Here is a 50,476-nt window from a genome sequence, read left to right on the forward strand (position 1 = left end):
TAATGAAAGAGGCACACACCCATGTTCTCAAACGCACACTGCTACACACGCACATCCAACCCCCCAGCCATGTGGAGACGCACGGGCCTGATTCGGCTAAACATTTTGCATAAATGAAACCTGTTTGCACATGCAAATTCAATAATAATTATTCAGTGGAGAATGACAATCAATTTGCTTATTTGAAGTTATTTAGTATTACACATCTAATTCTGTTTGCATGACTGTCATGAATTTTACTCCAATAGCAATTCCTCACAAATTATGGAATTATTAGGCATGCTTTTTGACTGAACTCACAAACAAAATGTCTTGCTAAGTTTTATTGTAAAATTGTGTTAATTTGCTATATTCAAAAATAATATTTGAAATATCATTAAAATATCATTGAGATATGAACATGCTTCCCAACATCTCCCTTTTGTCTGATTGTATAATACAGTCTTAAATGTATTATTAATATGGTTTGTATTTATTATATATATATATATAAAATTCGATATTAAGACTTAATTTATTTTACTAAATGTTCAATAATCAATCATAAACTAAAAATGAAGATATTATTTATTTGATCTTAATTAACAAGTTGTATTTAATTTCAAAATATTTTTACTTTAATACGACTGGATCTAGTTTAGATTAATTGTAAGGTATGAACATTATTGTATTTAATAGAATATTTTACACAGTGTTCGGTAATTGTTCGGTAATGTAAATTAAAATATGTTTTGTATGATTTAAATTTGACAAGTTTTGTTCAGTTTAAAAAAAAGTATTGTAATATGACAGAATCAGCATGGCTATATTAGCGTTGATTAAATTAAGTATAAACTTAATTAGAATTTCTATTATTAGTATATTCTAAATTCAAATATGATGTATTACTAATTATTATATTATTATTTGTATAATCATTCATTATTATTATTTAATAATTGATGTGATCATATTTATTATTGAATGTAATTATTTTTATATTTAATATTTTTAGTAACGAAGATTATCTCCTGTCATGAAAACCAAAAATATGCTTCATCTGCTAACATTCAATACGTTAAAAAAGAAACAGTTCATTCAAAAAGAATATTTACTGGTTACATTAGTTTACATCAAAGAAAAGTCCTTTTAAAGGTGATATTAAGTCAGAAATAGCTCCATATTATATTATTAACTGCAATTCACTTTTAGTAGCCTTGAGTTGCGCTAATGCATACAGTACCAAGACACTTTGTGCCAAATGTTCATGTTTTCGCTGATGAATTGTCGACTCGTGATTATCTGAGCATAATTACACCTTCTCCCACACAGCTTCTCTCCCTCTGGCCCACTGATTGTTCTTTTGAAGCGTGGGGGTGTTTTTCCTGCGCGGCTCAGCGGGGATCTGCAGTGCGCCGTGATGCTTGTTAGAGCCGAGATCATGCAGATCTGATCAGGGCAGAAACATGCCAGCGCTCTCAATCTTCCACCCTCATGCCCTGCCACTGATCGCGAATAAAAGCACAGCTGTACTCAGAGCAACAGCAGCTGGAACGACTGACTGCTCTGCTTTTGTTCAGGTGCACTGGAGTAGTTGCAAAAGTTGGGCTGGACAAGTCTTTTAAAAGCATTGACTGTGTTCTAGAAAGTGTGGAGGGAAAACAGACATTTCCTTGCAATAAAATATAGAATAGATCATTTTGAACAAAGCTGAATACATTTCAACAAACATTTTTGTGTAATTGCATAAAAAAACTAAAATAAGAATAAATATTTTTCTCAAACGCTATAATTATAGTTTACTAAAACTATATAGCTTTTATTCTATCTGATATAATGACATCAATATCCACATGGCGCAGCTGATTGGTTCCTTTTTCACATCAGCAGCCAATGAGCTTGCTGCTCCACATTCAAATACTTGGCTAGTGTTTGCTGTAGAAGTTGCAGTGTGCTTCAGAGACCCTCCACTGCCCCAGCTCCACCTGTATCCAGGGTGATTTCGTGTAGTTATATATGTATGGAGCCAAAAGAGTCTCAATAAAGATAAATGCACACACTACATTCACATATGCACACACAGGATTCATACAAGCACACACATGATTCATAAATACACACACAGGAATACACAAATGTGCACAAAATTTACCAATGCACACACAAAATTTAAAAAGGCACAGATTCACAAATGCATACAAAATTCAGAAATGCACACAAAATTCAGAAATACACACACATTCAGAAATGCAAACAACATTTACAAATGCACTCAAGATTCACAAATGCACAGGACAAGATTCAGAAATGTATTTCTAATGCACACACACATATATCTTGATTTACAAACTGCTTGGCGGTCTGTGAACTTCACTGCATTTGTGTGTGAATTTTGAGACTCCTCTGACTTGGCTCGACACACAAATGCATGGAATGATCAGCAACCAATCAGATGTCTCCCTTCTTTTAGCCAATCACAAGAACGCACTCCACCTGGTTGTTTACTTATAAGCCAATCACATGAACGCGTTCACACAGTCTATTGTGGTGGAAAGTGCGGAAAGTGCGGAAAGTGAGTCTCCTGCTGCGCAAAGTGAGTCTCCTGCTGCGCAAAGTGGGGTGTCCGGCTGCGCAAAGTGAGTCGCCGGCTGCGTGAGGTAAGTGAGTCGTTCGCTAAGGATAGTGAGTCGTTCGCTGCGTGAGGAAAGTGAATCGTTCGCTGAGGAAAGTGAGTCGTTCGCTGATTGAGGAAAGTGGGTTGTTCGCTGAGGAAAGTGAGTCGTTCGCTGATTGGCTTATAAGTAAACAATCCCCCACGTGGGGTGCATACTTGTGATTGGCTCAAACAAGGGAGATATCTGATTGGTTGCAGATCATTTCCTGTTTAAAAAAAGGCATTTGTGTGTCAAGTCAAGTCAGAGGAGTCTCAAAATTCACACACAAATGCAGTGAAGTTCACAGACCGCAAGCAGTTTGTAAATCAAGATGTGTGTGTGTGCATCAGAAATACATTTCTGAATCTTGTCCTGTGCATTTGTGAATCTTGAGTGCATTTGTAAAATGTTGTTTGAATTTCTGAATTGTGTGTGCATTTCTGAATTTTGTAAGCATTTGTGAATCTTCTGTGCTTTTTAAATTTTGTGTGTGCATTTGTGAATTTTGTAAGCATTTGTGTATCCTGTGTGTGTATTTATGAATAATGTGTGTGCATGTATGAATCCTATGTGTGCATATGTGAATGTAGTGTGTGCATTTATCTTTATTAATACTCTTTTGATTTCATATATGCTATCCACCTTATTCTTTAACCCTGAAGTAAGCCTATGGGCGAGAATTCTGGATTAATAGCTGCTATAGGGAAATAATGTGATTGAATCTTAAGATACATCATCTGCTACATCAAGCATCAAAATGAGTGGTTTCGTACAGCTAAAAAAAGCTTGAAGCGAATGAGACCCATAAAATGTACAAATGGCCACGCCCATTTTTACCAGAAGAATAAGCAGATATGTGCAGCAGTAGCATGTCTGTGGATGCATTTGCAGTAGTCTTCAGTTATTAGTGCATTCCTTGAGAATCAAACACTTTGCCTTAGCATTGTTTAGCGCTATGCACTACTGTTTAAGCTACAGAAAATGACTCAAAAACAAGAAGCGAGCAGAATTTGCAGTTATATAGATGATGCTGTATGTCTATAACCCTCTTTAGTTGCTAGAATAATTCTCACTCTCCACAACTACAACACGATATCTTGACTGATTCGCTTCTTGAAAACAACCGCAGCTAGAGTTCATTGTTCAGGCTATGCTGTTAGCACCTCCAGCTAATTAAATACATAAAATGGCTCCATTTGTGATTAGTCTTCCGCAGCCACCAACAAGTGTTCGTCAGCGCGTGCTGAACGCTCGCTAGCAGCAGTGTTGTGAATAATTCACAGTAGCGCCGGGCGTTCCTCCAGCCACTTTGCTCTGTCAATATTAATTGCACGTTTTTTTGCGTTGGCCAATTTGCTGTCAGGTTATCTTGCTGCCAGCATGCTGGTGAAAGGCAAGAGAACTGAGTGAAGAAGACGGAGATGTGATTATTATCACTGTCAGCTTCTTTGTTCGAGAAACATTATGCGGCTCGAGTGGCAGAGTCATAGGGTGCTATGAAATGTGTGTCTCAGCATTGAACAAGATTTCCATGAGTGAGACTGAGAATATACAACACATGGACATGACTGTTCTCTGTGGGTCTCATTCACTAATAATGCATAGGTTTTATGTATTTATATGCACAGGAGAACATCTTACGAAAAAATTCACAACACTTGCGTTACCACATATATTTTTTCTTAACCTTTATTTAATTTTAAAAGGAATAGTTCATCCAAAATTGAACAATTTATTCACCCCCAGGTCATCCAAGATGTAGATGAGTTTGTTTCTTCATCTGAACAGATTTGGATAAATTTAGCATTTCATCACTTGCATGCATCCTCTGTAGTGAATAGGTGCCGTCAGGATGAGAGTTTAAATAGCTGATAAAAAACACTATAATCTACAAGTAATACACATGACTCCATTAATCAATGTCTTGTGATGCCAAAATCTGTGTTTGTAATAAACAAATCCATCGAGATGTTTTCAAACTATTGCTTCTGGAAATAATATTGCTGTCTCCAGTGTAAAAAGTCATTTAATCTGAATCAGGAGAAAAAAAAAAATGTCCAGATCAAACACTGTTTACAAGAGAAAACTGCACAAAAGCAAATATGTTGTTGGATTTTGATGTGAAAGGAAAACAGTTACGGACTTTTTCACTGGAGAAAGCCTTATTGTGTGTTATTTTATTTTTTTTGTATGTTTACTTATTTATTTTGGCCAGAAGCAACCGTTTAAACTTATAACGGCTTAATGATGGATTCGTTTCTGAAACAAGGTTGTCCTGAAACAGGTCATGTCAAGTTAGGGTTCAAGGAAGGTTTTAACGCTGGACATCATCCTCCGTTGACTGTATTAGTCAGGTAATCTCTTTACGGTCTTGATATTGAGTGAATTATAAGTTCTTTACAATTTACCCGTTAAGTGTCTCTTTGTAATTGGATCTAAGAGAGAAGAATGCTTGTCAGACTCTATTAAGGGTAAAAGTGTGACGTTCAGCATGTTATACGTTTAAGTATTGCCCGAGAGTAGTGCTGAGGTTTAGTCTGATTCGCCACAAACAAGCAGCTACAACTTCTACAGCTACAGTTCTGTTTTGGTACGGAACAATGCTAACGATGATAAATGCGAAAATTAAACTGCAACCAAATAGTCAGGAGTAGTTAGCATAGAAAAAGTATTACGCTAACCAAACGATAGAAAAAAACATTTCATGTTTTGATGACGCCAAAGACGCTATGTCCAAACATTTTGGCATAAATTTAACTGTCATTTGGGAAAAGCTAGCAAAATTAAGCAGATGCTAACATTGACAGGTTGCTTATCCTCATGAAAAAAAAAATCATGAAACAACTACAACATGAAAAAAAAGAAAGAAAAAACAACTAGAAGCATTCTGATATCTGAAATGAAACGTGGTACTGCATTCGTTGCCTTGTAACCACATGTGCAATGACAATAAAGTTGAATCTAATCTAAGGGCGTAAAATATTGCACCCGAGTAGCATAGAGTGGAACCACTAAAGCTAAATGCTAACAGCACAAATGTAAGATGTTTCGCAATTTGAAAACAAAACATATACGCTCAGTTAAGGACACACTTCTGATTTAATGCATGACGTTTTTAGGGATTAAGATTTTTTAGATGCTAACAGCCCAAATGTAAGATGTTTTAGAATTTGAAAACAGAACATATATGCTCTGTTACAGACACACTTCTGACTTTATGCGTGACAGCTCGGGGATTAGGATTTCTTTAAGACTCAAATGCTCTGGTTGTAATCCAGGGGCCCGTAATCCAGATTTTAACCGTGGCTAGCATGGCAATTTGAGCATGTCTCAATGACCCTGTTAGAAAGCAAGGAATTTAAATTAAAGAAAAGCACTCAAAGGACCCCTTTACCTAGCATTAGCGTTCATTTTCAGTGATCGGATCATGATTGGATAGCACTTGAGCTTTGACTTTGACTTGTCAGGTTGTAAATTTAGCTTGATTACACTTCCATTTTCCTCTCTGTGTTTATTTGTGGTTAAAGTGTTGTTTAGTGGATTCCTGCCTTTAAAATATAAAAATTTTCCTCTCACAATTAAAATAGGCTTCATTTAATAAATAAATAAATGCTAATTTATAAATGTAATATTTATGAATATGAAAATGTAGTTGAAAAAAAGACACTTTAATCTATTCTATCAGTTCTTGGTGTGTTCTGTTCATTTGTCTTTGACCCTGTCAACCAATGCGACAGACCATTAGGCTGATGAGATTTATTTATTGTGACATTTTTTATTGTTTAAGTAGAAGCAATTAGGAACAACTTATTATTTTGCTTAATGACTTGCCGTTTCAGTCACGGCACGTTTTCCTCACTCACTATAAGAACCTCACGCACCGAGTGACAGCTACTGCGGTCGATAAAACCCAGTGAGGGATATTAAAATTAATGCATCACATTGAGAATGATGGAACATTATCATTTGCTGTTATTATAGTCTACTAAGTAAGCACATTCTCACTTTCTCGCTTTCTCTCTCCAAGCCTGGTGACTTGCACAAAGCCTTGTGATTTATCCCTTTTCCTCCAAGGTTTCTCTTCCTGTTATTATCTGGCTTAACCCCTAGTAATGTGTACATACCAGTAGCAATTAAATTAAAGCTACACAAGAAGTCCAGTACAAATTATCCATCCATCCATCCATCCATCCATCCATCCATCCATCCATCCATCCATCCATCCATCCATCCATCCATCCATCCATCTATCTATCTATCTATCTATCTATCTATCTATCTATTATACAAACAGTTCTTTCTGGTCCTCGAAATCTGATTGGCTGAGAGGAGTGTAAAATTCTAGTAATATCTTCTCCGTTTGTATCACTCCGCTTGCAGTATTTTTCACAGACGTGTCTTGATGGTAGGGTTGTTTTGCTAATCTGCCAATTCAATACTATCCCGATACTTGTGTGCCGATTCGATATATATTGCGATAATTGAGTATTGCGATTATATAACTATTGCGATTCGATATTACAATTTATTGTGATTTTTGTTTGCTTTTTAAAGACTTTTTATTTCATTTTAAAGAAAATACTTGATTATACCCTTAAAAGAGACTGTATATGTTGAGTCATATTAAAGGTCCCATGACATGGATTATTTCCCTTTCTTTAAATGCTTTTTAATGTTTCCTTAGGTGTACTTATATTGCTAGTATGGTTTTTACATTTAAAATTTAGAAATAAAAAGCATTTTTAGCCCTCTGGCTTGAATGCTCTGTTTGAAGGGGCGTGTCTGCTGTGAGACTCCGAGTAAACCACAGCTGTTGTGATTGGCTGACATCTTTGCATACAAAATGCGTAACATGTGGAACCCCTCTCAAATATATATATATATATTTTTTTTTTTACTATTACAGCTGTCGAGATTAACGAATCGTGGAATTGTTGATTATATAATTATTTTTTTGCATTGAGTAGACAGAGTCTGTTTATCGCGTGGATGCAGTGATCTCGTCATTATTGCAACACGTTATCTCTCACAAAATGCTTTCACCACAGCTAACAGCAAACACATGAATACAGTAAGAGTTTTGTTGTGCAGCATAACAGCGTCATTCATTGTAACGGCAGTTTAGGCAAGTTTGCAGATATACTCGCGATGTGTAACAGCTCCGAAAAAAGGGACCGTTCTTTGATCGCTCCCTGTAGTTAAATCACAATTTAAATAACAGATTTGTTTCATGCTACTAAGAGAAACAACTGAATGTTGATAGTTTAGTCACTGGCTTGATTCACTGATGCATAAACAGTATTAAACGATTTAGAAAGAAAGTCCGTGTGAACTTGAATGATTAGCTACACATCAGAAATCACTGATCACAGATCAGGCATTAATGAACAATGTTACTCACTGTTTGTGGCGGTGCCGTCGAATCCATATCATAAAAGTCTGTTTGAAACGCCTGTGCTGTTTTATATTTAAATATTTGGGCGGGCAAAGCAGAGAAAGGGGAGGTAACATTTCTCCCTATAACGTCACAACGAGGAGATTCAAGATCAGCCTGATTGAGCTTCCATTTTCTCAAAGGCAGAGAACGATAGCAAAAATCTCGATTTACACCGATTCAAATTTCTAGAAACTTGGGGACCATATACAGGCTAGGGGAACTCATATTAATGTTAAAAAAACCTCAGAAAGTGAAATTTTCATGTCATAGGACCTTTACCAAAAACAATGCATCACATCTTTCTGAACTTTTATTTCAGGAGCATACACATACACAGTGTATATTTAAAGTAGCTTGAACCATGAAACTTTCAAGTACCATAACCCTGAACTTGCACATGAATATAATAGTCAACAAAATGAGTAAAATAAAATTCTATGTTACTTTGAATACGGTTTTTGTCATGTTTTCCCAGCTGTTTGTAGAATCCGAAGTGTTTCCACACTTGGGATTCAAAACGGAAGAATTGTGCAGAAAGAATTCTGGAAGAGGTATGGTCCTCTGGCTCTGTCATGGATGTATATGTAACGTATATGACATCATCTAATGCAGTGACACTGCGCACGCAGAATGATCATTGTATGACGTCATCAAAGCACTGCGAGAGCTAAAGAGAGCATATGGCTCTGCATGCTTTCAAATCGCTCTCACCATACTTTGATGTCATACGCTGAACGTCTGCACGGTGCTGCCCCAAGTCGAAAAACACCTATACATTTCACGCTCTGTTGGAATTAAAAAGCACTAACTTCTCCCCACCACCTCTTAGGAAAAGTAAAATAATTAAATACATATATATATATATATATATATATATATATATATATATATACCAATTCTGAGATAAACCAATTGATTTTTAAATCATTTTTAAAAGAATCGCAATAGTTAGGTTAATAGTTTTTTCCCCACCCCTACTTGACAGAAGCCAAATCAATAATAATTGAAAAAAAATAATACTGTTTTTTTTTTTTTTGTCATGGAATGTAGTTTTAAGAATTCTTCTGTGACAATGTACTTGTTTAAACTTGCATTATGTGGTTTGTTAACAAAGATAATGTTTATTAGAAAATTTACTTTGATGTTTTTGAAGATGTGAGCACCAGGATATTGCTCATGACGTACTGTATATAGCTAATATTTAAGTGAATGTTACAAAAACTTAAAATGGTCTGATTGCTTAAAATTATCTGATTGCGAACACAGGAGCAGAATTGTGTATAAGGTTAAGAATAGAAATTGTGCATTAAATTATATCCACGTTAAGGATTTTTGAATTTATCGCATGCGTTAACAGGCTGACAGCCCTAATTTAAAACGTAAAATGTCACATAGCACTCATGCACAAATGTTTTGCTTTTTTCTACATAAATATGTCTGTAGTCAGTGGACACAAGTTATACCTCCCCTAGTGGTGCGGATGAAGCATTGCACACAAATTTACAAAAAAAGTCAAATGCCAAAATACCTTTTTTTATTGGAGTGAAAATTAAATGCATATGTAATTTTTTAAAAATATTTATTTCATTACTTATTATTATTTATAAATTACTTATTTTAAATAAACAAAATGGCTGTGTGTTTGTATTATTATTTGTATTTAACTATACAACTATTGCCACTGATAACTGGCATCTGTGCTTCCCCACTCTTAAAAGAAATGCCAGCCACCACTGGTACGTACCAGAGCTGAATACTTCAGCATCAAAATCCAGGCTAAAAATACTTCTTAAGAAGCACTAAAGTAAACAGACAAGAGTTCTTTGAGGTCTTTCTCTTAAGTTTCACCCTCTCTTTTCGTCTTAACCCCTTAGCCCCGTTTTCCTCATCTGCACTCTCACACATGTTCTTGCCTCTTACTCGATTAGAGATCAGGACATCTGTTTTAACAAGGTTTGGCAAACATTTTAATGCATGCGATTACGTGTGCTGTTTGCACACACACGCACGTGCTCACTTGCACACGTGTGTGTCTATTCAGCAAGGCAGAGTCTAAGCTGTGGTGTATTTTTAGATTTATGAAAACCTAGAAATGTCCAATTCAAAGAGCTGGGTTGTATGCTTAGCTATCTTTCACCATTAGTGAGGCAAGGCATACTTTTTAGAGTGTATCCATAATGCATACTATGTGTTTGCTCTGATCTCAACAAACGTTCAAGAAGATAGGAAGCTGGTCGTCAGGAAATATATACTGCCTGCCTCAATGTACTGACTCAAGCAAAGAAGGTTTATTAGATGTTTACAAGTCTGCTAAGCTAATATGAAATCAATCCCAAATGGAAGAATTTCGATATGCCATCAGAGTGGAACATTGTTCAATAAGAAACAAATGTTGGATGGAATGAGGTCTTATTCATCAGGATTTGATTTGATTATGAAATGTCATATGATGCGTTTTTCACCCTACGAATGAATGAATGAATGAACGTTCATTAGGTGACATAAGTCAAAATAATGTTTCAAAGCAAGTTATGTTTGGACATAGATTTTGATATTTTTTCTTTTAAATAACATTCGTCTATGATTTGCTTACAATAATCATTCATAATCTCACAGGAATATATAGTAAAAAAGTCAATTAGCACATTAGCAGCCACGAACACAATTGCAAAAACCAATCAAACAAGTTTCCAGAACAACCCCTTGTCTACAATTGGTCAGACAAAAAAATAAAAAATAAAAAAGAATAGTCCAGCTCCAAACTCAAACCATTGGTTGATTCAAGCCAAGCTAGGCTGCATTTCACAAAAACATGTAAAACCAGTAGACCGTAGAGACCAATGGTGCCAATGGTTTCTACAATCTACTTTAGGCTCTTTTTTTATGCTTTTGGGAAACACGTTTTTTTACAGCCACTTTACAATCGATTGGATTATTAAGTTGACTTTCCACATTAACATGGGACAGGACAGTTTAACTTTATTGTGCATTTTGTGGTGTTTTAAGTGTTGGTGTTGCTCTTATCATTAAGTTCAAATATCTATGCTATGCTTTCTATGTAGCACTAAGCTGTACTTTTTATTTTACTAGTTTCCCGAAAGGCGCCTGTATATCATGTTCTAAATATAAAGTCAACAGGGTTGTATTTTCCATTTGAACCCTCTCATATATTGTGTGTTATAGGATCACAGCAGCTCATTAGACCAACCTATTATGGCCTTTATATTTCACACTCCCTTCTGCTTCCTCAGTTCCCCTGGGTCATAAAACTGTAAACACGCTTATGAGAGCAGACCATGTGCAAACTAAATCACAGTCAGGCTTGGGCTATTTTCACTGCCGATTATGGCCAAACCACAGACGTACCTCAGTTTGATGATCCTACCCATTTACCAAAGAAAGGAAGGCCTGGCATCTTAGAACTACCTAGGAAATCAATTAAAAGGTACTTTCCAGTGTTTTATAAGGCTTGTTCTGAAGTCGTCTCTTTTAGCACATAAAGCGAGTGGCCGTCAATCGCCTTTATTGCAGGTTCGTGCAAGGCCTGTTCAGGGGTCACAGGCTCTTAGCGTAAGACGGCACGGCGCCTGGGATGCTCGGACTCTTTGAGCAGCCCCGCGACTCAGCAGGGTAGCGGATAAGAGAGACCAGAGGCATATGGTTGAGAGAGTGCAAGAAACCCAGCAGGAGGGGGGTAATGAGTGCTAATAGGCACAGGAAGAGGTTGAAAGAAAGGTCACCTGGAAATGTGGCGGAAGACCAGATGAGAAATGGACATGAGAGGAGATTAAAAGAGTTGGCCAGAGGTGTCAAAGCCCCAGATTATTTTTATACTCTCGGTAGTATAAGGACTTAATCCCTCATCAGTTTTTATTCCCCAACAGGGTACCTCCATGTATACAGGAATGGATTATGACGTCCGGATGTCCTGGGCACGGATGCCATGCATCAGAAACGAGAGGCACATTGAGATGTTACGTAACCAAAGCTTTCCCAAAATTGATGGCCTTCAAGTGCAGATACTTTGACTGATCTAGTTTTCGCAACAAGTATAAAGTGGTGTCTGACCAATTTGTTTGGTTTACTAAAATCAGCGAATTGCTACAGAGCTCTTGATCAGTTTGTCGTAAATTTATTTTCTTTTAAGTAATTTATGTTGGGGCTACAACTGTCTTTTTTTTCTTCAGAAATTCAGGTTTAGAATTACATTTTTCTGCTAAATAAATTCAGGTAAATATTCCTTAATAAATAATGTTTTAATAATAATGTTATTAGGAGCAGTAGTAGTACTATCATTACATTAATTAATATATTTATGTCACTGTTTCTTCAAGTTAACCCAAACTTTTATTTTGTTTGTAGTAAAAAAAGCCGTTTGTCTGCTCCATTCATTCATACATAAACGCACAGAACATGCAAGATTCATATTTAAATTTTATTTTTGCAGCCTAATATTCACAGACACTAGATCATGTTGCATTCTGATTTAAGTGTACTGACTTTTGTCTTATCCATCCGAAATTTAGCAAATTCATTGACATTCCATGTTATAGAGTCAATTCAGTTTTTATGACTGGATTCCATGATTCCATCTGCGTTTTCCACATCGCGAAACTCATAGGGCCCTGTCAGTTTTAAGTTTAACAAATATACAAGCTATGGACTATGTTTACAGTGCATTAGCATCCATTTCTGAAGTTCCAAACATGTGACCAAGTTCGTTTCCTCATTTTGCATTGTTTCTTTTGCGTGTTTCTGCAGCTCATCAGGGCCCCCTGCTGGTCTGGAGCACTGGGAAAATGCTTGGCAGGGCTGTGCGTTAATCCGTCCATGCTTAAATTTAAATCCATGCTGCTGACACACGTGTAGGTGTTTGGCACACTTCTTTTACAGATAAAATTGCTCTAGGTTACACAATCCCACCCCGCATCTCTCTTTGTCTTCCTAACCAATTTCTTCCTCTCCGTATTTTGTCGGTGTCCTTTGAGGACATTGGTCTGCTGGGGATTACAGAGATATTGCATTGTGTTCATTAAAGGCAGCTTATTCTCTTAATTGAGACCAATGTCTGGGCAAAGCGCCATGCCCCCCATAATCCCATATTTAAAAAGAAGGTCAGATTCGGAGATTAGTGGTGAATGGCGACAAGCTTAATGTTTTCTGTACTCCAGTTGCCTGAGTAAACCAAATGATATGGCCACATGTACCTTGTCAACCATTTCTGATTAGATCAGATCTTTTCAGATCTTAAAGGCATCATTATACCCCGCCTTTCTGAAATGCATTGTTTTTTACAAAGCTCATCGTTCTGAAAAGCGAGGTGTGCTTTTATTGGCCAGCTATCCAGTGCTTTGTGATTGGCCGAATACCACAAGCCTGTGACGGAAAATGTTACGCCCCTCACCAAACTGTGATGCCATCTCCCGCCTCGACCAGACAAAACGACACAAACTGAACACCACAAACGAGCCATTTGTTGCATCCAGTGGAGACATAATTATGGATTATAATGACTTATGCTGTGTTTTTACGCATTGTGTTTCATCGCTCCATGCTGCGTAAACATAAATCCATGTCTCCATTTGTGATTGGAGAAACTGCAAACGACAAGCACCACTTTACACCAGCGGTTCTCAATTCCAATCCTTGCGCCCCCCAGCTCTATATATCTATATACATTTGGGCGGTGTTATGCAAATCTTCCCACATCGTGATGTAGATATGTGGGGGGGGGGGTGTTTAAACAAGCCATTTTAGGAGGGCATGGTCTAAAATCTTAACTTTGATAAAGAATATCTCTTTAGTCTCTTCAACTTTATAGATCATCTTAATTCACCAAGAGCTTGTAACACTCCAAGGAGAAAGGAAAACTTGAAATCGCATCATATGACCCCTTTAAATCAGATCTTGTCACAGGTACTGTATTGCTGAGTTGCTCTGTCAGTATGTCAGCACTTGAGCTCCACTTCTCCCGCGCCTTAAATAAACCTCTCAGTGTGTTTCCATAAATTCTTTTACTGCTTGCTGAGCTTGTTCCTGAACGTTGTGCTATGCAGTACTTGTGTGGTAATGTGGGTGTGGTGTTTATAAGTCTTGCAGAAGGGCTTGGTAGGGAAGCTAGCTTTCCAAACACTTTCTCATTCCTCATAGACACACTGTTAATCAGACACGGAGGACACGAGCATGTTTTTTGGCCAGCGCAGGGATTTAAACCTCAGCCGGGCTCACCTGTAGATCCTCGCGCACCTGCTGCTGGTAAACCTGTGCCTGAGGCAGCCTTTGCTCTCATCTCAAAGGAGTGCACACAAATCCTCTCCCAGGAAAAGAAGATGAGAAAATAAAATAACTATTCACATTGGTATGTCAGGGGCTTTGAAGATGAACTTGAAGAACATCCCTCAAAAGAACTTCCTCTTACTGTTTGGTTGTTCACTTTTAAAACGAGGTCTCGCGATTTTCTTTTTGAAGTCAGTCCAAGTCCATTTTCAAAAGCCAATTCAAAAACCATGAAGGCGTTCTAGTCCGTTGTGTCAACATTGGTGTTTTCAATGAATTAGCGCTGATTTTCTTTTTGGAATGTGGTCTATACAGAGCGGCCTCGGAAAATCTGTCAATATATTGTAAATCATAACATCAGTCTTTGAAAATCCTGTATTGTAATGTGATTGTTTTCTTGTACCATGTGTCCTATGTTATTAATAATAAACTTTTTCTTTTTTTCATCTATCATAAATCAGCTATGGTATGGAAGAAATACTGATGTAGTGTCTTGCAGTTGTGAGTTTTTATCTCACAATTCAAACTCCTCTCAGAATTTTGTATTTATATTTCGAATTCTAAGAAAATTTGCAATTAACTTTTTATTTTTTCTCACAATTCTGAATTTTTCACTCAATTGTAAACATTTTTCTCATAATTCGGACTTGCTTCTGTGATGCTCCCTCCCCCCCCCCCCCCCCCCCCCCCGATATTTCAATATTTATGTTTTAGCGCTACAATGGAAAGTAGCATAAATGTCAACATTTACTGCCATTTTTCTTTTTCAAGTCATCTACTTTTCACAGAGCAAGTTTGAAAAAATCTTGCAAAGCAAGTCAGCTAAAGCTATGTTATTAGCAACCTGAATAACAACACATCAGGTTTAATAGCACAGACAGAAATGCTTCTAAGTAGCCACTGTACATTTTCCCAGTGCTTTGTTCAAAAGAGCTTCGTTATTTGTAATGATCTGTTCAAAAGTTGATACCCTGATGTATTTTGCAGCATGTAAGCCAATATCAGAGAGGCATGCAAGGGAGAAGAATGGAAAAAGAGCACTCAGCACTACACCGCATGCATGGAGCATTTCTTTGATTAAATAGTCACAAGCCCTGAAGGGATCGCACCAGCTGGGTTGAAAGCTACCTACTAACAGTTTAACTTGAAGGGATTTGTTTCATCTGACACCACTCAAGGTTTCTCCACCGTCTCGGCCTGTTTGTCATCCTGCTCGACTATTTGTCTAGCTGTCCATCTCTAACAATTAGGCTGTCTGAAGAAACCCTTGATTTTTTTCCGGGCCAGATGGAGGCGGCTGACAGGTGATTCTCTGTCAAGCTTTGATTCAGGGTCGTTGGCAGCCTGTCGATTTCCATCCAACACACAGACACGGCAGCACAAGGAAGCCTGAACCATGTTTATTCGGAACAGAAAAGAGATAATTCCTCAGGATTTATTTTTAGCTTATTTAAAATATTGCTTTGGCGAGCATCCTGCATTCATAAAGATATGCATCATCTCTTGATCTGCCTAGAATTAAGTGAGATTCAGTTTGCACATGCACACACAAGAAGACCCATCTCTGTTAGTCTCTCTTTTGCAGCATTCAAAATTTATTGCGCACTGCTTACTACTTCATTGAAAACTGTGCGGAAAAAGTAAGTACTATGATGTGATAAACGTTTCAAACAACGTTACCTCATTTAGCATGTTTAATTACATTTCATGTAAAAATGTCATAAGGACCTAAACAACCTCTACTGAGCATGCGTTGCTGATTACAATGTGATTTTAAACCGTTGTATCTCAGAATGTATGATTTCAAACGTTAGTACTAGGAGTAAAGTAATCTTTGAAGAGGCCTTTGCAAGTTAGTCCAAGTTTGTTAACTGTTAATATGTTTATAGCTCTGAATAATATTTAACAGTTTAATAGTACAAACATCTAAAATAAAAAAAAAACTATCACCCACCTTAAGTACTGGTGGTGACGATACCAAAATAACATGTACAAGACTGCTTTTGTTGCATTCACGTATGCATACTTGTGTAGAATTTATTCGCAATAAGCAAAGATGTAAAAACTCAAAGTAGACATTGTGTTAAAAATTATAGATTTTTAGTTTACATCTCACAATTCCGTTTTTTTTTTTTTTTTAGCCATTGTTGCATTTTTCTATGACAGGACAGTAGAGATATGACAGGAAGTTAGTGGGAGAGAGATGGGGGATGGAAAAGAGGAAGGTCCATGAGGCGGGATTCGATCTCGGGACACCTGAATTGCAACCGCGCCATATGCCATATATAAGGCTATTTTTCTCCCAATTGTGAGTTTGTATCTTATAATTCAGAATGTTTTCCCTCACTTCTGAGTTTTAATTTCAAATTGTAAGATAAAAATTTGCAATGACTTTTTTTCAAAAAAAAATTCTCGCAATTGTGATTTTTTTTTTTTTTTTTACCTCACAATTTTGACAATTCTTCTTTTCTTGCGCATTTATATCTCAAACTATAAAATAGAAAGTTGCGATTTTTTTCTAATCCTGAGGAAAAACAAGCTTCAACTCCATTGCATTGTGAGATACAGTAATCCACCCAGTGTGCTTTGGTTGTTTTTTTTTTCTTTAATTTTTTCACTCTTTCTGTCGCTTTACATATGTTTTTAGTTAATGTGCAAAATGAGATCCCAGCTGTAATATAAGTATGCATATACATATTTGGGTGTTTGGGCACATTGTTGCACAGATTCTTCCTTTGTGTGCCAGAGTGGGAAGAAAAGCTTCATCTGTCTTGTGTCTCGCGGTCCCTCGTCAGTACACATTGATATGCAGGCCACACGCCTGTGCTGCTCACGGACTGCAATGAAGGGCCCGGGATGCGATACGTAATGACACGTAATGACTTTTTTTTTTTCTTGCATGTCATGTGCGGGGCTCCGCAGTAACCCTATAGTAATTTTTAGGATTTTTATTATTATTATTCTACGGTAAAACTGATCGGGCAGACCAAACCATAAAGCCTAGAAAACTGAAACTTGGTCAGATGGTAGTAGTCTGGCTCGTTACTCTGATCCAAATGGCCTATGAGGGCACTAAAGCAATCAAAAATGCAAAACGGCTCATAGCTCCTAGACCGTTTGGCGTAGACTCTTTGGAATCCTTGGGTCAAAATGAAGAAAAGTGTAGAAGGTCATATTTGCTCTTCAAGGTCTGATTTTCCCGCCACTATCAAGTAAATTCAATACCTACTTTTGCGAACTACTCCTAGGTTTCTTTTTTGCCTGATCGGAGCAAAACAAAAAAAGCTAAAATTTTGACTCACCGTTAAATAGGAATGAAAAAACATTTGTAAGGGGCAGGGCTAATTTTACTAAAATGGCTATAACTCTTGAACAGAATAAGATATCTCCAACAAAACCAGTAAACACATGCAAGAGCTCAATCTTTGGACAAAAAAAAATGCACAGGTCTGGAACTTTTTGGCATTATGAAATGAAAAAAAAACTATTAAAACAACTTTGCAAGCATTAGTCCAATTGAAAATTGATATGCTGTCTTCGTCTAATGTGCCATAAGGATCTCTGAGCACATTAGCATGTTTCCAAAAGCATGGACGCCATCGTCCAATGAAGTTTGAACACCTATTAGACAAATTTAACGGAGGCCAATCAGAATGAAACCGGTGGTGTTCAACCCATTGACCTAAAGATCTGTGAGAATTTTGAAAGAGACCACTGGAGGGGATCTATCTATCTATGCAAACACATTCTTTATTACACATTATTCAGTATAATTTATACAGTATTATAGCATTTATTAATATTTTAAATTAGATTTTATTTTCATAATTTCAGTGTTCATTTTAATTTTAGTTATGTACTTTTGTCAGTTATTTTTATATTTCTATTCAGCTTTATTGTTATATTTCTAATCATAGAATTTCAACTTAAACCTATTTTATTTGTTTTTCACCTAAAATTGTAATTTGATTTGAATTAACAAAAAAAAAATGTTTTCATCTAATACACAAACGCTAAAAACTTTTGATGTATTGTCAGTAATTAAAAATATTGAATAAAAACTTTTGCAAATAACTTGAGTGCTTCTGTATGTCTTTTTACCATACTTCTATTTCTATAAATAAAATATTGCACACAAAAACTTCACAAAAATGCACTCTAGGCCAAACCCCATTAGCACAAAAAAACTTAACCACAGATACACAGGAGAGCTGATAGAAAGACTCTTAGGTTGGCCATAAAATGGTGAAAGTGAGTTTTTTAGCCCCCCAGCTACAGTCTTACCACAGTGAATGCATAAAATTGTGCTTCTTCATGATTTTTCACTCTCGCTGCAGTCAGGCGGCATAAAAAATGCATAGCGGCGATAGCATCTCTCGCTCTAGTTCCCTAAGCCATGACCCAAGACAGGCTTAACCAGGAAAGTTGTTTGCTAAATGTCAGCCTTGTCCAAGAAGCTCTTGCTTTTCTGAGGACTTCACTGACCCAGTGCATTTTGTTTAGTGATGCTCAGGGGAAGCTATTTTAAAACCTTAGCTTGTTAAGCTACAAGCTAAAGCTACTCGTCGTTCAGCTACCCTTTAGTAAACACAGTAGTTAGCTACACTACAAGTTACTAATACACAACAACCCTGAAGAGAGAAAGAGAGAGATTGCATGATTTATCAAGCAGAAAAAACAGTGAGCATTTCAATTTATAACTTGAACTTAACAATGGGTCGATAAACAGCAGATTTTCATTTTGTTGTAGGTTTAAGGATGTTGTCATTTTTTTGTTTTTGTTATATTTCGTACGAGTCACTTAACACATCGCAGACCTTTCCAGAACACTGTGTGAGATTTATCTGTCTTTATTTATGCTTTTCGTGGAAGTGTGACATCATGTTTGACCTTTTCTGGCATCAGTCCAAGTTTAATATTATATGGGGCTTGATATATGACGATATTAGAGTAATTGACATCTTTGGTGGCATAACTAGGTTAAAAACTCTACTTAAATCGTATTATCTTTCCATTCCATCTGCAGGCGAGCATCTCCGCATCTGCCCACAAGGTTACACCTGCTGCACCAGTGCCATGGAGGAAACGCTGTCGAACCTGAGCCGCCGGGAATTTGAAGGACTGGTTAGGGAAGCGGGACGTTCCATTCAAGCCTCACTAAATGCCCAGTACAGGACCTTCGACAGTGAGTCCAAAATGCTTTCATTCTTGTAGTTGGTTGCCAAATGATTTTCTGTATTATGTCTCACAGTTGCTAACACAACTGTTCAGTTTTTTCCACTGTTAATGCTAGCAAGATGATTTTCAAACCCAAAGTGTGAAGGTGAAAAAGAACAGAGTAGCAACTGTAGAAACTCACAGAGTAAATGAGATTTAGAGGTTTTACAGTGTAGAGGTCTTATCCAGAGTGGTAGTTTATGAAACTTCATCTGCTTCTAGTTAACATTTTTCCTTTACCCTTCCGTGGATTTAATGGCATAAGGGTTAATGAATTTGAAGGGTTAAGAGTTGCAGCACTTTGAAGTCCAAATTCCCTCCTGGTTTGTGTCTTTGTGTGCTTCGATAAAAGGAAAACTCTAAAGCTCAAATGTTTTCACACCGAGTGGCCCAATTACAGTGAAGGCCTTTTACAGCAGTGCATGAGAAACTGTCAATCAATTATGTGTGTGTGAGTTTTTTTTTTTACTTTATATGCGGACAAACAACTGTTATATAAATATATTAATTATTAATTATTGGTTATTACTTTAGTTACCTGAATGTTGAACATACAGTATACTTTTAATTAGTTGCATTCTTCCCCTAACAGGAAGAACATTAGGTACAGTATCATTTAAGCCCCTTTCACACTGTGTTTCTGGCAAATACATGGGTAAAGTGTTCCGGCAATTGTTCCCGGGTCGCTAGATTTAGCACTTTCACACTGCCAGTGATTACCCGGAATAGGAGCGTGCTTTCACACACAACCCGTAAAGATCCCGTAACGACACTTGACATCAGGGCGTGACATGTAATGTACGAGTCGAAAACGTTAGGCACGTCATACTTAAACTGAAGCAAGCAAACGATCTCGGCATCAGCGTGGAAAGTGAGGAACTAACTGATCTCTGCTTCATTACAGTTTGTACATATTTTTTCGTCGTGAACGTTGATCTTCCTTCAAAAGAGCCGGTAAAAGAGTCACGCGATAACATGCGTCATCACTTTCGACACAGCATTAGATCGGGCTTTTGTTCACACAGTGCTCGTCCTGGGTTCAATGCCGGAATTAATTCCCGGGATGTGTTTGCTTTCACAGAGGGCGACCTGGCAATGTTCCGGCAAAATGCCGGGTCTGACGTGCAGTGTGAAAGGGGCTTTATTATTTGTATTTTATATTATCGGTGGAAGAATTTTGATAAATATAAAAAAATATTATTAAAACTGCAATGTAAACAAATTTTCCAGAGAAAGAAATACTGTTTGTAGTCAATTCAACCATACTAATAAGCAAAAATTACTTTAGATAAAGTAACATTTGTGCTTCATGTTTTTTTTTTGCTGAAGAGTGTTGAAGCATTGAAGCCCTGCCCAGTGTTCTCAAGTAACTCAAACTGCAACTGCACTGGCAAACAGTAGTCAGAGGATGCAATTGTATGTGATTTCTTTATTACTTTCACTTGATGATAAGTGACTTATCCTTTTTTATCCATGCAGCATATTTCCTGGAACTCCTAAATGGCTCTGAGCGATGGTTGGAGGAGGCCTTTGTGGCCGCTTTGGGGGATCTGTACCGGCCCAATGCGGGAGTGTTTCGTGACCTTTATGCCGACCTGCGTCGATATTACAGCGGTGCCTCCCTGAACCTCGAGGAGGTCTTGGACGAGTTCTGGATGAGGCTCCTGGAGCGTCTTTTGAAGGCGTCTGACCCCGAGACCGCCTCCCTGCTCTCCGACGACTTCCTGGAGTGTGCCTCCAAGCAGACTGAAACCCTGCGTCCTTTTGGAGACGCCCCACGGGAACTGAAGACCAAGCTGGTGCGGGCTTTCATCGCTGCTCGGGCATTCATCCAGGGCCTTAATGTGGCTGGAGAGATTGTACGGAAAGTTTCTCAGGTAAAGTGTATTATTTTTCTTTTTTACGATGGGTGTGATGTAGTGGTTTAGGCTCAGGGCAGGTAAAGGAAGGTAGCTGGTTTGTTCACCACAAGAAACAAGCCGCGTGCCAAGACAGTTCTACCCTTGAGCAAGGCAATTAATCCCAGGGTGCTCAAGGGTGACTGCTAGCATTCGTGCATGAAAGTTAAAAACAAGCATTCTACTAAATAAGTTATAAATAAAACCCCTAGAGTGTACACTTTGTAGGACCACCTTTGGCAGTATTTTCTGTTTATACCAGCATTGGCATCTTCTTGGCAAAATTGCTCATGTTCCTTCAAACAGGATTGAGGCCTTGATGCTCAGTGGTGCTCAAATGAACTGAGGTCTAATTTTCTTGATTTTAACCAAGACTCACCAAATGTCTTTTACATCTTTGTCTTGTTAAAATATGACTCGTCTGCCAATAATCCTCAATGTTCTTGCATATTTTGCTCCAGAAATTCTTCTAACATTGATATTTCCTAATGAGTATTCCAGTGTGAGCTCCTGGGTTAAGTTTTGCATGAAACATAGCGCTTCACATCAAAGTCTTCAAGTTCAGTTAAGGTTTCATTAGACCAGGGATTCTCCTCCAAGTCACTGAATCACTGACATGCCTTTTAGGCAAATACCAGCCAAGTGATAAAGACTTCCGTCTTCCACCTTCTTTACGAGCCTGATTTGTGAAAAGTTCTTGCTTTTGATGTGCATTTGTTGCCCCACGACAGTTTCTCCCATCTATGTTATGTTGAACTGTAACTCTTCAGCATTGCCAACATCTTCTTGTCCAAACAAGCAGTTCTGGCAAAATTTAAATTCTTTGCAGATGCACCGTTGGTCTGTATTTTCTCACCTTTATAATAACAACCCTCACAGTGCTTTAAGGTGTACTTTATACGAATTATATCCTTGCCCTTACTGGTATTTTTCAAAGAATCTTGCGTTAGATCTCCTAATAATGATCCTTGGGTTCCGCGGTAGGGTGTTGCCTTGGAAATGAAGTGTGTATTCTCCTAGACACAGGTGTATTTGACATTAGAGTCATACAGTGATGGGAAAAACTCTTCAATGAATCATTGTTCCATGGTGTAACACTGTGCAATTGAGAGAGTCCAAGGACACCAAGACTTTTTATATGTGGCTTAAATAAAACCATGCATATCCTTTAATGTCATACTCTCTGTAGGTGGTCTGGATGCACTAAAAGGGAGCAGTACCTCCGAGTGCCCTTGTTGCCTAGAAAGTCAATCAACAGAAACTCCCAAATTCATCAAGACTGGATCCATGTCATTAAGACAAATAACTACATAGCAACATTCCCAAAGATGTTTGCCCAAACCCACACAAGGAAAATTAGTCCAAGTCCTTAGTGGCTACCATACCCTTCAGTAGAACTCCCAGTTGCTTTGACAAATGAAAGTAGGGCGCAGTGGTACCTCTCCGATCTTTAAGGGATTTCTTACAGAATTGGATTCAGTCTCCCGGGGCCAGACTCTCAGGAGATTTCTGCAAAGCAGACCCAAATTCTTGCTGATGTTGGGAATATATCATTTTGGAATATGCATGTCTTGTTTAAGTGGTCTTATGTTGACATATGTAAAAGCTGAATCCACTGTATGGCATATTCCGCGGGATTAGCATTAAAAATTCATGCATTTGGTAGCTGTTTGCATTAGTAGCATAAGCAGCAAGTTCACGCACGTTCGCAGTAAAACGATTAAACTTAAGTTGCCTTCAGCTAATATACAGCATGATTACTCTACCTTCCAAACTTGCCTTTCCCAAAAGACTTTAAATGTACTTCGAAGCTATTCTTATATAACAGATGACCTGAATCCACATGCAGATAACATGCTTAGTTGAAGACAATAAAGAAAATCAAACTAGCTGTATCAACATTCATGGGAAAACGATAACAAACTTGTTCAGCTGATGCTAAAAGGTCTTGTAGTGCTTTTATTACAGGAACAGTTCTCCCGAAGCGATGCTGTGTTAATTGCCTTGCTCACAATAGTGGTAGCTCATGGATAAATGCCTAATGGTCACTTTTCCCACAGGTTCCTTTGAGCCTGGAGTGTAATCGTGCCATTATGAAACTGGTGTACTGCCCTCATTGCCGAGGTCTGGGATCAGTCAAACCTTGCATCAATTACTGCAAGAATGTCATGAAAGGCTGCCTGGCTAATCAGGCCGACTTGGACACTGAGTGGCAGAGCCTTATAGGTAATGCAGAGAGTATACCACTCAAACTCTTACTCTGTTGGTTACTTTTATTTCTGTTTTTGTTGCATCCCACTGGGTAGTGCTGTCACTTTGCTAAATATTTCAGTTTCGGACATGAAACTTACTTGACACTTTATTCATACACTCGTTTCCCTCAATCAGAAACCATGCTACAGGTGGCCTCCAGTTTTGGTGCGGAGCCCAGTATGGACACGGTGATCTATTCAATTCCTGTGAGAATCTCAGACGCTGTTCTCACCATGCAGGAGAACATGGAGATCTATACCAGCAAGGTTAGGACATTGAAATTAAGCATCTATTTTAAACTTGCACGATTGGGTTGGATTCACATGTGAGGTGTCAGTTTAAAGACTTATTGATCACATAAGGACTGTTTATACAACTATACACATCTAAGTTTGTGTTGCGTTCTCAGGTTTTCAAGGCCTGTGGGGACCGCGGTGAGGAAGGAACGCCAAGTTCAATATCTGAGGAGCCGAAAAAGAAAGCAAGTACAGTTACTGCCCTGGAATACAAGCCCAGCCCCAAATCTGCAGCCAGACTGGAGGTGCAGGTGTGTGCATGTGTGGCAGTGTCCACTTCTGGCCAACGTTTATGAGTTTTATACATTGTTATTGAAGTGTGTGTGCAATTCCCAGGTCACAGATGTGTCCAGTAAACTGAAAGAAATGCAATTTTACTGGATCCAACTCCCCTCGGCTCTGTGCAGTGGTAAAACGGCATCTTCAACTAATGCTGATAAATGCTGGAATGGCATCACCAAAGCAAGGTATTACATCTTTAGGGCAAACCTATTCTAAGATGAAAGGTGTCTATTCAGCTAATCAGCACATGTTATTTGTGGTAAATGTTTATGTAATTAATGTATGCACTTTTCAAGGCTAAACTGATGTGCAAGCTTTTTGATGGATGACTTTTGGGATGAACACGCATTATGAATTTATAGATCATTACTCATGGTCACTGCATCCGTCCCTCTTTTAGTGGCCAAAGTCGTTAAATTGATTGTTTAGGTATCACTGCCAAAGAGCTGAACTCCCATTGCCCTAAGTCATCAGACGTGATTAATCACTGGATGAGGTTTGTCTTCATTTGTGAGAGAAGATTTAAGTAAGCACGGCCAAGAAACCTTTATTTTTAGTCATCATTAATACCTATTAGCTCTGTATAATCAAACTAGCAATCCCGTGGGATAATTAATGCGTACTGGTATGTGATTAGTGGTGTTTGCTAACGCAAGCATCCTTAATACTATTGCTTATAATTATGGTCCATATACAGACAATGAATAAAAACCCTACAGACATTTTAGGAGGTCCTTGAGACAAATCTAAAGACTACTTGGCAACATAGAGCTAAAACACCCTAGCAACCACATAGCAAACCACTCAGATTGCCATTTAAAATACGACCTGCTAAAATCATTGCATTTCAACCACCTAGACCTAGACCTAGGCCCTAGCAACCACGTAGCAATGCAATAAATACCAATCAAACTCTTTTGCATCAAGCTAAAAACCAAACAGAGCACCTTAGAAATGTGCTAAAAACCACACAAGTTTTGCATAGCATGACGCACTATAATGGAGCTAGTATTACAAGCCTGGTTTTTAATTGAGAAAAGTGTAAAGCGTAAGGTCGTTAACGATGAAAAATGTAACACAAGAGCTATTAACAAAATGTGCGTGATTGAAATGGTTCTGGAAAATGGATTTTTCTGCAGTTATCTCCCAGAGGTCATGGGCGACGGGCTGGCCAATCAGATTAATAACCCAGAGGTGGAGATCGACATCACCAAGCCTGACAGGACTATACGTCAACAGATCATGCTGCTGAAGATCATGTCAAACCGCCTGAAAAACGCCCTCGATGGCAACGATGTAGATTTCCAAGATACAAGTAAGATGACATCTTAACGACATGATCATACAATTGGCTTCATGAAACGGGAACAAATTGTTGTATATCATTCAGCATCAACTGAACTTAAGTCAATTCACTACTTAAGTTTGTTTTACTACTGTTACATGAATGAAGCTCAATGATGCAACATTTAGCACCATTCTAGGGCTGGAAGGTGTTATGCTGCAATTTCATGTAAATTAGATACTGCATAGTCACCATTACCTCTTTGACCTTTTTTTGCACAAATGTAAGCATCATGTTTTTTTTTCCATAATGTGTCTCTAGGTGATGATTTCAGTGGCTCAGGAAGTGGCAGGTGTGAAGACCACCTGTGCGTCCGAGGTAGATCACCGGTTTTTGGTCCGAAAGCGGACAGGCCCAAACTCTCTCCCTATGGCCCTGAAAACAAAAGAGTCAAAGGATCCGGAAACCAGATTCAGCCTTCCAGCATCTTACTGGCTCTGTTACTCGCAACTCTACTGCTGAGACGATAATGGAGACGCTAAATCAAACTTTGGGATCCGGGTCAGGAAATTTGGCATAGGACAAGGAATGTTTCAAAAGAAAAAGAATAGAGAAAAATGAGAAAAGGTGAGCTTAAATGTTGCCAAAAGAAAAAAAGAAAAAAGAAACCTTTTGAGTGAATGGACATTTTAATTCCTCTGACATACGACATGAGAATAAGGTGGAAAAGGAATTTTGTTTTCAGTGTATTTTTATGTTTTGTAATATATGTCAGATTAAACACTGACCTGTTACATCAATTGACTTCATGCTTTTTTATCTTTGAATGTAAATAGTTGAACTGGACAGGAAGAATTCTGGTTTAGATTTACAATACGAGGTTCTCAGCCACCTAAGAGACTTACCCACAGTTATTTGCTCTTAAAGTCACATGATCACCAAGTCACCTCATGTTTCATTTTACCACACTTACTCAAGTTTGTCTTTGCACAACTGTTCTTTTTGTCTTAAATATTTCACAGATTGACATAATTACAAAACGTTGCATCAGTCTGATCCCTTTTAGATTACAAAATGTATGAACTATGGCATGGACATGAACTGAAATACGAAATTGCTGAATATCTGATGAATTATGTAATGGTGTTTTTTGTTATTGTTTGTTTTTTTTTAACTCTGATTCAATGGTTTAGTCTGCAATTATTTTGTATGATAGCAAGCTGCAATAATGTATGAATTTCACAAAAAAAGATTAGCAACTGTCTATTTGTTTTCACACTAACATCAAAAGAAAAAAGCAATTATTTTGCATAAAAGAAAATACTGTTTTTTATATATATATATATATATATATAATTTTATTTTTTTGCATTATTCATAATTATTTTCTTAATTTTATTTTCATACTAATTTAGAATTTACTTGTAAAATTTTTCATTAACAACATCTAACCGTTCCTAAAATAAGCAATTACAATTATTACAAGTATTAACAATTTTATTAGATTTAAGGGTTACATTTCATGAATTTAATTTAGATTTTAGGTAGAAGCATCATGAGGCAAATGTTTTTTAATAAAAAAGTTGTGTAATAATTGACATAATTTAGCACATTTTCCACCAAAAACTTGACACATTAGAATGAAAAAATAAAAAATTATTAAGCCCCCCAAAATGGGCTTCATTTTTAATGCAAAAATATTTTTCTCTGATGTTAGTGTGAAAACTTACCTGTACATGAGGTTCTCTTTTTTTAAAAAATGTAAACATAAAATAATAAACGTCCAAGGAACACGAATGCACGAAATATTTGCTTCCCTCACCCGATGCAAACCCTTAACTTGCATTTGGAAACTCGTGGCTATGTTGCAGTGCAAATTCATATTCACAATGTTAAATAAATACGGTTCTGGAATACTTTCAGCGCTGATGGCAAATTAAATAGAAGCATGTGTCAGCCTTGAATGATATGATTTGCCTTGAATGGAATTTCATTATAGCCAAAGCCAATGGGAAGCAGTCATTTACAGAATAATGTACTTTAAAAATAAAGCCTGTCACTTTTAATTAAAGCTCGTAAGGCATAACGACAATTTTACGATTTTGATTCCAGAGCAATGTTAATAATTACATTTGTGGCAGTGATGTTTTAAAACACTTCCAAGGAGCTGATTCAGATTTACGAGTGTAATGTTACCATATTCCTGAACTTTTGATCAGACGAAAAAAAACAACAAAAAACATTCCTACAAAATGTCTTGCACAATATCAACATCTAGTCCCTAAATGTTGCATTTAAATGTGTCAAATGATCTTCATGTTTCTGATATTCTTTTTTCAATGCACAACTAGAGCTGAATCCACAAGGACCTGGTTTTGTCCGATGCGAAATGTAAAAAGTTGTGGAATGTAAACGCAGTTGAGAATGTACATGATGTGGTGTACGATTTCTGTCACAGGAAGGTTCGTTTTTGTACTCTGTTGTCCAGTATAACTGAAAAGCACATTGTATACTCTCAGTCGATGGCATGACTCAATGAATGGACATTGAGAAGGGCTCAAACACAAGCGTAACGTGTTTCATAAGACAGTGACAGACTGAGCGCCCGCTCATTCGAGAGAGCCAGAGATGTGTGTGTTACGGAACATTTGAGTTCGTTCAGTTTCAGCACTAGCATTTTCTTTGAGGTATGAATTTGTACATTTGGTCTGTTTTACGTAATAAACATGCACAGTTGTTCAAAACGAAATGGGTGTTGTCTGTGTTTTTAAATGCGTTCTATTCATTTCTACCAGACCTGCTCGTGTCTTTTAGTCTCAAGAATGCTAATGTGAACCCGCAACCTTTTACACAGCTACATTTAAGGAAACCTTTGTAACATGTTCTAAATAAAGTAGTAATTTTCATTCAGGTCATATTTTTGGGGTCACGCTGAGGTGGAAGGTCTTGCCTTTTGTGTCTTCACCGGAGAGAGGTGAACATGGTCCAATAGATGTGCACTTATCTCCGCCGCTTTTTCTGTCCACTGTGAAAACACAACAACACATTATGCATTAAGTCATCATTTTAATAAACTGGCATTCTGTTCAATTAATCCACTGATATTTAGCCATTTTGAGATTACACTTCCAATAGACGCCGAATAAATTGACAACTGATAAAGTAAATATCAAAGTACATAAGCATTGTCCAGAAGTTTAGAGTCTAGCTTTTTTGTATTAGTTTATAAAATTGCACCTAATGTTACAAAAGAGTTTTTTTTTTCCATCTTTCAAATAAATGCTGTTATTTTCATCAAAAAATCGTGAAAAAAAAAAATCAGTTTCTTTAGTTTTTTTTAGTGAAGTGACATTCAGCCAAGTATGGTGACCCATACTCAGAATTTGTGCTCTGCATTTAATCCATCCGAAATGCACACACACAGAGCAGTGAACACACACTGTGAGCACACACCCGGAGCAGTGGGCAGCCATTTATGCTGCGGCGCCCGGGGAGCAGTTGGGGGAGCAGTTGCTCAAGGACACCTAAATCGTGGTATTGAAGGTGGAGAGAGAGCTGTTCATGCACTCCCCCCCACCCACAATTCCTGCCAGCCCAAGACTCAAACTCACAACCCTTCGATTGGGAGTCCAACTCTCTAACCATCAGGCCACGACTTGTTAGAAGGATTTCTGAAGGATCAGGGACACTTAAAGGGTTAGTTCACCCAAAAATGAAAATTATGTTGTTCCAAACCCGTAAGACATCCGTTTACACAGCAACACAGTTTAAGATATTTTAGATATAGTCCGAGAGCTCTCAGTCCCTCCATTGAAGCTGTGTGTACGGTATACTGTCCATGTCCAGAAAGCTAAGAAAAACATCATCAAAGTAGTCCATGTGACATCAGAGGGTCCGTTAGAATTTTTTGAAGCATCGAAAATACATTTTGGTCCAAAAATAACAGAAACTACGACTTTATTCAGCATTGTTTTCTCTTCCGGGGCTGTTGTGAGTGCGTTCATGATGCTGTTGACGTATGTAGCTGCTTATGTGTTTCTGGTGCACCCAATAACAAAGATAACACGTCAGCAGTGTCATACCTCAGCAGCATCACTGCAGTGTCGTGAACGCACTCACAACAGACCCGAAAGAGAAGACAATGCTGAATAAAGTCATAGTTTTTGCTATTTTTGGACCAAAATGTATTTTCAATGCTTCAAAAAATTCTAACGGACCCTCTGATGTCACATGGACTACTTTGATGATTTTTTTCTTACCTTTCTGGACATGGACAGTATACCGTGCACACAGCTTCAATGGAGGGACTGAGAGCTCTCGGAGTTATTAATGACATCATTTTGATTTTGGGGTGAATTAACCCTTTAAGCCTGGAGTAATGACGCTGAAAATTCAGCTTTGCCATTACATGAAAAATATATATATATACACATTTATTCAAATAGAGAACTTTTTTTATTTCAAAATGTTCTTCACAATATTACTATTATTAAGTTGGCTTGAAAAAGCCAACTTACTGATCTACTATTTAATCTTATTATTATTAAGTTGGCTTGAGAGAGCCAACTTACTGATATTCTATTTAAACTTATTATTAAGTTGGTTTGAGAGAGCCAACTTACTGATATTCTATTTAAACTTATTATTAAGTTGGCTTGAGAGAGCCAACTTACTGATATTCTATTTAAACTTATTATTATTATTATTATTCTTCTGAGACTAAAATTTTCAACTGCTACTCCTCCTAGAGCTTTAACTCTACAGACTCCAAACTCAGCCCAGATCTTCAAACTGATCTGAAGTTAGTTGCTATATCTTTTTAGACTGATCGGACTTATACTTTTCATAAAACTGAAGATTAAAAATCATAAAAACTCCCATAGACTTGCATTGAAAAGCCTCTGCTCAACTGAACATTCCGTCAAACTCCAACTGTCAAAAATTCAAATCTAAACACACTGAAGCCCATTAAACTCATAGTCTATGTACTATGTACATATTCTATGTACTATTACTAACCCATTCAAACTCATTCAAACTCATTCAAACTCATCTATCATATCTATCTATCTATCTATCTATCTATCTATCTATCTATAATCTGTCTGTTTCTAATCTATCTATCTATCTATAATCTGTCTGTTTCTAAACTATCTATCTATCTATAATCTGTCTGTTTCTAATCTATCTATCTATCTATAATCTGTCTGTTTCTAAACTATCTATCTATCGATCTATCTATCTATCTATAATCTGTCTGTTTCTAATCTATCTATCTATAATCTGACTGTTTCTAATCTATCTATCTATCTATCTATCTATCTATCTATCTATCTATCTATCTATCTATCTATAATCTGACTGTTTCTAATCTATCTATCTATCTATCTATCTATCTATCTATCTATCTATAATCTGTCTGTTTCTAAACTATCTATCTATCTATCTATAATCTGTCTGTTTCTAATCTATCTATTCTATCTCTCTATCTATCTATAATCTGTCTGTTTCTAATCTATCTATTCTATCTATCTATCTATCTATCTATCTATCTATAATCTGTCTGTTTCTAATCTATCTATCTATCTATCTATAATCTGACTGTTTCTAATCTATCTATCTATCTATGTATCTATCTATCTTCATAGCAACACTCTAGCAACTATCCAAACCAACCTAGAAACCACCCAGGGTATCCTAGCAACCACATAGCAACACCTTAGCAACCACTCGGGGTACCCTAGCAACCGCATAGCAACACCCTAGCAACCATCCCAGATACCCTAGCAACCGCATAGCAACACCTTAGCAACCACTCGGGGTACCCTAGCAACCGCATAGCAACACCCTAGCAACCATCCCAGATACCCTAGCAACCGCATAGCAACACCTTAGCAACCACTCAGGGTACCCTAGCAACCGCATAGCAACACCCTAGCAACCATCCCAGATACCCTAGCAACCGCATAGCAACACCTTAGCAACCACTCAGGGTACCCTAGCAACCGCATAGCAACACCCTAGCAACCATCCCAGATACCCTAGCAACCGCATAGCAACACCTTAGCAACCACTCAGGGTACCCTAGCAACCGCATAGCAACACCCTAGCAACCATCCCAGATACCCTAGCAACCGCATAGCAACACCTTAGCAACCACTCAGGGTACCCTAGCAACCGCATAGCAACACCCTAGCAACCATCCCAGATACCCTAGCAACCGCATAGCAACACCTTAGCAACCACTCAGGGTACCCTAGCAACCGCATAGCAACACCTTAGCAACCATCCCAGATACCCTAGCAACCGCATAGCAACACCTTAGCAACCACTCAGGGTACCCTAGCAACCGCTTAGCAACACCTTAGCAACCACTCCTGGGGACCCTAGATCTATCTATCTATCTTCTGACTGTGTCTATCTATCTATCTATCTATCTATCTATCTGATCTATCTCAGACTGAAAACCATCAAACTTAAAACTTTTTAAACTTCTTAAACTTTTCAAACTTTCTGCACCGCCTTTCTCAAGCCAACTTAAAGTTTGTCTCGACGAACTTTTTTATCTAGTTAAGTTGGCTTGAGAGAGCCAACTTACTGATATTCTATTTAAACTTATTATTATTATTATTATTCTTCTGAGACTAAAATTTTCAACTGCTACTCCTCCTAGAGCTTTAACTCTACAGACTCCAAACTCAGCCCAGATCTTCAAACTGATCTGAAGTTAGTTGCTATATCTTTTTAGACTGATCGGACTTATACTTTTCATAAAACTGAAGATTAAAAATCATAAAAACTCCCATAGACTTGCATTGAAAAGCCTCTGCTCAACTGAACATTCCGTCAAACTCCAACTGTCAAAAATTCAAATCTAAACACACTGAAGCCCATTAAACTCATAGTCTATGTACTATGTACATATTCTATGTACTATTACTAACCCATTCAAACTCATTCAAACTCATTCAAACTCATCTATCATATCTATCTATCTATCTATCTATCTATCTATCTATCTATCTATCTATCTATCTATCTATAATCTGTCTGTTTCTAATCTATCTATCTATCTATAATCTGTCTGTTTCTAAACTATCTATCTATCGATAATCTGTCTGTTTCTAATCTATCTATCTATCTATCTATAATCTGTCTGTTTCTAATCTATCTATCTATCTATCTATAATCTGTCTGTTTCTAATCTATCTATCTATCTATAATCTGTCTGTTTCTAAACTATCTATCTATCTATCTATCTATAATCTGTCTGTTTCTAATCTATCTATCTATCTATCTATCTATCTATCTATCTATCTATCTATCTATCTATCTATCTATCTATCTATCTATCTATCTATAATCTGACTGTTTCTAATCTATCTATCTATCTATCTATCTATAATCTGTCTGTTTCTAATCTATTTATCTATCTATCTATAATCTGTCTGTTTCTAATCTATCTATCTATCTATCTATCTATCTATCTATCTATCTATCTATCTATAATCTGTCTGTTTCTAATCTATCTATCTATCTATCTATAATCTGACTGTTTCTAATCTATCTATCTATCTATCTATCTATAATCTGTCTGTTTCTAATCTATCTATCTATCTATAATCTGTCTGTTTCTAATCTATCTATCTATCTATCTATCTATCTATCTATCTATCTATCTATCTATCTATCTATAATCTGTCTGTTTCTAATCTATCTATCTATCTATAATCTGTATGTTTCTAAACTATCTATCTATCTATCTATCTATCTATCTATCTATAATCTGTCTGTTCTAATCTATCTATCTATCTATAATCTGTCTGTTTCTAAACTATATATCTATCGATCTATCTATCTATCTATAATCTGTCTGTTTCTAATCTATCTATCTATCTATAATCTGACTGTTTCTAATCTATCTATCTATCTATCTATCTATAATCTGTCTGTTTCTAATCTATCTATCTATCTATAATCTGACTGTTTCTAATCTATCTATCTATCTATCTATCTATCTATCTATCTATAATCTGTCTGTTTCTAATCTATCTATCTATCTATCTATCTATCTATCTATAATCTGTCTGTTTCTAATCTATCTATCTATCTATCTATCTTCATAGCAACACTCTAGCAACTATCCAAACCAACCTAGAAACCACCCCGGGTACCCTAGCAACCACATAGTAACACCTTAGCAACCACTCAGGGTACCCTAGCAACCGCATAGCAACACCCTAGCAACCATCCCAGATACCCTAGCAACCGCATAGGAACACCTTAGCAACCACTCAGGGTACCCTAGCAACCGCATAGCAACACCCTAGCAACCATCCCAGATACCCTAGCAACCGCATAGCAACACCTTAGCAACCACTCAGGGTACCCTAGCAACCGCATAGCAACACCCTAGCAACCATCCCAGATACCCTAGCAACCGCATAGGAACACCTTAGCAAACACTCAGGGTACCCTAGCAACCGCATAGCAACACCCTAGCAACCATCCCAGATACCCTAGCAACCGCATAGGAACACCTTAGCAACCACTCAGGGTACCCTAGCAACCGCATAGCAACACCCTAGCAACCATCCCAGATACCCTAGCAACCGCATAGCAACACCTTAGCAACCACTCAGGGTACCCTAGCAACCGCATAGCAACACCCTAGCAACCATCCCAGGTAACCTAGCAACCGCATAGCAACACCTTAGCAACCACTCAGGGTACCCTAGCAACCGCATAGCAACACCCTAGCAACCATCCCAGGTACCCTAGCAACCGCATAGCAACACCCTAGCAACCACTTTGGGTACCCTAGCAACCACATAGCAACACCTTAGCAACCACTCCGGGTACCCTAGCAACTGCATAGCAATTATCAAACTTTTTAACTTAACTTAAAATTTAATTTTAAACTCTTTAAACTGGCCAGGCTTTCTCAAGCCAACTTAAAGTTTGTCTTGACGAACTTTTTTATCTAGTTAAGTTGGCTTGAGAGAGCCAACTTACTGATATTCTATTTAAACTTATTAAGTTGGCTTGAGAGAGCCAACTTACTGATATTCTATTTAAACTTATTATTATTATTATTATTATTCTTCTGAGACTAAAATTTTCAACTGCTACTCCTCCTAGAGCTTTAACTCTACAGACTCCAAACTCAGCCCAGATCTTCAAACTGATCTGAAGTTAGTTGCTATATCTTTTTAGACTGATCGGACTTATACTTTTCATAAAACTGAAGATTAAAAATCATAAAAACTCCCATAGACTTGCATTGAAAAGCCTCTGCTCAACTGAACATTCCGTCAAACTCCAACTGTCAAAAATTCAAATCTAAACACACTGAAGCCCATTAAACTCATAGTCTATGTACTATGTACATATTCTATGTACTATTACTAACCCATTCAAACTCATTCAAACTCATTCAAACTCATCTATCTATCTATCTATCTATCTATCTATCTATAATCTGTCTGTTTCTAATCTATCTATCTATCTATAATCTGTCTGTTTCTAAACTATCTATCTATCTATAATCTGTCTGTTTCTAATCTATCTATCTATCTATAATCTGTCTGTTTCTAATCTATCTATCTATAATCTGTCTGTTTCTAATCTATCTATCTATCTATCTATAATCTGTCTGTTTCTAATCTATCTATCTATCTATAATCTGACTGTTTCTAATCTATCTATCTATCTATCTATCTATCTATCTATCTATCTATCTATAATCTGTCTGTTTCTAATCTATTTATCTATCTATCTATAATCTGTCTGTTTCTAATCTATCTATCTATCTATCTATCTATCTATCTATCTATCTATCTATCTATAATCTGTCTGTTTCTAAACTATCTATCTATCTATCTATAATCTGTCTGTTTCTAATCTATCTATTTTATCTCTATCTATCTATAATCTGTCTGTTTCTAATCTATCTATTATATCTATCTATCTATCTATCTATAATCTGTCTGTTTCTAATCTATCTATCTATCTATCTATCTATCTATCTATCTATCTATCTATCTATCTATAATCTGACTGTTTCTAATCTATCTATCTATCTATCTATCTATGTATCTATCTATCTTCATAGCAACACTCTAGCAACTATCCAAACCAACCTAGAAACCACCCAGGGTATCCTAGCAACCACATAGCAACACCTTAGCAACCACTCGGGGTACCCTAGCAACCGCATAGCAACACCCTAGCAACCATCCCAGATACCCTAGCAACCGCATAGCAACACCTTAGCAACCACTCGGGGTACCCTAGCAACCGCATAGCAACACCCTAGCAACCATCCCAGATACCCTAGCAACCGCATAGAAACACCTTAGCAACCACTCAGGGTACCCTAGCAACCGCATAGCAACACCCTAGCAACCATCCCAGATACCCTAGCAACCGCATAGCAACACCTTAGCAACCACTCAGGGTACCCTAGCAACCGCTTAGCAACACCCTAGCAACCATCCCAGATACCCTAGCAACCGCATAGCAACACCTTAGCAACCACTCAGGGTACCCTAGCAACCGCATAGCAACACCCTAGCATCCATCCCAGATACCCTAGCAACCGCATAGCAACACCTTAGCAACCACTCAGGGTACCCTAGCAACCGCTTAGCAACACCTTAGCAACCACTCCTGGGGACCCTAGATCTATCTATCTATCTTCTGACTGTGTCTATCTATCTATCTATCTATCTATCTATCTATCTATCTATCTGATCTATCTCAGACTGAAAACCATCAAACTTAAAACTTTTTAAACTTCTTAAACTTTTCAAACTTTTCTAACTTTTTCAAACTTTCTGCACCGCCTTTCTCAAGCCAACTTAAAGTTTGTCTCGACGAACTTTTTTATCTAGTTATTATTATTATTATTATTCTTCTGAGACTAAAATTTTCAACTGCTACTCCTCCTAGAGCTTTAACTCTACAGACTCCAAACTCAGCCCAGATCTTCAAACTGATCTGAAGTTAGTTGCTATATCTTTTTAGACTGATCGGACTTATACTTTTCATAAAACTGAAGATTAAAAATCATAAAAACTCCCATAGACTTGCATTGAAAAGCCTCTGCTCAACTGAACATTCCGTCAAACTCCAACTGTCAAAAATTCAAATCTAAACACACTGAAGCCCATTAAACTCATAGTCTATGTACTATGTACATATTCTATGTACTATTACTAACCCATTCAAACTCATTCAAACTCATTCAAACTCATCTATCTATCTATCTATCTATCTATCTATCTATAATCTGTCTGTTTCTAATCTATCTATCTATCTATAATCTGTCTGTTTCTAAACTATCTATCTATCTATAATCTGTCTGTTTCTAATCTATCTATCTATCTATAATCTGTCTGTTTCTAATCTATCTATCTATAATCTGTCTGTTTCTAATCTATCTATCTATCTATCTATAATCTGTCTGTTTCTAATCTATCTATCTATCTATAATCTGACTGTTCTAATCTATCTATCTATCTATCTATCTATCTATCTATCTATCTATCTATAATCTGTCTGTTTCTAATCTATTTATCTATCTATCTATAATCTGTCTGTTTCTAATCTATCTATCTATCTATCTATCTATCTATCTATCTATCTATCTATCTATAATCTGTCTGTTTCTAAACTATCTATCTATCTATCTATAATCTGTCTGTTTCTAATCTATCTATTTTATCTCTATCTATCTATAATCTGTCTGTTTCTAATCTATCTATTATATCTATCTATCTATCTATCTATAATCTGTCTGTTTCTAATCTATCTATCTATCTATCTATCTATCTATCTATCTATCTATCTATCTATCTATAATCTGACTGTTTCTAATCTATCTATCTATCTATCTATCTATGTATCTATCTATCTTCATAGCAACACTCTAGCAACTATCCAAACCAACCTAGAAACCACCCAGGGTATCCTAGCAACCACATAGCAAACACCTTAGCAACCACTCGGGGTACCCTAGCAACCGCATAGCAACACCCTAGCAACCATCCCAGATACCCTAGCAACCGCATAGCAACACCTTAGCAACCACTCGGGGTACCCTAGCAACCGCATAGCAACACCCTAGCAACCATCCCAGATACCCTAGCAACCGCATAGAAACACCTTAGCAACCACTCAGGGTACCCTAGCAACCGCATAGCAACACCCTAGCAACCATCCCAGATACCCTAGCAACCGCATAGCAACACCTTAGCAACCACTCAGGGTACCCTAGCAACCGCTTAGCAACACCCTAGCAACCATCCCAGATACCCTAGCAACCGCATAGCAACACCTTAGCAACCACTCAGGGTACCCTAGCAACCGCATAGCAACACCCTAGCATCCATCCCAGATACCCTAGCAACCGCATAGCAACACCTTAGCAACCACTCAGGGTACCCTAGCAAACCGCTTAGCAACACCTTAGCAACCACTCCTGGGGACCCTAGATCTATCTATCTATCTTCTGACTGTGTCTATCTATCTATCTATCTATCTATCTATCTATCTATCTATCTGATCTATCTCAGACTGAAAACCATCAAACTTAAAACTTTTAAACTTCTTAAACTTTTCAAACTTTTCTAACTTTTTCAAACTTTCTGCACCGCCTTTCTCAAGCCAACTTAAAGTTTGTCTCGACGAACTTTTTTATCTAGTTATTAAGTTGGCTTGAGAGAGCCAACTTACTGATATTCTATTTAAACTTATTATTATTATTATTATTCTTCTGAGACTAAAATTTTCAACTGCTACTCCTCCTAGAGCTTTAACTCTACAGACTCCAAACTCAGCCCAGATCTTCAAACTGATCTGAAGTTAGTTGCTATATCTTTTTAGACTGATCGGACTTATACTTTTCATAAAACTGAAGATTAAAAATCATAAAAAACTCCCATAGACTTGCATTGAAAAGCCTCTGCTCAACTGAACATTCCGTCAAACTCCAACTGTCAAAAATTCAAATCTAAACACACTGAAGCCCATTAAACTCATAGTCTATGTACTATGTACATATTCTATGTACTATTACTAACCCATTCAAACTCATTCAAACTCATTCAAACTCATCTATCATATCTATCTATCTATCTATCTATCTATCTATCTATCTATAATCTGTCTGTTTCTAATCTATCTATCTATCTATAATCTGTCTGTTTCTAAACTATCTATCTATCTATAATCTGTCTGTTTCTAATCTATCTATCTATCTATAATCTGTCTGTTTCTAAACTATCTATCTATCGATCTATCTATCTATCTATAATCTGTCTGTTTCTAATCTATCTATCTATAATCTGACTGTTTCTAATCTATCTATCTATCTATCTATCTATCTATCTATCTATCTATCTATCTATCTATCTATAATCTGACTGTTTCTAATCTATCTATCTATCTATCTATCTATCTATCTATCTATCTATAATCTGTCTGTTTCTAAACTATCTATCTATCTATCTATAATCTGTCTGTTTCTAATCTATCTATTCTATCTCTCTATCTATCTATAATCTGTCTGTTTCTAATCTATCTATTCTATCTATCTATCTATCTATCTATCTATCTATAATCTGTCTGTTTCTAATCTATCTATCTATCTATCTATAATCTGACTGTTTCTAATCTATCTATCTATCTATGTATCTATCTATCTTCATAGCAACACTCTAGCAACTATCCAAACCAACCTAGAAACCACCCAGGGTATCCTAGCAACCACATAGCAACACCTTAGCAACCACTCGGGGTACCCTAGCAACCGCATAGCAACACCCTAGCAACCATCCCAGATACCCTAGCAACCGCATAGCAACACCTTAGCAACCACTCGGGGTACCCTAGCAACCGCATAGCAACACCCTAGCAACCATCCCAGATACCCTAGCAACCGCATAGCAACACCTTAGCAACCACTCAGGGTACCCTAGCAACCGCATAGCAACACCCTAGCAACCATCCCAGATACCCTAGCAACCGCATAGCAACACCTTAGCAACCACTCAGGGTACCCTAGCAACCGCATAGCAACACCCTAGCAACCATCCCAGATACCCTAGCAACCGCATAGCAACACCTTAGCAACCACTCAGGGTACCCTAGCAACCGCATAGCAACACCCTAGCAACCATCCCAGATACCCTAGCAACCGCATAGCAACACCTTAGCAACCACTCAGGGTACCCTAGCAACCGCATAGCAACACCCTAGCAACCATCCCAGATACCCTAGCAACCGCATAGCAACACCTTAGCAACCACTCAGGGTACCCTAGCAACCGCATAGCAACACCTTAGCAACCATCCCAGATACCCTAGCAACCGCATAGCAACACCTTAGCAACCACTCAGGGTACCCTAGCAACCGCTTAGCAACACCTTAGCAACCACTCCTGGGGACCCTAGATCTATCTATCTATCTTCTGACTGTGTCTATCTATCTATCTATCTATCTATCTATCTGATCTATCTCAGACTGAAAACCATCAAACTTAAAACTTTTTAAACTTCTTAAACTTTTCAAACTTTCTGCACCGCCTTTCTCAAGCCAACTTAAAGTTTGTCTCGACGAACTTTTTTATCTAGTTAAGTTGGCTTGAGAGAGCCAACTTACTGATATTCTATTTAAACTTATTATTATTATTATTATTCTTCTGAGACTAAAATTTTCAACTGCTACTCCTCCTAGAGCTTTAACTCTACAGACTCCAAACTCAGCCCAGATCTTCAAACTGATCTGAAGTTAGTTGCTATATCTTTTTAGACTGATCGGACTTATACTTTTCATAAAACTGAAGATTAAAAATCATAAAAACTCCCATAGACTTGCATTGAAAAGCCTCTGCTCAACTGAACATTCCGTCAAACTCCAACTGTCAAAAATTCAAATCTAAACACACTGAAGCCCATTAAACTCATAGTCTATGTACTATGTACATATTCTATGTACTATTACTAACCCATTCAAACTCATTCAAACTCATTCAAACTCATCTATCATATCTATCTATCTATCTATCTATCTATCTATCTATCTATCTATCTATCTATCTATCTATAATCTGTCTGTTTCTAATCTATCTATCTATCTATAATCTGTCTGTTTCTAAACTATCTATCTATCGATAATCTGTCTGTTTCTAATCTATCTATCTATCTATCTATAATCTGTCTGTTTCTAATCTATCTATCTATCTATCTATAATCTGTCTGTTTCTAATCTATCTATCTATCTATAATCTGTCTGTTTCTAAACTATCTATCTATCTATCTATCTATAATCTGTCTGTTTCTAATCTATCTATCTATCTATCTATCTATCTATCTATCTATCTATCTATCTATCTATCTATCTATCTATCTATCTATCTATCTATAATCTGACTGTTTCTAATCTATCTATCTATCTATCTATCTATAATCTGTCTGTTTCTAATCTATTTATCTATCTATCTATAATCTGTCTGTTTCTAATCTATCTATCTATCTATCTATCTATCTATCTATCTATCTATCTATCTATAATCTGTCTGTTTCTAATCTATCTATCTATCTATCTATATCTGACTGTTTCTAATCTATCTATCTATCTATCTATCTATAATCTGTCTGTTTCTAATCTATCTATCTATCTATAATCTGTCTGTTTCTAATCTATCTATCTATCTATCTATCTATCTATCTATCTATCTATCTATCTATCTATCTATAATCTGTCTGTTTCTAATCTATCTATCTATCTATAATCTGTATGTTTCTAAACTATCTATCTATCTATCTATCTATCTATCTATCTATAATCTGTCTGTTCTAATCTATCTATCTATCTATAATCTGTCCTGTTTCTAAACTATATATCTATCGATCTATCTATCTATCTATAATCTGTCTGTTTCTAATCTATCTATCTATCTATAATCTGACTGTTTCTAATCTATCTATCTATCTATCTATCTATAATCTGTCTGTTTCTAATCTATCTATCTATCTATAATCTGACTGTTTCTAATCTATCTATCTATCTATCTATCTATCTATCTATCTATAATCTGTCTGTTTCTAATCTATCTATCTATCTATCTATCTATCTATCTATAATCTGTCTGTTTCTAATCTATCTATCTATCTATCTATCTTCATAGCAACACTCTAGCAACTATCCAAACCAACCTAGAAACCACCCCGGGTACCCTAGCAACCACATAGTAACACCTTAGCAACCACTCAGGGTACCCTAGCAACCGCATAGCAACACCCTAGCAACCATCCCAGATACCCTAGCAACCGCATAGGAACACCTTAGCAACCACTCAGGGTACCCTAGCAACCGCATAGCAACACCCTAGCAACCATCCCAGATACCCTAGCAACCGCATAGCAACACCTTAGCAACCACTCAGGGTACCCTAGCAACCGCATAGCAACACCCTAGCAACCATCCCAGATACCCTAGCAACCGCATAGGAACACCTTAGCAAACACTCAGGGTACCCTAGCAACCGCATAGCAACACCCTAGCAACCATCCCAGATACCCTAGCAACCGCATAGGAACACCTTAGCAACCACTCAGGGTACCCTAGCAACCGCATAGCAAACACCCTAGCAACCATCCCAGATACCCTAGCAACCGCATAGCAACACCTTAGCAACCACTCAGGGTACCCTAGCAACCGCATAGCAACACCCTAGCAACCATCCCAGGTAACCTAGCAACCGCATAGCAACACCTTAGCAACCACTCAGGGTACCCTAGCAACCGCATAGCAACACCCTAGCAACCATCCCAGGTACCCTAGCAACCGCATAGCAACACCCTAGCAACCACTTTGGGTACCCTAGCAACCACATAGCAACACCTTAGCAACCACTCCGGGTACCCTAGCAACTGCATAGCAATTATCAAACTTTTTAACTTAACTTAAAATTTAATTTTAAACTCTTTAAACTGGCCAGGCTTTCTCAAGCCAACTTAAAGTTTGTCTTGACGAACTTTTTTATCTAGTTATTATTATTCTTCTGAGACTAAAATTTTCAACTGCTACTCCTCCTAGAGCTTTAACTCTACAGACTCCAAACTCAGCCCAGATCTTCAAACTGATCTGAAGTTAGTTGCTATAATCTTTTTAGACTGATCGGACTTATACTTTTCATAAAACTGAAGATTAAAAATCATAAAAACTCCCATAGACTTGCATTGAAAAGCCTCTGCTCAACTGAACATTCCGTCAAACTCCAACTGTCAAAAATTCAAATCTAAACACACTGAAGCCCATTAAACTCATAGTCTATGTACTATGTACATATTCTATGTACTATTACTAACCCATTCAAACTCATTCAAACTCATCATATCTATCTATCTATCTATCTATCTATCTATCTATCTATCTATCTATCTATCTATCTATCTATCTATCTATAATCTGTCTGTTTCTAATCTATCTATCTATCTATAATCTGTCTGTTTCTAAACTATCTATCTATCTATAATCTGTCTGTTTCTAATCTATCTATCTATCGTTTCTAATCTATCTATCTATCTATCTATAATCTGTCTGTTTCTAATCTATCTATCTATCTATATATCTATCTATCTATCTATCTATCTATCAATCTATCTATCTATAATCTGTCTGTTTCTAATCTATCTATCTATCTATAATCTGTCTGTTTCTAATCTATCTATCTATCTATCAATCTATCTATCTATCTATAATCTGTCTGTTTCTAATCTATCTATCTATCTATCTATCTATCTATCTATCTATCTATCTATAATCTGTCTGTTTCTAATCTATCTATCTATCTATCTATAATCTGACTGTTTCTAATCTATCTATCTATCTATCTATCTATCTATCTATCTATCTATCTATCTATCTATAATCTGTCTGTTTCTAATCTATCTATCTATAATCTGTTTCTAATCTATCTGTCTTTCTTCTGACTGTTTCTATCTATCTCCATTAAACTCATAGTCTATGTACTATGTACATATTCTATGTACTATTACTAACCCATTCAAACTCATTCAAACTCATCATATCTATCTATCTATCTATCTATCTATCTATCTATCTATCTATAATCTGTCTGTTTCTAATCTATCTATCTATCTATAATCTGTCTGTTTCTAAACTATCTATCTATCTATAATCTGTCTGTTTCTAATCTATCTATCTATCGTTTCTAATCTATCTATCTATCTATCTATAATCTGTCTGTTTCTAATCTATCTATCTATCTATATATCTATCTATCTATCTATCTATCTATCTATCTATCTATCAATCTATCTATCTATAATCTGTCTGTTTCTAATCTATCTATCTATCTATAATCTGTCTGTTTCTAATCTATCTATCTATCTATCAATCTATCTATCTATCTATAATCTGTCTGTTTCTAATCTATCTATCTATCTATCTATCTATCTATCTATCTATCTATCTATAATCTGTCTGTTTCTAATCTATCTATCTATCTATCTATCTATAATCTGACTGTTTCTAATCTATCTATCTATCTATCTATCTATAATCTGTCTGTTTCTAATCTATCTATCTATAATCTGTTTCTAATCTATCTGTCTTTCTTCTGACTGTTTCTATCTATCTATCTATCTATCTATCTATCTATCTATCTATCTATCTATCTATCTATCTATCTATAATCTGACTGTTTCTAATCTATCTTCTGACTGTATCTATCTATAATCTGTTTCTAATCTATCTATCTATCTATAATCTGTCTGTTTCTAATCTATCTAGCTATCTATCTATCTATCTATAATCTGTTTCTAATCTATCTATCTATCTATCTATCTATATATTTATCTATATGTCATATTTAATGTGTTTAAATTAAAAATAAAACAAAATATCATTGCTGTGATATATTATGTTATTAGTGAACTTCTAAAATCTGCATAATTTTATTTACCTTTATAAAGGCATATTTTTACCTTCACAGATGTATGCATCATCTCTCATTTCAAATTATTACAATACAACTGTTTTGACACCATTGAGATTCATGTTATGAATAGACTAAACATTTTAAATTTTCTTCTAAGTTTATGTATGCAAAAGAAAGACAAACTCAGGTAATTATGCTGAAAATATAATTTTATTTAGTTTATGCCCATCTGGATCGCACTTAGTCTGGAACCTCACCCTTAAGCATGACAAACTGGAGAGAAAAGCTCCAGAATGACTTACGCTTGGGATCACTGGAACACACAAGCCTTTCCACCACGTCAAGGTGGCGATCCTTGGAAAGGACATTCACTCTCCATTCATTCTTTATCTAACACACTCATACTCTCTCTCTCTCTCTCGCTCTCTCTCTCTCACACACACAAACACCCCTTCCCTATTTAACACATTCACACACACATGCACACATGAAATAAACACAGAATGCGATGTTTAGTAATATACACTGAATTTGATTGTATTCTATTTGTATTTCTCAAAATCATTAAATAAAGTTACAAAAGTGTGAGAGATCTATGCAGGCTTTTATATGTGATGTATTTATTCTAAAACACAATACACAGGATCATGATAGCTGTAATATGTCTGTAGAACTCCTGCTCTTACGTTTGAGTGTGCACCACTTACGAAAAAAGTATCCAGAAGAGTGTTGTTTTCTGTTGTACCCGGTGCTGATTAGCTGATTGTATCCCTTTATCTTCAAACAGATTGAGAATAGGTTTGTTGTGATGAGACAGCTGATCTTCATTAAAGTCTCCACACACTATAATGGGCCTATAATCCATGATCTCCAGAGATGTCAAGAGGGCATTCAGGTTTGCCAAAAATTCTGCTAAATTATAACTGGGTGGTCTGTAAATCACTGCAAGAAGTGCTTGTTTGGGGGCTTTTATCTTCAAAACCAAATATTCCAGGTCAGTGACATTCTGTATATACATCAGAGGAGAAACTTGAAAGTTGTTCTTCACATAAATTGCCCACTCCACCACCTTTCTTATTTGCCAAATGGGCGTAGTTTGTGTAGGATGCATGTCTGTTGCGTTTGTACATGGTGTATCCATCCAGCTGGAGGTATGCAGGAACAGCTGAGCCTGACAGGTGTGATTCGGTGAGACACAAAACATCAGCCAGTAAAAGTTCATGATGGCATTTCAAATCATCTAAATGACACTCCAGTCCCTCTGTGTTATGATGAATGATTTTAAGAGCAGAATTTATTTTTGAATCTTGTACAATGTGAAGGATGGGTTGAATATTCTGAAAATCTGCTTTTGTCATGTTCTCCAAGGAGGCATTTATCTCTGGATCACAGAAAATTTTATTTTCATCAAAGTCAGTAATGTGCAGTCCGCTGAGTGTTGTTGTTCTGCTGAGTGCAACATATGCCATGCCTGATTCAAATATGCGCTTCAGAGATACAACAGCACAATCTGTTGTCATTCCTTGGACTTTATGGATTGTGCAAGCAAAAGCAAGTTTCATGGGGAATTGCCTTCGAACTGTTCCTTTTTTTTTTAGTGGTTCCTCTGACCTCTCAATATAGACAATATTGTCATCTCCATCGGGTGCTATGTTGCGATGTTTTCTGTCCAGCAGTCACATTATCTAGATGAAGACCAATTGATTGAACAACAGGAACACCACCTCGAGTTTGAGCTGTTATTTTTGCAACATTGCCAAAAGTTCCATTAACCAGACCATCTTCTACATCAATATTTCTAGTAAGCATCACACGTGCACCAATAGCAATCTGTAGTGTATCAATTAGATCATGTTTGTCGCCTTTTTAATGGAACAGCTTGCCTTTTCATCTCACCTGTTCGTGGATCTTTTTTATAGTCATGCGCATCAAGGTTAATGATATCTGAAAAGCGCGAGGATATGGCTTCAGAATTATGACTGTCTACTTCTTTATTAGTTGCATAGATGTGTAATGCATCAATAGGACACTCTTCAGGGGATGATCTTATGACCGCTTCTAAACATGCACTTGTCTGCATCAGTCAGTTTTGCTTGCTTCTGTTTCACCTCAGACGATTGAGTAGCTCAGCATATGCAAGATCATCTCTCTGCCTCATTATCTGTGTCAGTGTTATCATTTGAAAATGATCTCTCCAGAAGTCCAGCACATGGTCCTCATATACACAGAGTGGTTTTGCTCTTCCAAGTGGTGGCAGCTGGAAAAAATCACCAACAGCGAGTCATGGACAATCCACCAAAAGGTTTCTGGTTTCCTTTAATCTGTTGCAGTCTCCAGTTCACATATGCAAACAACTGTTTTGACACCATTGAGATTTCATCAATAATTAAAATATGTGCATTAGAAAGGTCCGCCCTCATTTCATCCAAGCTGTTTCCCAGGCCTTGGTAAGGAGGCTTCAAGCTTCTTGGGAGCTTCAAAAGACAGTGCAGTGTTTTACCGGAGATATTAAAGGCTGCAGTGCCTGTGAATGCGGTTAAAAGAACAGTAGGCTGTGAAATGTCAGTATGCTCTCGCATGCATGGAAGCCTACGCAGGATTTTGGATGCTTCTGCATAAATAGATTTAATAACGTGTGATTTACCAACTCCGGCTCCTCCATTCAAAAATACAGAAATGGTTGTGGGCTTTCACCAGAAACACATCTTTTGCACCAATCTCGCCACAGCATAAAATATGGAAGCTTGTGTTTGATTCAAGCTCTGATACATTCTGCGAATCTGAGCATGATTTAGCTGGGTAACTTCCATGAGTGGCATAGCTGTGTTACTGACAGAGGTAGATGCTGTGTATTCAGGAACGTCTTCTTGCTCATTCACTTCATTAGGATCAGTGGGTTCACGCTCCATAATGCTCTCCAATCTGATCATTTCATTTGCAGGTGCCAGTGTAGTCCATGCATCTTCAATTGGCCCATTCTGTTCAAAATCCTCGATTGCTTTTTCTATAGCCTCATTATGTTTTTCATATTTCTTACGGTTTTCATTCACAATGTCGAACACACGCTGTAGTTCATCAGTGCCTGGTAGTTTTACTGAAGCAAATGCATAAAATGATTCATATGTGGAGAATCTTGTGGACTTCAGCTGTTCATCTCTGCGATATGGTAGGTAAAGTTTTAGAAGAGTTCCATAGAATTTTTCTGGATGTTTTCTTGTGAAAAACGAGCAAATCTAATAACAGCAGGCTTTCCCCTTGTTCTTTTCTGTATGCGTCCCATATTTTTTTGAAGTGGCAAAACATTTTTACCTTTTGTCTGTCCTCCATAAACAATGCGGTATTCACTTGCAAATTCTGCCAGGCACATGTTCTCAAATTCAGGCCTATTGGGTCTTGCCTTGTACTTGTCTGGCAATCCTGTCATCCACACATTCTCCACATCATCATCCATGGTCTGTAAGTACCTCATTGGTAAACTCATCTTTACAGCATTGTCATCAGTGGGTATGAAAATGACAGAACGCGATGATGATTTCAATTTCAGACTGCATGTGCGAGCGACTGCCTCTTGAGCGCTGACTTCTCTGTTCTTTGAATAGGCATTCATGACCTGTTTCATGCACTCACGGTCAGACAGGTTATCATGGCTTGAGTCTTTTACCACTCTCTTCAGGTAGTCACTCATCTCATGTTCAGATTTTGAAATGTACGAGAGCATGTACATGATACAGCTGTAGGGGTTCAGAATGAACTGTATGTCCATGTTTGCATTCCAAGCTCTTAATAACATTGGATTGTAGCCATTTACCCAGCAGTCCTGTGGTTGTCTCTCCATAACTATTAAACTTGATGTAGACAGCACCTCGATATGTTTCTCATACTCTTCATAAGTCATGTTTGCTTGATTCAGTAGCTGTGTAATGGGTTTCAAAACTCTGACTTGAGTCATTCAGTAGATCCCACACCTTCTGTAGCTGTTCTTTTGCAACGGTGGCATAATCTCTTTCCTCTGATCCATTCTCATCATCAGAATTTTCTGCAGGAGGAGGTCTGGGGCGGGTTATTGTGGTTCTGTTAATGGGTGGTTTAGGAAATCCAAATCTGCAGTGCTTCTTGTTCTTTTACAGGATTTGGAGTGATTACGGGCTGTGCATCTGTACTTCACTTACAATTCTGTGCAGTTCTGGGTCTTTGTTTGGATCTGGTAATTTGCATGATATATATTTATCAATGAAATCACAAACATCCTGATCTTCATCATTTTCGAATTCTGGGGCATCTTTCACCCAAAATAAGCAGTGAATGTGCGGAGACCCACGTAACTGAATTCTACTCTGTAAAAAAAGTCAATTACCTCACCGATAGGCCGAGCGGGTGACATGATTAGATCCCTCATTAAGGCTTCAACACGTTTTTTCAAACATGCGCATGGCTGTGACTGGGTTGCTTCTCTCAGGATTTCACATTTTTCAGACCAGTCTAATTCATCAAAGTTCACAGTTTCACCTTGTTGTGCTTTAATAGCAGTAATCACTTCAGGGCCATCCTCAATCTCAGCAGCACTAAATGTACAGAAAAACGTGGGAGTGCCCAGTTGTCTCAACATAGCAACATAAGTCACGCATAGTTTTCTCCCAGTATGCTGGAGTCCCTCTTAATGGTTGCATGAAACGTGTTGCCTCCTTATTATTCACAAGCTTTTCTAACTCCTGTGTGTCCTGCAGCAGTGAACAGTTTATTCTGCGTCCATCACGGGTCATGGGTTTGCTTTTCTCAGCTGGATAGACATACTAGATGTGGCACATATGCATTTCAGTGACAAACTGAGCGAAGAAAGATGTAGTTTGTGTCTCTTGCACAGCGATTGTCAATAGAAAATAGCCTTGTGTTAAAGTATCTGCTGGGGGAAACATGTTTGCTCTGTCAGGCTCATCAAAGGTATTTTTCCCATCAGGGAATTGAACCGGGAAGACATTGATTCAAGTTTTTTAACTTTGAAAATGCTAACAGGACTATTTTTCGATGCTGGGGCAATGCAAAATATTCCGTCATCATAAGACAACAGCTGCTGACCAAGATCTGGGGGCTGAAGACATGTATCCAAAGCAAGGCCTCTTGATTGCTCTTCTGCAGTATTCTCAGGGTCATCACTTAAATCATTGTGTTGATTCTCATTGCTCTGTTCTTCAGTATTCTCATTTTGACTGCTGCTCTCAACATCCATTTCCTCATCAGGAACACTGACGTCATTTGCGGACTGTTCATGCTCATTGAACATTTCTTCTTCTGAGAGTGCTGCATTAATGATGATATCTTTATATTCTGAATGCATTTCCTTTAGTTTACTTAAAGCAGACAAGACCTTACGCATGTTCAAAGTCTGAAACTGATAGTGACCTTGGTAGCACAGACGTCTTTTCAGTTTCACTGTAAGAAGCTGTGATTCACTTCTGGGCCTTGGTAAACAATTTACTGTTGTTTCCACTTCAGATGCAACAGAAATTACAGCTCCTTTTATAGCTTTCTGTTGGCCTTTAGGAAGTGTTAAAATTTTCGCAAAGGGAATGTACTTTGCAATGACATGTCTTTCTAGAATATTCAAATCACACAGTTCTGAAGGAATGGGGGTGAACTGAAGCATATTAGCTACAGCAATATCTGGCATTAGACCTCTCAAAAGCGTCGTATGGCAGCTGTGACAGATCCATTCTGTTTTCATGTTCTCCAAGGCACATCGATCAGGGCAGTCAGAGCAGATGTGAACATAGTTTCCAGTCAAGCAAAGTGCAGCAACTGTAGGATTTTGTTTATATTTATGCAATTCACAATTACGCACTTGATTGGAGAAGAGTGCTCTGGCACAGCATGTGCAGACATAAGTTGGCCCCTGTTTTATAACATCTCTGAAAACATTTAAGGCTCTTACATG

The 50,476-nt window shown here is 37.2% G+C and overlaps 1 protein-coding gene across 1 annotated transcript; it reads left to right on the forward strand.

The window, feature by feature from the left end:
- Positions 1-11,767: 11,767 nt before the first annotated feature.
- Positions 11,768-26,706, forward strand: LOC113079742 (glypican-1-like). The gene is made up of 10 exons (XM_026251945.1): positions 11,768-11,869; positions 11,955-12,048; positions 19,373-19,531; positions 21,043-21,440; positions 23,522-23,687; positions 23,850-23,980; positions 24,124-24,261; positions 24,347-24,477; positions 25,432-25,607; positions 25,899-26,706. Exons 1-10 carry the CDS (start codon positions 11,768-11,770, stop codon positions 26,105-26,107), a joined length of 1,704 nt encoding a protein of 567 aa, XP_026107730.1. The 3' UTR covers positions 26,108-26,706.
- The last annotated feature ends 23,770 nt before the right edge of the window (positions 26,707-50,476 follow it).

Source organism: Carassius auratus, unplaced genomic scaffold (genome assembly GCF_003368295.1).
Source record: "Carassius auratus strain Wakin unplaced genomic scaffold, ASM336829v1 scaf_tig00029115, whole genome shotgun sequence".
Classification (NCBI taxonomy): Eukaryota; Metazoa; Chordata; class Actinopteri; order Cypriniformes; family Cyprinidae; genus Carassius; species Carassius auratus.

What these genes read in the sequence shown, in the direction of transcription:
- LOC113079742 (XM_026251945.1), top strand. Translation starts at nt 11,768, where the DNA reads ATGAGTGCTAATAGGCACAGGAAGAGGTTGAAAGAAAGGTCACCTGGA. An exon ending in AGAGGAGATTAAAAGAGTTG is followed by an intron (nt 11,870 to 11,954) that starts GCCAGAGGTGTC and finishes ATTCCCCAACAG; the next exon opens with GGTACCTCCATGTATACAGG. An exon ending in CAGCCAGACTGGAGGTGCAG is followed by an intron (nt 24,262 to 24,346) that starts GTGTGTGCATGT and finishes TGCAATTCCCAG; the next exon opens with GTCACAGATGTGTCCAGTAA.